Genomic DNA, 72,089 nt, shown 5'->3' on the forward strand with positions numbered 1-72,089 from the left:
TGACTATGAATGGCTAAAGGTAGGACCTTCTAGTTTTAGCGGGCTTTATTCAGGCCTCTTGGAAAATCGTGTTACAATTGTGTAGTGATGAAAATGTTCAGGTTTTCTTGTTCTGAAAGCTCGTGATATATGCTCTTTAAACTTGTAGTTCACAGCAACCTGTTTGCAGCTTCAGTATTTAAACTGCATTATTTATCTATTTGCAAACACATCTTGTATGCAGAAGCATCGCATTGAGTAACACTCACATTGACCTCGCCTACTTGAACTTAGTGCTTAGTTGCAAGTGGGTTCAATGATTTTTGCCTAGTGCGAAGAAAAGGAGCGAGAGAGAAAGTTGAGAGTGAGGAGCTGAAGGTGAACTTTGGCAAACACTCTCCTTGTAGTTTGTTTGTCACAATTACCAACTTGACTCCTTTGGCTTGAAAAACTCCCCAGTCAGCAGTGAGCTACACAGTTATGCACGTGAACCATCATGCCAAGAAGTCGTACATCTGTCCAAATGCAATCATACGAGGAGTGACTTGAAAACCTCGATGCTCAGCTCCAATGGTATCTGCTCTGCATTGTGATATTCTTCTTACATTCTCGTAAACGTTTCTCCACACCGTTCAGGTAGTCGACCGGCTGTGCTACTGTAAGACTCACACATGCATGGTACTTCTAAACACCAGACTATCTCTAAATTTAGCATTGAGGTGGGATGCCTGTGCTTCCATGTGTGTCCGTGCAGCTCCCCGCCTACCGACGACTTCAAACAAAGACGGCGTGGAGACGTGCTTGTTGACCGCGACAAACACAAACAGGGATCAGCCTCCGCAGCAGTGAGAGAGCCTCTGAGGAAGCAGAGGCCGTGCCAAAAGACACGGGGCGGGTCATGGACGATTGACCTCAAAAGACATACGCCTTGCTAGGTCAGCAACACTGGTACCATCAAACAGCCAATGGAATAACACGATGACAATACCGCAAACATTATCACACTCATGCATTACTATTATATTGGTTGATGGTTTGTCAGTTTTTTGACAATGTTCACAAATCCTTTATATCCTCTCTGCTGACACATTACTACCTTTATTGTTTACAGTGTAGCATGAAAAAAAACAATTGGAAACAACTGAAAAATTGACTGATATACTCCATTGTTCTGGATAAATTGGAAAATGGGGGAAAACGTCAATGGAAAAAAGGAAAACCAGAACTAATCCCTGAGGTATGCCACAGTTACGTCCCAACCCAAGCCCTTGGATCGGATGAAGAGTCAGTGAGTCAAACGTGACTAAAACAACTATATAGACTAAACATTTTGATAAATCTTTTCAGAGGAGAGGTGAAAATATCTTCCACTTTAATAAAATTATATCCCAGTTACTAGAACTATGTACAACAGATGTATTTTAAATAGAGACAAAACATATTAGGATCTTTTGAGGTCAAGACCTTCTCAGTTGCATGGGCCAAACGTGACGAAGGGCCATTTGAATCCTTTCAACATCATCTTCAGCTCATAAAGATAGAAAAAACATTGGAGTTGTAAATTGGTGTAAATCTGCCCAAGTTTAATGAAAACAAAATCTCACAAGCTGTAGCTTGTTTGTGAAACGATGGCGTTGAAACATGTGGAGCCCTTCAGGGAAAGAGCATCCAAGTAGCACTAAAGCAGCAAGGCGTTAGAATGAAAGAACAATCACGACAGGTTACACAACAAACACTCCGTAGATGCAGTGGATGACACAGGAGTTGTGTTATTTAAACACACTGTGACTTATCTGATCATCCAAACATCAATCACAATGTCTGGAATGATCTAGTCTACCTTCAAGGAAATTTCTTTTCCGTGAGCCTGGTCAGGCCTGGATTCCCTGACGCACAGCTGTGAGGAAACAGGAGGTTACACAAGCATCCCTAAGCCTCCCAGTACTTTTATTTTCCTGTTTTTCCGCTAGACCGTCAAATAGGACATGCCGTGCACAAACATGACCGCACATTTACCTTCTCATTAAGCCGAGATCCTGCGTTTTGCTCCTCAAATCAAGCCCTTGTGTTTCAACGCACCAGATTTAAATCTCTAAAACGAGCAATAAAAATGAAAGGATCCATCCTTCGTCTACGGCTGGAGAAACAATAGCCCTTTGAAGACGAAGGAATCAGAGAATTTGGAAAAAAATCCACTTATCCTCCCTTCACATTCCACTGTTGCAGTGTGGGTAAAATATGAACCAGCAACGTGGTTGTTGTGATGACTCAGGGTAGTTTGAGTCAAAGTGCCCGTCAGTCCCATCGGACAGGAAGTTGTACCGTTGAACGGGCTCGAAACACAGGAAGTTGACATCAGAATGCCTGGAATTCCAACCTTCTGTTGATTTTATGAAAAGGGATTTTGTTTTTCATGATACAAATTACGATATGGACGCGTAGCAATCCCATGCAACGACTCCCTTGGGACCTTTTTCACATTCCTTCCTGCTAAAACTACAAAATACAATGTATTTCATTGGAAAATTAAGTTGCACACCGAAACTTAAAGTGCATAATTCTGAAGTGGAAGGGAAACATTAAGTGGTGTTTTATGTGTTTTTGTAATAAACACACATAAATGGGTTTGATAGAAACCATTCTGCTCTTCCAAACATCTCCGATCCAAGTGAAGAAAATAATTGCCACAGAAAGATGCCGCCACCGCCGTGTTTTACTGTAGGGGATGCCATGTTTCACAATAAATCTGCTATGTGTGGTGGATGTAGGTTTAGTTTTTAAATACATGGCATCCCATGTATTTACCCTAACCCTATCCATACCGGATTCCAAACTGTCACATCAAACCCCAATAAAATGCACTGAAGTTTTTCATTGGAAAGAGATGAAATGTGGAAAAAGTTCAAGAGGTCGGATTATTTTTGCGAGCCACTTGCACGCTCGCACATTGCTTGTTTACCGCGCTCCTGCCTCGAGAAACTGTCAATCCCTTGAACTTTCTGCAACCCCATTAAGCCGAACAGATGGAAAGAAAAACAGAGCAATAAATTTGAAAACAGAGTGAAAATGTTTGTGGCATGGATAAAGTGAAATATACAGTACGCAGTTAAAAAAGGATCCAGCAGGCATGTCCTTGGGTAAGCAGGGGCTTTATAACTTTTCCAATATTTTATACTGATAAAGGTTGCTACATACCCTTTGGCCCCAAATTATTCATACCCTGGCAGATGTGAGTTTATATTAATCTTTAATTTTTAGCAACTACTTTCTACTGCTAAGGTCCTGGCAATCATTTGTCTTCAAAATTTATATTCTTTTGCTTAATCTGCTTAATTAAAATCTTAATCTGCCCGGAGTATTAATAATTTTGAGCTTGCCTTTATTGTAACAAGCATATTGAATGATACTTGATGTCACACAGTTTGTTTAGTTATTGTCCTTGGGGAGAGTGTAGCTTTTTCTTGCTGCAACTTTGGCAAAGAAAACCCTTTAACAGGTAAATTACAGCAGTTTATAGCAAACGATTCATTTGCAAATTGTTCCAACATTAAGAAGTGAAGTAAAGCAGATCCAAGCAGGTCATTATAAAAGTTCAGGTTAATGCAAATGAAATAAATTTACACTTTAAAAAATTTCAGTCCCAGTTTCCATTACAAGTGTGCACAAAACTTTATCGATGTTCCACTAATGTTAAATAAAACAACACAATTTCGCAATTGCGGTATTTTTATTAAATAAGAAACCTGATTAAAATCAGAGGTTAACTAGTTTGTTCACATGATAACATTAAAAAACATGCAATGACATCGTTCTCCTTCCACTTCCTGTTGTCTTCTTCATCTTTTCCTCCAGTAGTAACCTTGTGTTGTTCATCATATTATGTGAAAAAAGTGTTTCCTTTGCAGTTTTGTGAAATACACAAATTTGATATTCAAAAAAAAGCCTCATCCTAGCAAAAATATTAAATAAAGTTTTCTTTTTTTCTTTTTTTCTTTTTACATTGGACTGTTTCCATTAGACAAATTTATTTTTGTACTTTCACTTTGTGCAATTACATGGTGAAGCTAGTAACAGGAAAGGAGTAACCATTACATAATGTGATCAGAGACTTACCTTGTAATTTGTATTAAATGTCGATCATATTCCAAAAAATTATAGAACTACAGCAGTGACGTGCGGTGAGGTTCATTGCTGGCGAGGCACTGACTTTTGACTTAGACACCATGCATGTTATGGACGTACGGAAATTTCGCGCAGGCATACAATGCTGGAGGGCAAAAAGACTAATCATTTACATGTCATCCATAGCCGCGTTAACTCAGTGAAACTTAGAAATGTAGGTATTGATTTCGTGCTATGATCCACAGCAAAGTTATCTGTATTCGTTAAACTACGCAGATTCGTTGCCATGGCAACTGACAACAATGCCACTTCATGTTTTAGGATTTAACACCAAAAAACATTCAAGAATTTATTTTGCACACAGAACAGAACATTTAGTCTGTCGTTGTAGTACGTTTTAGGCTTAATGTTTAATTAATAAATAACTGCTGAAGTAGATTAGCTACCGCTTCTACTTTACTGAATTACTTAGACATACAAACTGCCCACAAAATGCACATTTCATAAAAAACAACATCTTATTGCTGTCTTACCTTTATGTATCAATGAAATCCAGGCACCTATAATTCTGCACAAAAATATCCGTTCATCCAAAGCCAAGTCTATCCCATGTCTTTTCTACTCCGTCTGAGAATCATCAAACTGTCTAGAAGCAAAACTTTCAGCTCTGGTGTTGGTCTTCCTTAGTTATCATCTCCTGCTTCAATTGAAAATCCACTTTAGAAAACTATTTAAGTGTAGAAATGTAGTCTTTCATGTTTACGTCGGAAGAGAGGAGTAAACAAATATATCGCTGTACTTTACTTATTTACTGGTTGGCTAGCTCCATGGCTAGCTCGCTGTCAGACTGAACAGGCCGCAGTGTGGCGTTCAGGTGCTGCTGGTCCTGCTCAGGACTGTAGTACCATTTCGGGCCTGAGCTGCTGTGGGATGTGAGGTCCTCTGTGGACCTTGACAGAGTGCGGTTGGGAAGACACACGTAATCTTTGTCACGAAGAGGACATGGCGCCGGGAAGAGAGGCACAGCTTCGTATGATTTTGTTTCGCTGACTTCTTTTTGCTGGACCTCCATTGACATTTGTCCTGAACCCTGTGAAAGAGACGCACACGCGTTAAACAGCTGCAAAGCAAAACAAGTGAACAGTAAGTACTTTTTAAAGTACATTTTTTGAAGTTCTTGTAGGCTAGCTTTAAAGCCTAATATGTTTTATTGCTAGCAGGAGTGTAAAAAGTTACTGTTTATCTAGCAATATCGCTATTTGCTAGCTAAGGGGTATAGCAGCTTAAGAAAGCCGAAGGCTAGCGCTAAAACGAAACGCCAGAGCAAAAATACCAACAAAAAAAAGTCTGTGGAAGTTTTAGGGCTGCTACGGAAGAACATCAGACACCAAAATGACAGAAGCTAAATCTCAGTTTATTATTCATATGTACAAGCTAGCTTGAACACTTTAGCAGAGCTGGATACCAATGGAAGTTAAAAAGTATTTTTCAGTATGTGTGAGACTTTTGACACACTCCCATCAAAAATGTATGAATCCCACAGATCACTGAGGTGGGATTTAGTGTGTCCTGCTGCATCGTGAAAGTATATATTTTTTCTCTAAACTTACAGAAAACTTGCTAAGCCCGGTGGTTGGGTGCCAGGGCAGTGTTTGATGCAGCGGCACATTGTGCTTTTGATTTATAAAAGTTGACAGAAAATATGTTATTGATGGACTGGAAGATTAATACCTGAACAGCAACCATAAAGTCTTAAAAAATACAAACATTTTAAAAAGACTTTTAAAAAAAACAGCCTGGCACAAGTAGAGCCTGGTGGCCCGCCAGGCTTATAATGCACTGAGTTACCATCTCACGTTATGTCTTTTCTATAATGGATTCAACTGACTAAAGAGGTCTTAATAAAAGCTGGTGAGTCAGTGTCTATAACAGACTTTTGCTGGATTTTCAGGACTACATTTTTATTATTTCCATTTGATTCCTTATACAAATGCTAAGTACTCCTTTATTATTCAGTTTCTGTTGTTCTTTTTGTGAAAGTAGCTGACCTGACAAAAGATGTACGGCCCGCTGAAGCTCATGGACGACGTGTCCGAGCCGTGAACGTTATCAAGAGGGGGGGGGAGATTATCACAGTTCCAGCAGCTCCTGCTCTGATCGGTGCGCGTCGTCTCAGTGCTCTTGTTCGGCCAAAGCAAAGCTTCTGAGGAGCTGCAACGGGGGAAAAGGCACATAATGTCATCAGCTGCCTCTTTCTTCTCGATCGCCATGCTTTTTTTGCATTACTTTATACACTAGGTGAAAATTTTTTAACACTTTAGTCACTTTAAGAAAACAATCCAGTCTCACCTTGATCTCAGACAGGATCTTGCTTTTGCCTGGAGAGGGAACCGAGTTTGGAGACGGACCAGGCGGCTGTCGAGGAGCAGAAACCAGATTAAACAGGTTGTCCTGTTCAAAACATCAACACTACACACACTAATACTGTAAGCACCTTTATTCGAGGTCCAGTTCGCAGGTTCAGACCATTCTGAGGGGATTCCTCCGTATTTGGAACCTGCTCCAGGGGCAACCAGTGACCTCACTTCCACCTCGTAGTCCTGGAGCGGCATGAGGGACGTTCCCAGGATGTTCACCCATGTGGACCCCTCGGGAATGTCCAGCTGCACGGAGGATCCCTGGCGGCAGAAATAGACAAAACACACAACCTATGAATATTCAGGCCCGTTTTCCAGAGCTGCTGTGGTGATTAGCAGCTACAGTGGAAAGCAGGGAGATAAAAACAGAGACGTAAAATCCTCTCACCTGATCTGAGGCCTGGTGATACCGGACCTGGTACAACAGCTTTGTAGCTGCCCCAGCTGGTGGAGACCACTCCACAACCCAGTCACCATTATTCTCACTCACTTTCACCTGCACTGGCGAATTGGGACGAACTGTTGAAAAAATATAAGATAAAATAACTGTAGCTTGAGTCAAAACGTAGGGTTTAACAGATCCCATTTTTGCCGCTCTTTTGAAAATATACACAGTGTTTTGCAAAAGTTAATTTGTAATTATTAAGCGGAAGCAAAAGTTTCGCCGTTTTTCACATTTGGAAATCAGCAACTTTTCCTCTCTTAACCCTAAATAGTACATGGCTGTTTTCCCAAGTCACTAAAGTAAACAAGTGACACCAAAGTCCAAATGCATGCGGCACTTTTAAAATTTTTACAAGAAAATGGTGTATTATCTTCCTTCTAATTACTCATTATGTTATGTTATTAATCAACATGTCATGTTTTGGACATCTATTACACAAAACAGTATTAAAATAAGTCAGGGATTGTGATTGTGATCTGACAACTCGTGAAAAAGGGGCGTAAATATATTTGTAGAACACATGACCGACTGCTAGGTTGTATGTTTTATGTTTGCTGCAACCTTTTTTTTCCTCCATTTATTTTTATGTGCATCATAGATAATATAATACAGGTATATTTTCAAAAGAAAAAAAAAACATGAATGTAATGTTTAAAAAGGTCCACTAGGGGTCGGTATTTAACATTATAGTGACCTACAAGCGACTAAATCCCAAGTTATCCAGCTGATCAGAGTCCTATGTACTGATTTAGAGGTAATGGCACAAATCAAACAGTAGGGGGAGCTGTACAGCCACGTCACAGACCTGGTTAACCGCTGTTTGTCTGCACTGCTTCCTGTGGTCTTATCATCCCCTTGTGTGTTTTTAATTTAGCCTGATATGCTCAGATAGGCACAGAGGGACTTCCGCCACCGCTGCCACTTCTCACCTCCTCTGTATTCTCTGTACTCACTGTGTTTGTGCGATTGAAAAGTCTTGGCGTTGTGTGCTGGCTGGAGCTTCAGCTGCAGACGTTCAGGGTCCACATCGGTGAGAGGGCAGCTGTACCTCACTCCATCCAGAACACAGTTCAAAGAGGGAACCTCACAGTTCGCTGTGAGGAACTGTTACAGTAACAGTTCCCTGTTACAGCTGTACAGTATAGTTGTGCATGCCTGTGTGTTTAAAGGGTTTTGTTTAGACCTGGCATTAACCTGGAGAAATCTGTAAATGTCCCAGTGGCTAAACCAAGTTCCATCTGACCCACTAATTTGAGTCCCTCGCCCTGACTGACGGATTGACACACACTAACACTCTCTCACCGTAGAGTGCTTTTAAGCAATATCTACAAGCAGTGTCGTTTGCATTAACTTTGATTACAGACTGAAATGTACCTTACTTGTGGGGTTTATGGTACAGATGAAAGACAAGTTGGTGGTAGATGATCCTCCATAGTGATCAGTTGTGTTTAAATGGCTGAGAAAAGTGATTTAAAAGTCCAAATTATTGTGATAAACTTTCATCAGTTGCAAAGGCAAATGCTAGTCTGGTGGATGTGACATCTTCATGTTAAATCTGTTTTAAAATGCCTTTATGAACTGGCCTCTCTTTGGGATTCCTTCAACCCTTCATAAATCTCTAAGCACTGCATCAATGTGCAGAGTGTCAGCAGCAGCGTTGAAGTTTAAAATGGATCACGACTTGTGTTAAAATTCTGTCTCCAGCTTCACACCGATTGGGCTTTGTGATTCGGTTACTTGGCTGTTCAGAGTGATAACTCCACCAGATCTGAGCTGGATGGGGTTTTTTAAAGCCAAATTTAGGATATTTGCATGGTCTAGTCAAAGTTTGGACTGGAAATGGCATGGTATGTCACCAAACAAGCTGTCCACTCATGACACGATGTGCCTGAATTAACCAATTGTGACAAGAAAAGAGGGACAATCCCTCCATAGTGATGTAAAAAACTGATGGTCGGTTATGACAAATACTTGAAGCCCGTTGTTACTCCTAAAGTCGTCACAACAAGCTCTTAGTTTTAATTAATTTTCACACTGAACCAAGTGATTTAACACTGACTTAAAAAATTCACATCATCATTCAGGTAATGCAGTAGGACAGAGTGAACAAGTGTTTATTGGTGTATTACCATCTTGTTTGTTTCTATTTCCACACCTGTTTATGTCAGGCTACACTTTTAGTGCTCTATGCAGTCGATGAGCGCCTCCAGGTGGTCATGTATCTGAATTATTGAGTTATTTGAAGCTTGCTCAGTGCAGACAAAGCATCTGGTAATTGTGATTATGTAATGAAGTGACTGCAGTCACATTTGTTTGACTCTACAGTAAATTCTGCAGCAGTCGCTTATAGTGTGGAAGTATTGATGGTGACTTGATGTTGTGGTGGCATAGCTGTAGACCTAATGATGTGATAATATGCCAAATATGCACAAAGGTGGATCTTGGACATTATTTAGTGTCATATGGCACAGAAATCCAAGCAGATCTCTAGATGTCTTAACCAACTTTAACTCTGGTTTTAAGTCCAGGCATCATGCAAAGGACAAACTCAGAGACTAAATCACTTGTAGAGCATCTCTGATTACCTGTCTAGGTTTAACCTCAGCATTTATTTGTTCCCTCATGAATCAGGGAGACATTGAGGCATTGGCCTTGTAAGAGGTTTTAAGACAGGAGATGGCTTTTAAACTAGGAAAGGACAAGTCTTAGTCGTAAAGGGGTAAAATGTGTTATTAATGTCTCATAATCACATCCAAAGAGCTGCCTTACTTGTAAAAAGATCACATAAAACTCCTGCCAGTGCCAAGTGTGAGCTGTGCTAATGGGAGCTACTGAAAGGTCAAAGTGAAAGTGTGTGGACTGGTGTATGTGAAGATTTTCCACCTGAGAGTTTTTAGAGAATGTGAGGACAGTAAGACCTGGATTTACTTTACACTAAATGCCTCAAACTGTTGAACTCTGATCAGCTTCCTGTAAACAATGAAAGTGTTTGTTGTTAGTGCAGCTTAAATGCTCTTTTTATAGGATAAATGTAAGAAGAGATCTTTAAAAAGAGACTGTGTCAATGCAGGCTTCAGAAATGAACTCTGAAGGACCATCTCACCTCAGACCATCACATTATGATATAGATACAGAAACATCACATTTTTATGTTGCTGGTATTTTTCTACCGGTTTGACATTATGAGTGACAGCAAAGTGGAAATGTCTTGAAGAAAATGCTTTCACGATGTGGTTGTTGTTATGATGTAGAAGGTCATTTTACACAAGGCTGACACAATGACATAATTATGAACTGACATAAAACTGCAGCTAAAATTTTATTACACATTTTGTAAGAATTTTTGCATCAGTGTTTAGAAGCGATATCGGCGATATGAACTGCAGCTCAAAGGGTCTTTATCCTTCTTTAAAAGCCAGGAAATTACAGCCGGACGCATAAATCGTTTCTCACCTTTAATGAAAGAAAGTAGCTATTTAAAAGGCAGATAGTGGGTATTTTTAATCTTTTCTCACATTTAACGAAAGAAAGTAGTTATCTAAAAGGCAGATAGTGGGTATTTTTAATCTTTTTTCATAATTAACAAAAGAAAGTAGCTATCTAAAAGGCAGATAGTGGGCATTTTTTATCTTTTCTCACATTTAACGAAAGAAAGTAGCTATTTAAAAGGCAGATAGTGGGTATTTTTAATCTTTTCACATTTAGCGAAAGAAAGTAGCTTCCTCAAGATAAAGGGGGAAGCTTGAGTTTAAATCAATTGAAACATGTGTAAACACAGCTTGAAGGAAAAATGGATATTTAAAAAAAAAAAGCGGGCCACACTGACAATGCAGCTGCCCCAAAACCGGCCAGTGTTCTCACTATCGTGTGCATTACCATAAGGTATGCTGGATTTACGGGTATGACAGATAGTCAGAACACCTGCTGCACAACAGCAACTTGACATGACGCTGCTTGACAGTCGGTGTGATTTTCTTTGGTTCGAAGGCATCACTTTGACTACGCCAAACAATCTTTTCCATCCACAAGGCTGAATAGCGCAAACTTTGTTTTCTCTGATCACAAAACCATTGGTGGGCAGCTGTGAATGTCAGTCAGGCTTGAAGTTGTTTACGAGCAGACGGCAACCAATTGAGGCAAAGTGCCGCAATTTCTGATGAGAGGAATGGTCATAAATTCAGCCAGAATTATGCTAGAAAACAGATGCAGTGTTTATAATTGTATGTGGACAAAGCAGAGAGACTGAGTCTTCCTATGAGTCTCTCCCAACGAAGGACCAGAAACACATGGATGCTGTGCAAAGGGGTAAATGCTTTTTAAAAGTTTCAAATTTTCTATTAATTTAATAGTAAATTAATAAGCTGGAATTTTTAGAGCTGATTTTAACATCCTACAATTTATTATCGAACTGCTGGTGTTTGTACGTTTCAATTTATAAAAAGACTTCAATTCCCATGGTTTATTACTATTTCAATCTGTAGAGACTCACACAGAGAGAGAAACAGCAGTTAGACAATTTTATTGGACCAAGAATTTGGCGCTCGGACACCGGCGGAAGACGTGCGTGCTGAGAATCGCAGCGAGCTTGAATGATCGGCTCGAATGAAGCTCAGGTAGGTCTTCCCCTGGGCCCAGTCACTGGTGGTGGAGCGGAACTTGGAGAGAGGAGTCTTGAAGGGACCTGGAGGCATCTGGGAGACTGGTTGTGGAAACGGGGAGGAGGTGGGTTGAAACACAGCTGAAGCGGGTGGATCCGTGGTTGCTTCGTCTTTTTGAAGGAGCTCTTGCCAGTTGATTGGATCGAGGTAGAGAGGTGGTGCGTCCTGATTGGCTGGGGTGAAGGCATGGTGATAGGTGATGCCGGAAGAGTCTTACAGGTTGAATTTTAGCCTAGGGCTTCATTTCATTCTGTAGAGACTCACACAGAGAGAGAAACAGCAGTTAGACAATATTATTGGACCGAGAATTTGGCGCTTGGACACCGGCAGAAGACGTGCGTGCTGAGAATCGCAGCGAGCTTGAATGATCGGCTCGAATGAAGCTCAGGTAGGTCTTCCCCCCAAAAGAGGGTGCCGGGCCGAGGCCATGCCCTGACCTGCAGGCTTTTGTTGAACCTTGTTAGGCGCACGGCAGCCGGCCTGCAAGCTCAGGTCGAACTTTGTTAGGCGAGGCAGAAAAACCGAGACCTGCAGGGTGATCGACCTCGTAGGCGCCACGGCAGCCGGCCTGCTAGCTTATAGCGAAGCTTTGTTAGGCAGGCGGTGATGGCCACGGACTGCAAGATGATCGAATCTTGTTAGGTGTGATGGCGGCCGGCCTGCAAGCTCATATCGAACTTTGTTAGGCGGGCGGTTATGGCCGTGGCCTGCAGGCTGTTGGAGCCTTGTTAGGCGCATGGCAGCCGGCCTGCAAGCTCATATCGAACTTTGTTAGGCGAGGCAGAAAAACTGAGACCTGCAGGGTGATCGAACCTTGTAGGCGCAACGGCAGCCGGCCTGCAAGCTTATAGCGAAGCTTTGTTAGGGTGGCGGTGATGGCCGTGGACTGCAAGATGATCGAACCTTGTTAGGTGTGACGGCGGCCGGCCTGCAAGCTCATATCGAACTTTGTTAGGCGGGCGGTGATGGCCGTGGCCTGCAGGCTGTTTGAGCCTTGTTAGGCACACGGCAGCCGGCCTGCAAGCTCATAGCGAAGCTTTGTTAGGCGGGCGGTGATGGCCGTGGCCCGCAGGCTGGTCAGGCCTTGTTGGGCGTGATGGCGGCCAGGCCTCCAAGCTGTCGAAGCTTTGTTAAGTGAGGCGATGACTACAGTGGCCTACAGGCTGTTCGAGCCTTGTTAACGAACGGCGGTGGCTCATGAGGGCTGTTTTGAGCCTGGGAGAACAGTGCTGGCGTGGCTTGCAAACTGATCCAGGCCTCGATGCGCGGCATAGATGTCTGTGGCCTGCAGGCTGTTCCAGCCTTGTTAGGCTCGGCCGACTCCCTAGTTGAAGAATAGATATTTAGTATGTCGAAATGCTCTACCACCAGAGATTTGTTATGAATGCTTACCCATTGTCTGAAAGCAGCGAGAACGGAAGAGAGGTCTGAAAGGGTACCAGAGGAGGATGCTGCCGACGATCAGCAACTGGGTTATGACTGAACCTTGAGGGCAATGGGAGGCTGCCTGAGGACTAAATATGAAGCCTGGAAATGCCCAGGGGGATCTCGCATGAATCTTGGATGTCTAAGAAATTTAACGACATGACTGTTCTGGAGACTTCATGCGTAAGGGACATAGGTATTGAGGTGGAGCTTGCTGACTTAAAAGTGAAAATTGAGAACAGCCTGAAAGAGGCATAGATCCGGGACCTGTGTTGTCCCTTGAGCATTCTAAACTAATAGATTACTAGAATGGATAGTAAACAAGCATAAGCTGAGGTAGATTATGCTAGGTGATCGATGTAAGCGGCAGTTTTTTTGTTTTTTGTTTTTATTTTCCCCATGATCCTCGAGGAAAGGTGATTTATTTATACAGCGCATTTCCAGCAGCAAAGCAGTACTTTAAGAATGAGATAGAACTGAATCTTAAAAACCTAAACATGTAGAATATATATATATATATATATATATATATATATATATATATATATATATATATATATATATATATATATATATATATGAATATACAGCAATAATTAAGTATAGATTCCCCCCAAAAGTCTGTACTTCATAATAAGCGCTAGAGAATGTCGCAGTTGAATTGCGGATTAAGGGAGTAGAAGGTGGCAATGAAAGAGCGAATAGTGAAGGACATGACCCCGTCGTGGGAAGGGAAGATTCCCAAGTTTCGCCAAATTCTAGTTAAGGCATACCATGCTGGGGTGAAGGACTTGAGAAATACTGTTGAATGGTTGTAGGAATGACCTGCAGGGATAGCAGAGGTAATGGAGACTACTAGATGACGAGGGGGAGGAAGGCTTGAAACACAGCTGAAGCGGGTGGATCCGAGGTTGCTTCGCCTTTTTGAAGCAGCTCTTGCCAGTTGATTGGATCGAGGTAGAGAGGTGGTGCGTCCTGATTGGCTGGGGTGAAGGCGTTGTGATAGGTGATGCCGGAAGAGTCTTACAGGTTGAATTTTCACCTAGGGCTTTATTTTATTTGGTCCCTGGTACTAACGCCAGGATTTCAAATTTATGCTCTACAAATTAGCAAGCTTGGTGTTACTTTTTCCCTAAACAATATCATTTTATAATATCTTTAAAATAGCAGGAATATGTCAAATATTTCCCCTTCAAAAAGGGAAATTACTCAATAAATAAATATTTTTTCCATCTCTAACTTCTCCTCATGAAATGTATAAATAACACGCTACCATTTATACTGAAGTAGCACGCGCTAAAGTCAGCAGGACAGCAAGCACGTGCCCTCTCTGAACAAAAACAAAGCAAAAACGACTTGGTTTCGCCACAGAAATATTTCCATAAATTAAGACTGAGGGCGACTGCTGCACATCAACCGTGATGTCGCTGATTTGCAGGCAGATTATGGCCTTTTCTTCAGGCAGGGGGCGGGAGAGAGAGAGAGAGAGAGAGGAAAAAGTCGAGCATTAGGGTCTGCTGGGAGCCAGCCCTTCCTCACAGCAGCACCACGTAATCAGGCTGGTCCAGGGCAGAAGCCACGCAGCGCTTTGCTCACTGATAAGACTCCTTGGAAGAAGTATAAGAGCGCAAACTACAACTCTGAGCATGAGGATTTACTTTCTAAAGAGGAGAAAGGAAGAGCTTGGAGCGCCTTCTCGCTCTCCTTCACTCTGCTGGCAACGGGACGAAGCTCACAGGCGCACACAGCTCTGCGAGCCGAGCCGCTGTCCCCTTCCTCATCCTCCTCATCCTCCCCTCCGCGCGCCGAGCTGAGGAGAGAGGCTCGAGGCTGGGCAGCAAGATGAGCTCGTGGGTCCAGCTGCTGCTGCTCGCGTTGCTGGCGGCGTGTGCGCAGTTTGGCGTGGCCGAGGTAAGTAAAACTGGAAGAAAAAAAAAATCACCAGTAAAAGTTTACTGACGCCCATCAGAAAACTTAGCTACACCTTAAACTTTTCTATAGAGCTGTATTATTGAGATATACGATAATATACGTTAGCCCAATATTAATATTTGTCACCGCTTTCCATGTATGGCCACAACAACCTAATGAAATAGGTTCAACTTTTTTTATTTATGTTTTGTTTTGTTTATATATATATATATATATATATATATATATATATATATATATATATATATATATAAAATATTTCGATTTAGTGCATCTGCTTCAACATACTCTTATAATAAAGGGTTTCCATGTGAGGTGGTTTGTTGTTACAGAGAACTCCCCTGATTTCCCTCATTAGATAGACGCTGGGATCCAAAACACGCTCAACCTTGTGCCAAGAAATGTGGGAGAAATTAGAGATGGACGCTAATTTGAAGCTGTTGTCTGTGGTTGGACATGATGCGTTCAGGGTCTTTAACAAACTCCTGGGTTACAATTTGGGAGTCCAGTTTGTTCTTGAATGATTGCAGGGGGTTGAATAAGTAGTGAACCACAGAGCATAAATAATTATACCCATACACACTTGAGAGAGAGAAAAAGAGAGAGCAATTAAACTAATGTGTATGTTTTTGGATGATCTGGGGAAGCTGGAGTACCCAGAACAAGACCACACAGGTGTTGGGAGAACGTACAAAAAAATGCCCCGAAGTCACAAAAGTAATTGTCATCCCATTGATTCATTTGTCAGCTGTGCAACAGGAAGAATATGTGACTGTAACCAGTTTATAGAGTAAATTTGCCACCAGAGCCAGGGGGAAAAACACAGGGAAACAAGAAACACAAAGACAAGGCAGCACACGGGCAGCTCAAAAGACAAGATTTTTGTTTTCCTCATCAAGCTGCATTAAAACTGATTGAATGTAAACCTTAAGGTAATTTCACACCTACTAAAGGAGGTTCAGGTTGTTGCATTGTTCAAAATGGAGCTATAATCAGGTTTCTGTATGTCTCCTCTCTAACCCAACAATCTGGTTCTGTTTGGTTGAAGCCACCCAGCTTATGTCCCATCAGCACAAAGAGTGTGTCTGATCCAGATGTAGCACCATCGAGCTGTGACGCTTTCTGTCAAGGCCAAAGGTCGCCCTATTTAACTTTTTGTTTCTGTTTTCATTCAACAGTTGCTTCATTACAGCACGAATCTGTAGATGAGGTTTTCTCCACAAAGCAATCAGAGAGAGAGATGGGTGAAATCTGACCATCAGCTCTGTTCAAACAGGAAACCCAAACCACACCAGGGGTTCTATGTAGGTCAAGTGAGGCTTGACCAGAAATAAAAGGAAAAACAGGCAAAAATTTCTCTGCTGATAAGGGCTTGGATTTTATCAGCCGTTCTGCTTCCGCTTGCAGATTTCATCTGAACCAGGCGAGTCCTCTCCACAACGATTAGCCTGTGCCACTGACCTCGAAATCTAAACTGGGCTGAAGTACAAATCAACCTAGTCGGCCATGGGAGGTGGCGCTACGCACTGTTATCCTGGCGTAAACAAAACGAGACGCATTCATGCGGTGAATGTAAATGCGTACAGTCCACCGTCGCTTTGAGAGCCTCACAAAAAGGTAGACGTTTGATCTGTGAGGGATGACTTCAGCTTCCTGTCATCAAGCAGTCTTCTCATTTTCTGTCGTTTCGCTGGCATCACACAGAAAAGGAAATTTCAAATCTGACATTGCTTTATGGGGGAAAGTTGCTAGAGCTTTGAGGTATACAGCCAGGAATTCCCCGGGTCTAATTTTAAAAGATCAAGGATTTGCAGCTGAGACACGAAGGCCTTCTGTACGCTCTGCAACCCAAAGAGAAAGTTTGTGTTCTGGGTAAAAGCTTTAAATGCTCAAAGTCGTTCTTGCGCCAGGCATCCGAGCTGAGAGGTAAACTGAACTGTGACAGCGGGATGAACTGAACTAGGGCTGAAACGATTCCTCGAATGATTCGAGTACCTCGATTACTAAAATTCCTCGAGGAAAATTTACCTGCCTCGAAGCTTCTTTAATTTATGTTTTATTAGTTAGCGCACCGTGTTCCGGTCGGGACTTCATTTGCGTTGCGCGGAGCTCTCACTTCCGCCTCTGAGTTGTTGACAAAAGCTAAGTCTCAGCGGCATAAAGTCCAATCTTCAAGATTGGCCCGTGGGGATTTTATGGATTGATGATAATGCCCGACTTTATCGTTTTTGGGGAACCAATAAGCATCCTTAAAATGACTGGGGGAATGCCTGGAGTACGGCAGCATTTCTCCTCCGGGGCTGCTGGTTGAAAGCGAACGGCGGGAAGAGCGCTGAGGTGAGCGGATAGACTGAGCAGGGCGGGCGGCTGAGTAGCTGATGCTTACCGTGTAAATGTAGCTTTACCGACGAACCGCACAATAAATTTCATATCCCGGTCTGAAGAAACGGGTGGCGGAGCGCATCGTACATGGCTGGTAGATGAGTTTCTGAGTGTGACCAGTGAAGGTGTAAATATCCCGTATTGCTTCCCCCGTGTTCGTCCCCCGGTCTAACGGTTCGTCAGTCCGCTGGTCTATTTCCTCCCCTCCACCCCATGTTCGTTCATTCGCCCTCTCCTCCCACTCCAGGCGGCATTTCCCGTATTTTCAAACCCAAAGCGTGACAGGTTAGGTGGCAAGGTGAGTTTAATTAATCTATTAAACTCACTGAAGATGAATACATAAACTAAAAGCTGGATTGTAGACATTTTTTATAAGCATATTTGTGAGCCTGCCTCTTTGTTATTAAATTCAATATAATTTCAGATTTTTCTATAACTTTTCTTCTGGTTAACTTAGAAAGTGAGCTATTATTGTTACAGGTTAGTTTTCTAAACTACAAAAAAGCAACTGTTAGGGATGCTCAAATATGACAAATTGGACTGATACTGATATCTGATAGTAACACCGGTATTATGCCAGATTTACCAATATTTCATTTTATAATTTTTTTTATCCGATTACTCGATTAATCGTAAGAATAATCGATAGATTACTCGATTACTAAAATATTCGTTTACAACAGCCCTAAACTGAACTGCCAATCGTTTGCACGCTGCTCTCTGGGCCTGCATGTGAAACCTCCCGCATGTGCTGCGGCTGCCGCCAGTAAATTCGATCCCCATAATTATCTACGATTAGATGTTCTCCTATAGATTCATAGACGATTTATTGGATCTTTAGACGTTGCCTGAATCCAACGAAGGCCTCTGCCGAACTCGAGCAAATGCAGAAAACTGACAGAGGCTTTAGAGGAGCTGAGTTGATCATTTCTGGGTCGGATCCAAACATGTTTACGTGCAAGAACGGCCCAGTAAAGTCCAAACCTAGGTCCAATTGAGAATATAGTTAGGAATACTCAGGTGAGGGCTAAGGTTAGCTTGTAGAGCAGGGGTCACCAACTCCAGTCCTTGAGGGCTACCATCCTGTAACTTTTAGATGCGTCTCTGCTCAAACACACCTGGATCAAATAAACTGCTCGTTTCCAGGCTATTGCAGAGAGGAATGAATACTGGTGAGGGAATTCAGACATTTTGGAGCAGAGGTGAATCTAAAAGTTGCAGGATGGTAGCCCTTGAGGACTGGAGTTGGTGACCCCTGTTGTAGAGAAAGACCCAGAAGAAATGTACAGTGGTAAGTGAAAGGTTGCGTTACAAACAGTTGACTACTGGGGTGCTGGGCAAATCCTAAACATCCTTTTCACACAATTTTTAGTAAATACCTGTAAATACCTGTATCCCTCCTCAGTTACATTCTCTTTTACAATGTTGCCTCATTAAATAAAATCCCCTTCAACCTGAGAGAAAGTTTACAGACTTCAGTGAGGACGGAGGGACTGAACTTGTAGAGTTTGGTGTGCAGACATCTCATAAAATCCACCTATAAACCAGACGTTTCATTGACATCTCCTGTCCTATTCATCCCCGTTTGCACACTCACCACAATTAGCGCGTGTTTACAATTTGTGGCGGCCCACTCCGCATCTGTTTGTTTACCAGAACCGAAGGTGTTTATTTAATATTTCCTGCTCGGACCCAAATTGCAGCGACTGCAGGCACCACGGCGAACAAAAGGCACACACCCTGTAATTACCGTCAGACACAATTAGCCGAGCCGGCTGGCGCGCTCCGTCGGCAGAGAGGGGGAAATAATCGTGATGAGTCCTCAGGGGCATCGGTGGAGCCGGTGGAAAGGGACGCGAGTGGAATACAGCGGGCATTTCCCCTGCTGCCTCCCCGGGAAGCCGACCAATAATCGAGGGAGGCGGAGGGCGGATGTCGATGGGAGAACGGTGAGGGCAGGGCGAGAGAGAGTGCATGTTCATGCATGGATGGCTGCTGGGGTTTATTATGTTCTGAATGAAAGTAGTCTGCTACACTTTCAGCACTGAACTCATTAAAGCTTTAATCGCAGTTTGCAGCTTGTTTAAAATTAGCTTTCAAGCCCCATTTAAACCAAAGTTAAGATTCTCGTCTGATTCTCGTCCATTTCAGCCTCTCTCCTACTCATCTATTATCCCCCCTCTTCTCATTTTTATCCAGATGCACCTCCCTTCTCTCATCCTCTCTCTGTATCACTCCTTCCCCCACTTCCTGACTCCTCGCCTGCTCCTTTGACCCCTTAATGTTAGCAGATGAGAGGACACAACGCCAATAGTCATTCACCCTGCTCTTAGTGGCCATTGTGTGTCTGCTTTGGTTAATTCCCCCCTCCCTTGCAGGCTGTCTCTTGCCCATTAATGACCAAGGAGGGAAGGAAGGGGGTTAAACCCACAGTCAAATCTCTAGAATCACAAAGTGAAGCCGTTCTGTGGTTTCTGGTGTGATACTCTGGAAATGTTTGGTTAGAGGCTTTTAAAGACAATCGTATTCGCGGAAGTGCTGCAGTTTTTTTCCCCATCGCCTACTGAATTTTTATTTTTTTAAGATCATGTGAGCTTCTGAATACATTCTGTCTGTTTATCTGGTTTTGCACTAGTTGTTTGTTACTTGGGCTGATTTTTTTTTGTCTGTTTGTGTCTTAGGAGGACCCTCTGCCTGCAGCGCTGGTGGAGCTGGTTAGAAACAGCCCCATCAACTCCATAGAGGACCTCCAGCTGCTGCTGCGCACTGACTCCGTAGGTAAAGACCCAAAGCTTTTGTTTTTCTTTCTTTTCCATCTTACAGACACGTGGAATCAGTTTAAATAAATCTTAAGGTTAAAGAGGAAGCAAAGCTCTTTAGTAATCTGGCATCGAAATCTCAACTGAGCAGCAACATCTCTTGAGATCCCTCGTTTTCATGTGATTTATTGATAGATTTTTATACAAAAACAAAATGTTTTATAAAGTTTTTGCACGTCCCTAACACATTACCTGTCAATACACACAAACGAACAGTTGGGTGCTGCTCATTTCTCCTCTCCTGTCATATTTCGGCCAACTTTACTGGCTTTGATTTTTCAAAACATCACCCACATCAAAGCATAAGAGTCAGGGGACATTTCAAAATAAGAGCATAGTCACAAAGCTGAACATCCTGGAATAATTATATAATTTTATTTATTAGTTTTTTTGATGGTTATGTAATTTTTGTGAACATTTGGAGCCTAATTGAGTCCAAATTGGACAATTTATTTAACTAATCACACAGCATTAGTGTAGATTCACTTAAAATATTTTAGATTTTTAACTCGGCTTGATTAAATGTAGTCGAGGTTCCATAAATAACAGATTAATGGAGTGTTGATCAGTGTCAGGAGGATCAACCTGATTGTTGTGCTCTTACGGTGAGCTGACGTCTGCTGGTTAATTAGTTGCTCCAGCTACTCAGTTGTTTCTCATCTGTTGCATCTTAACTTTTAAAAAAGTTTGATCTTAGCAAGATTCACAGGTTTTCCATTTCTGGAAATGTGTCCAAACTTTCCATTTTTACAGTCTTTTTCTTAGCCAGCTTGCAGGCAGTGCACAGCAATGGGTGGGGGAGGGGCAGCACCACATGATTCTCTGCTCTACACAGCTGGAAAAAAAAGAGTTACTTCTGCCCTTTCTGTACTAGGAGGAGTTTTAACTACAAAAACGTTTATATTAAGTTTCATGTCTTGGCCAGGTCTTCCTCATAAAACAGATCTTTGATCTCAGTGGGACTAAAATGGTAAAGATTAAAGAAAATGAAACAAGAACATTAAAACAAGACATTTTGAAACCGTAGCGTACCATGACCGCTCCTGGTTTCTGTGCACAGTCAGCGTTTTGTCTTCTTCTACTGGGATAAATGATGTTTGTGTTGCTGTCTCAGATGAGGAGGAAGCTAACTCTGCAGCCAACGGAGGTCACAGACTTCCACGCAGCCCCGGTGAGCCAAACCTCTCTTTATTTGGTTGTTGTGATCATTTTATTTATTTTTTACATATTTTTGCGTTGTTTGTCCTATGAGGAAACTCGTTATGTTGGCTAAGGAACGCTCTGCCAGTCCATCTGGGAGATGATTAGTAGTTTTTGTGACAGAGGGAAAATCTTTTCCCATTAACCTTTTTGTCGTTGTTCTCATGGAGCAGAACTCAAATTTTCCAGATGCTGATCTACAACTGGCCTTTGCTAATCTTTGAATAAAACCTACTCAGTGTTTCTGCTTTTCAATACACGTCCTTGTGTGTCAACAACAGAAAAACTCAAACTCTCGAGCAGAGAAGTACGCATTGTCTGGCTCATCAAACCTCAGAACGTGCCGCTGATGCCGTAGCGTGTCGTGTTTGCTCCCTCAGTCCCTGAGCGCGCCAAGCCTGCTCGATGTAAAGTTCGCACAGAAGTGTTTGAGCTCACCAGAGACATGGTGGATCCCACCAGCGCCGACTTTCTGCTGTTCCCGTCGTGTGTGGAAGTCCAGCGCTGCTCTGGCTGCTGCACCAGCAGGGACATTCAGTGTGTTTCCAATTCCACAAGCACCAGAAACCTGACGGTAAATGAGCATGCTTGGTCATAACGATTAGTAAGTAGAAAGAGTTAAACCCAAAATTGGTTCCTGTCCCAAACAGACTTAGATGTTCAATTATTTCCCTTTGATTTAAGACGTTTGTTTCTGATATAAACGACAGGTATCTCCTAAAAGATAATAAAACAATGAGAAAGAAGCATTCTGTTTTACATGCAGCCTTTTTAATAATCAGTAGAAAAAACTGTTAGCTTTAGAGCAATTACAGCTGTTTCATGATTGCTTTTTGTATATTTCAGCAGGTCTTTGACGCTTTATCTTTGGTGATGTTGGAAGGCCTTCTTACCGTCATCTTTAACTCCCTCTGGACTATTAGAAATTTTGAGCTTATCTGAAAGTAATTGAGAATAAGAACTGCAATTAATAGCTAAACATTTTTGGTAACTTTCTACATAAATTTAAAAATATATCAACAGGTGTTTAATTATAAAAAAACACGAAGATTTTCTTAAAGATCTCCTGACAAAAATTGAAATTAGTTTAGCTTGGTAACAACTTCCACATCAAAGAGTGTTGTTTTCCCATTAGTGCTTATACATGTTGCATTCACTGACTGGAAAAAAGTAAGATTTTTAGTTTACAGCCAACCAAACACCGACGAGGCCAGTCACTCATAAAATGTAAAAGATTTGCTCTGCATCTTTTTTCTCTGTGCTTTTCAAGTAGTTCACTCTGAGAAGCGACAGAAAATTGCAGCTCTGGTTATTTAACCTCCATTTGTTGCCTAGCAACAGCTCCTTTTTTGAGTACAAAAAAGCAAACATTCAAAAGCATATATTCGTCATAGCGTCCCCACAAAACGTTTTTTTCTTTTTTTTTTTTTCTTGAACTCGGAGTACCTCCCAGTGACTCCCGTCTTCTTCTTCTCAACCTCTCCAGGTCGCGAAGATCGTGTACAAAAACAAAAGACCCACTTTTGCTAAGGCCGTGGTTTCAGTCGTGGATCACCTGGATTGCACATGTCAGGTTATACCGCGCCCCGCTGTGCTCAAGAAAAGAGCCTCTCACAGGCTGCACAGCCACCTGCATCGAAATCAGATCCTCGGCCCGGCACCGGCGCAGGGACAGGTACGAATTTTACTCTGCACGTTCTCCGTCATGCGGATAATAGGTTTAGGCTTAATAACCAGGGTCCATAAAGCATTAATCAGTTTTACTGTAAACTCTGAACATGTGGTGTTAGCATGAGCTCCTTTTCGCTGCTTCAGAATCTGGCGGGTGGTCTTAGATTGGGTTTGCTTCCAGCAGATGCGATCAAACCCAATCAAACGATTATCCTGCAAGTCGACGTGTGACGTAAACACCGCAGACTCTTTTACAAATCAGTGAGGCCTGAGTTTCCTTCCTACCTCCTCTGTGTGACTCATGTGAAGAAGAGGCAGCCTGGAGTTTGACTTTTATGCCTAGGAAGGTTGTCACAAAGTTGAGTGGGTGAGTAGGCGTGGAGTGGGGGGTCGACGTGAGCCGTGGTCCGTTATAACCAGCAGTGCTACTGTCACTGTTCTGCTTTGGCAGCTTCATTGTGCAGGAACACATGAACAGAGGTAGCTAAAAGGCAGACTGGTCTTACTGTGGCACTGTAATGTTAAAAAATGCCTTTTGTTGGATTTCTTGACAGGTTTTGTTTCTCCTATCTGTAGAGAAAGCTGCTACTGTTGGAGACCACAGTGATCAGGTGCTGGGTGGGATTAATCTGCAAGAAGTGGCAGAAAAGTGGAAATGATCGGAGTCAAAATATTTTTGATTCTGGTTCTTGGTTCTTTCTGTAATTTATTAAGATAGATTTAGAACCACTTCTCTAAAATTATCAAGCATTTCTCAATTTTTAGACGCTTTAAAATGAAACAAAGTTAAAAGTAATTTGAGCTTATCTCTCTTACAAGACAGATTGTAGCCGTACCAACATTTTTCTCTGTTGTTTTTGCCACATTGAAATTGTACCATAACACACAAACATACAATTTGTTTCAGGATGGACCTGCTCAGGAGAAAGCTTCCCTCATTTGACAGTTCGAAGTCCCAAAGACGGATAAAGATGCGACTCTGTGGGACCGAAGAGGCATCGCTGTACAACTGTGGAAAATAGTGCAATTTCTGTGGATCTGTGTTTAGATATCATGAAAGAGAGAAGCTGCACTTCAATGTCGACAGCCAAGGCTGTATGGGAGGTTTCTTTTTGGAAGAAGTTGTAATACCACTGGCAAGGTGAAACGTAAAGAATAATTGGTTAAAACGTTAACAAAAGTGGATTTAACCGTTTTGCTAAAAATGATGAGTTGCTTAATCTTTAAGACAATCAAAATGAGACCGCAAAACGGGCAGAAATTTTCAGAGTGACATCATCAGCTCGCAAAATCAATCATGATCTTTTTGTCTTTAATCGTACTTAATTATATTTCACTCATTGCAAACACTGGAATAACACGCGCACACACACACACACACACACACGTGATCAGCAAATAAAATCAGCATCTAAATCGCATTGCAATCGTATTTATAACCCGACTAGTTTCCACTTTTTCATAATCACAAACTTCAGTGTAATTTCTTTGAATTTCTATAACAGAAACACAAAGTAGTGCATAATTCAGAAGCAGATTGAAAGTGAAATATGATTTGAATTTTTTTTTACAAATCAAAAAACATTTTTGGAAGAAAAATCTAAACCTCTGTCCGTTTCCTTCCACTTAATCACTCTGCACTGCTTTGAGTTCGTCTGTCGCATGAAATCAGAATAAAGTTGATCAAAGTTTGTGGTGTTAATGCGACAAAGTGTGGAAAAAGTTTGGTGTGTGGATAATTTTGTAAGTAACCAACACAAACTCTGTTGCAGAATCAATGCTATGGATAAACATGTGAGCGGACTGTGCGCTACGTTTCTTATTTATTTGTCTTTACCGTTACTGTGGATTAATGTTCTACAGAAATACTGCCAAGAAGACATGCTGAGACTGAGATTTTCTAAAAGATTTGTGTAGATTTGTGGCTTCAAACAGAAAGAAATTGTTAATGGTGGCCAAACTCACCATGATCTCCCAGTCAGATGTTAAATTTCTTAGTGCAGAAAATGTGTGAATGGTTGTTTTCTGTGTCTAAATTAGTGGTGCTGTGTGCACACGTCGACACCTCCGTTATTTATCTCAGACGTATTTCTCAAAAAAGCTTTAGAAATATGTTTTCTCAACCTTCCTCTCTGAATTGAACCTTGTAAAATTAATAAATCTGCTCTCTTTAAGCTCTTCTGTAAGATGTTGCAACACATTGGTTTAAATTTCTTTTAGACGAATTCAGAAGGCCATGCATTTATACTTTTAAAAGTTTTTTTGATGTTATTTTTGTGAATATTTGCCTTTATTTTTAATGACTTGTCTAATCGTACTGCTGTGTCCAGTAGTCCACCGTCAGACAAGCATCTTAAATTATTGACAATCTTGGCCTGTGTGTTCTTTATGCTAATTTACAACTGTTACTGATTTCTGTCTGATTTAATATATGCAATCGTGAAAAGAGAATGTTTGCCTATTTTCATATGATTATAAGAATCTTTAAATTGAGCTGGAAATCATATTTGGTTTTTGTTTTTATTGTGTTTCATAATTTTTAATTTCATTGGAGTGACGTAATCCCAAATCAACATGCTAGCGTGTAGCATCATTTTTATAATGCTACATGCTAGCATGTTATGGTGATGGTTTGCTTTGTTACATATGAGCAGGCACTATCTTTAACACGATTTTCTCAACCAAACAATATTAACAGCTTCATGCTAACTTCGTGGATACTTAGATATTCTATCACAATGCAGCTAAATTCATGAAACGCAACAGTTTATGCCCCATCCCAAATTTGGCACCATATTTTAAGTTATCCTTTCTAATCACTCATAAGTGCCTTTGTTGTTGCTGTTAGGACAAGAGATGATGTCAGGATTCACACAGCAGGTTCACTTCAATGTATTCAATAGTGTCACTGCAGACATTTAGCATAGCACCGCTGAATTTAACCAGATCCAAAATGGCACAAATGTTCAAAAATACCTAAAATAATTCCCTTGGACCTCTCTGAAAGCTTTGAGGCTTTGGAATTATTTAAAAGTTTGTACATTGATCTTCCTGTATTTTACTTCAGAAGAACTAAACTAAATTTCATGCAGTGTTTAGGGGTCGTTATTTCAGGTTCTACCTAAAAACATTCCCACCAGAAACGGCTGTTCTGCCATGAAGTGAAGGTCCAGGTGCAAATTTATTTTTTCCTGGTTTTACTCATAAGGTTTTCACTCCAGACTATTAATTTGCCGTTCTCTCAACATGTTGATTTACTGTACACACATATGTTGAATGGAGTAGATATTTAGATGCTGACTAACTGGAGACACTGTCCAACATGTTCGCCTTCATTTGGCTCAAACACAGAAGAAAAAACTGCCACAGCTGAAGCTATTTATCATAGATAATCAAAAAGATTATCATAAATAAATAATCTTATCCAGTAACTTATCTAGTAAAGGTACTGTGTCTTAACCAGTACCTTTACTAAATAAGAAAAAATGATAAATTCAACATATTCACTGAAAAATGGCCTTTTTGTCAAGTGAGTAGTTCATTCTGTGATCACCATGATATTTATATAGATAAATTACAGGAACTGATACTTTCAAACCTTTACTTTTGTTTATTACAATGATTTTCTACTCACCCTAGAAACATAGTCTTAATGAAAAGTTTATTTATTTCAGTGTTTTTTTCAAAAGGTACTTTAAATCTCACTGGAACACATATCTTAATCAATTGACTATGAATGGCTAAAGGTAGGACCTTCTAGTTTTAGCGGGCTTTATTCAGGCCTCTTGGAAAATCGTGTTACAATTGTGTAGTGATGAAAATGTTCAGGTTTTCTTGTTCTGAAAGCTCGTGATATATGCTCTTTAAACTTGTAGTTCACAGCAACCTGTTTGCAGCTTCAGTATTTAAACTGCATTATTTATCTATTTGCAAACACATCTTGTATGCAGAAGCATCGCATTGAGTAACACTCACATTGACCTCGCCTACTTGAACTCAGTGCTTAGTTGCAAGTGGGTTCAATGATTTTTGCCTAGTGCGAAGAAAAGGAGCGAGAGAGAAAGTTGAGAGTGAGGAGCTGAAGGTGAACTTTGGCAAACACTCTCCTTGTAGTTTGTTTGTCACACCGTTCAGGTAGTCGACCGGCTGTGCTACTGTAAGACTCACACATGCATGGTACTTCTAAACACCAGACTATCTCTAAATTTAGCATTGAGGTGGGATGCCTGTGCTTCCATGTGTGTCCGTGCAGCTCCCCGCCTACCGACGACTTCAAACAAAGACGGCGTGGAGACGTGCTTGTTGACCGCGACAAACACAAACAGGGATCAGCCTCCGCAGCAGTGAGAGAGCCTCTGAGGAAGCAGAGGCCGTGCCAAAAGACACGGGGCGGGTCATGGACGATTGACCTCAAAAGACATACGCCTTGCTAGGTCAGCAACACTAGTACCATCAAACAGCCAATGGAATAACACGATGACAATACCGCAAACGTTATCACACTCATGCATTACTTTTATATTGGTTGATGGTTTGTCAGTTTTTTGACAATGTTCACAAATCCTTTATATCCTCTCTGCCAACACATTACTGCCTTTATTGTTTACAGTGTAGCATGAAAAAAAACAATTGGAAACAACTGAAAAATTGACTGATATACTCCATTGTTCTGGATAAATTGGAAAATGGGGGGGAAACGTCAATGGAAAAAAGAGGAAAACCAGAACTAATCCCTGAGGTATGCCACAGTTACGTCCCAACCCAAGCCCTTGGATCGGATGAAGAGTTAGTGAGTCAAGCCCTTGTGTTTCAACGCAGCAGATTTAAATCTCTAAAACGAGCAATAAAAATAAAAGGATCCATCCTTCGTCTACGGCTGGAGAAACAATAGGCCTTTGAAGACGAAGGAATCAGAGAATTTGGAAAAAAAATCCACTTATCCTCCCTTCACATTCCACTGTTGCAGTGTGGGTAAAATATGAACCAGCAACGTGGTTGTTGTGATGACTCAGGGTAGTTTGAGTCAAAGTGCCCGTCAGTCCCATCGGACAGGAAGTTGTACCGTTGAACGGGCTCAAAACACAGGAAGTTGACATCAGAATCCCTGGAATTCCAACCTTCTGTTGATTTTATGAAAAGGGATTTTGTTTTTCATGATACGAATTACGATATGGACGTGTAGCAATCCCATGCAACGACTCCCTTGGGACCTTTTTCACATTCCTTCCTGCTAAAACTACAAAATACAATGCATTTCATTGGAAAATTAAGTTGCACACCAAAACTTAAAGTGCATAATTCTGAAGTGGAAGGGAAACATTAAGTGGTGTTTTATGTGTTTTTGTAATAAACACACGTAAATGGGTTTGATAGAAACCATTCTGCTCTTCCAAACATTTCTGATCCAAGTGAAGAAAATAATTACCACAGAAAGATGCCGCCACCGCCGTGTTTTACTGTAGGGGATGCTATGTTTCACAATAAATCTGCTATGTGTGGTGGATGTAGAATAGATCATTATAAAAGTGCAGGTTAATGCAAATGAAATAAATTTACACTTGAAATAAGTTCAGTCAACAGTTTCCTCTAGTTGAACTTCATGGATAACACCTAGTCTCCCAGTTTCCATTACAAGTGTGCAGAAAACTTTATCGATGTTCCACTAATGTTAAATAAAACAACACAATTTCGCAATTACGGTATTTTTATCAAATCGGAAACGTGATTAAAATCAGAGGTTAACTAGTTTGTTCACATATCATAAAAAAACCTGCGATGCCATCGTTCTCCTCCCACTTCCTGTTGTCTTCATCTTTTCTTCCAGTAGTAACCTTGTGTTGTTGATCACATGACTCATATGATGTGAAAAAAGTGTTTCCTTTGCAGTTTTGTGAAATACACAAATTATGATAGTCAAAAAAAAAAGCCTCGTCCTAGTCAAAAAAAAGTTTTTTTTTGTTTACATTGGAGTGTTTCCATTAGGCAAATTTATTTTTGTACCTCCACTTTGCGCAATTCCATGGTGAAGCTAGTAACAGGAAAGGAGCAACCATTGCATAATGTGATCAGAGACTTCCCTTGTCGTAATTTGTATTAAATGTCGATCATATCGCTGTTCCAAAAAATTATAGAACTACAGCTTTAATTTTTGAGGCCTCCAGAGATAATAATCTGAAACAAAATGGTTCCACTTTTGACACAGAAACAACAATTTTGTTTGATTATGACAGCATTGACAGTAAATATGCCAGTTTGTCTTATTAGCATGTGTGTTTAACTTTTATTGAAATTAAAATGCTATGTACAGATAATAAAATGCTGAAAAAGGTCACAGAGTCAATGTTCTGACTTTAACTCACCTTCCATCTCTTTGCTTTAGCAGTTTCATGGAGTAGCAGCTTGTTACAGTAGATCATGCTAAAGATAAACATTAATAAAAATATATGTATTCTTCCTGGAATATTTGTAGATATAAAAACACTTTATTTACCCTGTTAAATGTTTGGTTACATAAAATCAGTAAAAGCAATATAAAATATGTGCAACGACAACAAGATACTTTTTTTCCTCTAATAGCTTGAGGAGCTTAAAATAAAGTAGAAGCTTACAAAAAGTCAATCACTGGTTGATCCTGCTTTGTTCTTATGAAATTAGCTTGTTTTTTTGTCTTTCTTGTTTTTTTCTTGCATGCAGCTGTTCATTTTGACGGTGCCGTGAAGGCTGCTGGGAGCTGGCAGTATCCCGAGTTAGCGCCCTCTTGAGGCCAGGAGGGGAGCGGCCCTGCCGTGTAATCAGACGGTTGATTTCTCGTGGCGGGTTCTGCGGAGCCGGACCGGCTGTCAGACTGAACAGGCCGCAGTGTGGCGTTCAGGTGCTGCTGGTCCTGCTCAGGACTTTCGTACCATTTCGGGCCTGAGCTGCTGTGGGATGTGAGGTCCTCTGTGGACCTTGACAGAGTGCGGTTGGGAAGACACACGTAATCTTTGTCACGAAGAGGACATGGCGCCGGGAAGAGAGGCACAGCTTCGTACGATTTTGTTTCGCGGACTTCTTTTTGCTGAGGCTCCATTGACATTTGTCCTGAACCCTGTGAAAGAGACGCACACGCGTTAAACAGCAAAGCAAAACAAGTGAACAGTAAGTACTTTTTAAAGTACATTTTTTGAAGTTCTTGTAGGCTAGCTTTAAAGCCTAATGTGTTTTATTGCTAGCAGGAGTGTAAAAAGTTACTGTTTATCTAGCAATATCCCTATTTGCTAGCTAAAGGCTTAAGAAAGCCGAAGGCTAGCGCTAACACGAAACGCCAGAGCAAAAATACCAACAAAAAAAAGTCTGTGGAAGTTTGAAAATTTGAAAATATCACTTGATAATTATGTTATTGATGGACTGGAAGATTAATACCTGAACAGCAACCATAAAGTCTTAAAAATGCAAACATTTTAAAAAGACTTAAATAAATAGCCTGGCACAAGTAGAGCCTGGTGGCCCGCCAGGCTTATAATGCACTGAGTTACCATCTCACGTTATGTCTTTTCTATAAAGAATTCAACTGACTAAAGAGGTCTTAATAAAAGCTGGTGAGTCAGTGTCTATAACAGACTTTTGCTGGATTTTCAGAACTAAATTTTTATTATTTCCATTTAATTCCTTATGCTAAGTACTCCTTTATTATTCAGTTTCTGTTCTTTTTGTGAAAGTAGCTGACCTGACAAAAGATGTACGGCCCGCTGAAGCTCATGGACGACGTGTCCGAGCCGTGAACGTTATCAAGAGGGGAGGGGAGATTATCACAGTTCCAGCAGCTCCTGCTCTGATCGGCGCGCGTCGTCTCAGTGTTCTTGTTCGGCCAAAGCAAAGCTTCTGAGGAGCTGCAACGGGGGAAAAGGCACATAATGTCATCAGCTGCCTCTTACTTCTCGATCGCCATGGCGGCAGAGTGCAGACATCGGCTCTCAACAGAAGAATGCATCCTGAGTTGTCGCTGCATTCGTTATCTGACTTTTGTGGTGTCATGTGAGTAAAGTGTGAAATTTAGTACCAGGTCGATACGCGGTCGAGGTTCTGCACACTACAAATGGACATCTTCTCGCTCTGCATGAGGGTCGGGGACGAGGAAGACTGAATCGGAAGGAAACGTGGAAATGAAGCAAAACTTAGTTCAGCTCTCACAAAGCAACACTTGTTCAACAAACCAACAGAAAAACAAAGTCAATGTCATTTATGAGCTTGGAAAGCCATTTCTAAGACTTTGGGATGGAGCAGTGGCGAAGGTTCAACCAGAATTACTCCAAGAGTGCGTCAATGAGAGAGACACATCTAAAGGTCTGCAGGCCTCACTACCTCAGATAAGGTCAGAGTTCATGATTCTAAATGGCCTCCATGGGAGCGCTCCAAGATCAGAACCACTGCTGACCAAAATGAACACAAGGACCTATCTCACATTTACCCAAAGAAATCTTAATGATCCCCAAAGATTTAGGAGAAATATTATTTTAGGAAGATGTACATCTGACTAGAGGCTCACAAAGAATTTCATCAGTCAGTCAGACATGGAGGTAGTGTGAAGCTTTGCTTCTTCAAGACTCTCCTAAATTTATGGAGTCATAAATTCTGCTCTATAGCAGAAATCTTATGGGAGAACGTCCAATCATCAGTTCAGGACCTTTAGTCCAGTTAAGCTGTGATTCTGCAGCAGGACATTGATCTAAATTACAGTAGTAAGACTCAAAATCACCAAAATTAAGTTTTTGAGTGGCTGGACGCAATAATAATAATTAAAAAAGCTAAAAATGAAGAAATTTATAAGGGGCAAATGCTTTTTTGCATTACTTTAAACACTAGGTGAACATTTTTTAACACTTTAGTCACTTTAAGAAAACAATCCAGTCTCACCTTGAGCTCAGACAGGATCTTGCTTTTGCCTGGAGAGGGAACCGAGTCCACCCACATCACAACTTCCCTTAATGGTGAAAAACATAAATGGGCGTTAATTTTAAAACAACCCAACTAAACATAAAATCAGCAATTCTGACTTTTGTTTTAACTGCATTTTACACGTTGCAGTCAACGTAAAGCAGCGCTTACTTCCGGCAAACTGGAACGGTGTGGTACAGAGTCAGAAAGAGCGCGACTGCAATCACGCCACAGAAGAAATAAATCAGTTTGGAGACGGACCAGGCGGCTGTCGAGGAGCAGAAACCAGATTAAACAGGTTGTCCTGTTCATAACATCAACACTACACACACTAATACTGTAAGCACCTTTATTTGAGGTCCAGTTCGCAGGTTCAGACCATTCTGAGGGGATTCCTCCGTATTTGGAACCTGCTCCAGGGGCAACCAGTGACCTCACTTCCACCTCGTAGTCCTGGAGCGGCATGAGGGACGTTCCCAGGATGTTCACCCATGTGGACCCCTCGGGAATGTCCAGCTGCACGGAGGATCCCTGGCGGCAGAAATAGACAAAACACACAACCTATGAATATTCAGGCCCGTTTTCCAGAGCTGCTGTGGTGATTAGCAGCTACAGTGGAAAGCAGGGAGATAAAAACAGAGACGTAAAATCCTCTCACCTGATCTGAGGCCTGGTGATACCGGACCTGGTACAACAGCTTTGTAGCTGCCTCAGCTGGTGGAGACCACTCCACAACCCAGTCACCATTATTCTCACTCACTTTCACCTGCACTGGCGAATTGGGACGGACTGTTGAAAAAATATAAGATAAAATAACTGTAGCTTGAGTCAAAACGTAGGGTTTAACACAGTGGTTCTTAACCTGGGTTCGATCGGTTCGGCGGAGCCTCTGCCGCGGAGGTAAAGACGCACTGTGTAAAGTCGTGATGACGCCATCACTTGCTTTAGAGGATCATGTTACATTGCTTAGTCTAGAGGTTCCCAAACGTTTTCTCCTGGGCCCACCCAGTGGTTTCCAAACTATTCCTGGGCCCCCCATGGCTTACCAATAGCTGTCTGGTTGAACGATATGTGTGAGTGAAGAGGGTGGGTGTGGATTCTTAGAGACTCCCTGTTATACTCAGCCCCGGCTCCAGACGTACAAGGGGGATATCAACTTTTTTGGGGGCAAAATAAATCGTAGCTGAACATAGACAACAACACCAGTAGCCTATAAGCTACTTGTTAACAAGCTTAAGGTGCTGTATTGATATTAGCTAGCTAGTCATCTTTTAGCTAACTTTACCTGCATCCAACAGCTTTACTCAACTCAGTCGGTTAGTTTGGGGGAAAAACTGTGAAAAGTTCTTTGTGTTTTGCTGGTTTGCTGCCATGATCCTAACACACCTGAGTAGCTCTGCACAGCAGCAGCAGGTCTCCTTCACCACCGCACAGGTGTAAACCCAACGCGAGCGTCGTAGTGCTCATGTTGCGTTTAAAGGCGGCTTGGAAAAACAGGTTACGAAATGTTAACGGATTAAACAGTTTTAACTGCTGAAAAAGTGACAGAGGACACAGATATGGGAAGTGCGGAAGCCTCTACTGTATCAAATTGACAGAGGAATAACAGAGAGTTGGCCATTCTAAGGTAAAAACCCAGCGCATACAGTGTTCATGTTTTATTTTTTTTTGTTTTTTTTTTCTTCATCCAGACGGCTTCCTGCGCCCCTCCTAGGGGACGCGCCCCACAGTTTGGGAACCTCTGGCTTAGCCAATCAGAGCTGCGGAGGAGCACTGTTTGAAGTGCTCTCAGCATGGATTTGAACTTGTGTCTTTAATAGCTTAAGCAAAACTCACAGTTTTTACCAAATTCTGTAGCTTTCTGTGTACTTCTAAATCTGCTCCTTAGTCGCATCTTTCCGGGGTTGCTACTGCCTCTAGTGCCGTGGGGTGGTAACACAACTAATATAATTACATTCCTAAATCAGAATACCACAAAGTCTTTATTATTAATTTTTAATTCACAAGACCTTAAAGTGGTTCCAGTTTCTCTCGATGGCCAACCTGTTGAAACTGGCAAATTTTAAATACCTTGGGTCGTCCCTGGAGATTCAGCTCAACTTTGCTGAAAACACTGACTATATTTTGAAGAACTGTTCTCAGAGACTCTACCTTTTAAGAAGACTTAGTGATCCTGAGGTGACCCAACTAGACTCTAGATGGGTCACCCCCATGTCTTGAATTTGGGGGGAAAAAAAAAAAATAAATTTATCACTACAGAAGGGTTCAGTGAATGCGCATATGAAACTGGTGGGTTGGATACCTCAAAAAAAGCTAAGAACCACTGGGTTTAACAGATCCCATTTTTGTCGCTCTTTTGAAAATATACACAGTGTTTTGCAAAAGTTAATTTGTAATTATTAAGTGGAAGCAAAAGTTTCGCCGTTTTTCACATTTGGAAATCAGCAACTTTTCCTCTCTTAACCCTAAATAGTACATAGCTGTCTTCCCAAGTCACTAAAGTAAGCAAGTGACATCAAAGTCCAAATGCATGCGGCACTTTTAAAATTTTTACAAGAAAATGGTGTATTATCTTCCTTCTAATTACTCATTATGTTATGTTATTAATCAGCATGTCATGTTTTGGACGTCTATTACACAAAACAGTATTAAAATAAGTCAGGGATTGTGATTGTGATCTGACAACTCGTGAAAAAGGGGCGTAAATATATTTGTAGAACACATGACCGACTGCTAGGTTGTATGTTTTATGTTTGCTGTAACCTTTTTTTTCCCTCCATTTATTTTTATGTGCATCATATATAATATAATACAGGTATATTTTCAAGAGAAAAAAAAACATGAATGTAATGTTTAAAAAGGTCCACTAGGGGTCGGTATTTAACATTATAGTGACCTACAAGCGACTAAATCCCAAGTTATCCAGCTGATCAGAGTCCTATGTACTGATTTAGAGGTAATGGCACAAATCAAACACTAGGGGGAGCTGTACAGCCACGTCACAGACCTGGTTAACCGCTGTTTGTCTGCACTGCTTCCTGTGGTCTTATCATCCCCTTGTGTGTTTTTAATTTAGCCTGATATGCTCAGATAGGCACAGAGGGACTTCCGCCACCGCTGCCACTTCTCACCTCCTCTGTATTCTCTGTACTCACTGTGTTTGTGCGATTGAAAAGTCTTGGCGTTGTGTGCTGGCTGGAGCTTCAGCTGCAGACGTTCAGGGTCCACATCGGTGAGAGGGCAGCTGTACCTCACTTCTGTCCCTCTGGGGTCAGAACTCACAGCTGGGTTCACGCAACAATCCTCAAACCTTTAAAGGATTGATGTTCGCGTCAGTTCAGAAGCAGAGGAAGGCGGGCGCGTCTTCAGCTTTGAGTTTGACTTACTGTGCTGTCGGGTCGCGTTGACATTTCAGCTGGTAGGTGACGTGATAAGCTAGCTCTCTGCTCACCTCCCAGCTACACGTCACTTCCTTCTCTCCATCCAGAACACAGTCCAAAGAGGGAACCTGCCCGAGGTCTGATGTGAAAGGGAAGGAAAACGATAGTTAAACCACACTGCTGGAAAACACCAGACGTGGTTCCCACAACTAAGAAAAGACCCAGAAGATTGAAGTTTGAAAAGAAAGCAAAACTGTTTGTCACTGCATCATTTTACCGGGATTTTATGTAGTAGACCAACAGAAAGTAGTACGTAATGAAATGGGTAGAAAAATGCTCATGTGGTTTGATTTATGTTTAGTCCCTCGATGTCAGTACCGGACCTATGATCCGCTGCAGTTACAGCTGTTAGTTTTTAGTGTGCACGTCTAACAGCGTACAGCAGCTAGGAGGTCGAGTCAGAGCTGTTGGACCACATATCAGACTGAAATCCTGCTTTCACACTGAAAATGTGTGCTCTCGAATTATGGCAGAAAAATCCCCCATATTGCAAAGTGACAAAGTGTGAAAAAGCTTAAAAGGTGTTTATGGCCCCTCTTTATTTCACTCACCATCTCCAGTTTTCCAGCTCGCCACAGGACTCCATTCGCTCCACCGGCCCACGCCGGCCCTGGCTCTCACTCTGGCTTCGTATCGACGGCCGGGAAGCAGCTTCTGCCTCTCCAGTCTCGCACTGGTGTCTGCCACATCCTCAGTCTGAGTAGACACGTGTGTATTTAATATTAAAAACAAAATTTACTAAGCACCGACACACTGTCTATGTCATATTATTGTCTATTATGAGTAGGCCGTGGGCACAGGGTTGGCTCCCTTTGAATCTGATTGGTCAGCCTGCCTGGCCACACCCACCAGAACGGCCAATCAGTTTGTTCATATTGTACTTTGTTCACGCCATGACAGAAATGCTCCTTTTGCTGCTTGTTGTTGTTGACTGTTTCAAGATTATTTTTTTTTTTTAATGGGACATTACACATTAATTAACATTTACATGTACTTACATTACTAAGTGGCTAATTTCCATTGCTAGTCCCATTGGCAGGCTACTGTGCAACAAAACTCTTCATAAAGCCAGTAATTAAGCAGTTGTTTACAATTTCTAGTAAATAATTTCAGTCATTTTCACTTTAAGTTGATAAATAAGTTAAATAGAGTCAGCATGGTGGTAAAAATAGAATTAAGTTTAAGCTACGCTAAGCTAATCATGTGACTAGAAAAATTAGCCTTTGCCCTAAACAACCGCTGTAACAAACAAATCCATGTGTTTTGTTTAGTTAAATAAATAGTTTGGTTATTGGAAGTATTGGCCATTTTAGTGTGACAATCTCTACTGTAAAAAACAACTTAAACAGTAATGTGGTGACTTGTTGTGTGTGTAGCTTACGGTCCACCCGTCCTCGGCCTGCGTCCTGAAGCTGAGCTGATACGAGAGGTTCTGGTTCAGGGAGGACGATGGAGGATACGGACTGGACCACCTCAGCCGGTAGCTGCCTTCGCTTTCCTCAAACGCAGTCAGACCCCCAGGCGGACGTGCCCTCACTGTGCAACACCACCAAACAAAACCATCGTCATTCGAAGGCTTCGTTTTGCTCTACTTGAGCTACTACAGTACATCTAGCTGTTGCTCACGGTGCTGAACAAGATCCAGAGTCGAGTGTTTGGAAGACGAGCAGAGGCTTGTTGTCTGGTTGTTCATGAAGAAGACAGCATGGTTGATTCCTATGCCAAGCATCGAAGTTTTATATCTGCACTGGACAACTCCATCCTCTGTTGTCTTTTCGTCTTTAAAAGGCACACAGGGCTCACTGCATAGATACAGATGCCGATCTGTTAGAGTGAACCTCGGCTGTAGAGAAGGTAACTTCTATAAATGTTGCTCTTGTTCAGTCTGCTCTGTTTACCTCCTGCCATTGTTTTCCTTCAGCCAGACCTGCAGAGTCGTGTTTGTCGGCGGCTTCCATTTGCAGTCCACATGGGTCTTGTAGTCATTGTGGCATTGCAAGGACTGCAGCCAAGGCGACACTGCAGAGCGACAAGGAAGAGTCAATTTATTGCTAATAATTCATGACTCAGGAAATGTCTAATTTTGGAATTTTGCAATCCCAAATGCAGAGGCGGCCCTAGCCTGCTTGGCGCCCTGAGCAAACCACCTTTCTGGCACGCAAGATGCCGCCATCGACCAAATGGGTATACGAGGGGATTGTTTTAACCCCTTAACCGTCACCCTGAAAAGGTTTATATCCAGAATTTTATAGTAATTAGCTTTACTTGAGTAGCTTTTTGGTTACAAATAAAAAGTTTTACCATGTTGTACTTTTTTTTTTTTACTTTTACTTCAGTAATTTTACTATGCAATGTCTTTCTACAGTATGAGTAGCTTCACTGAATGAATAACAAACATATTTTAACCAAAACTTAACCAGACACAGACACACGTGAAGTTTTTCTTTGATTTTTGTGAGTTTTATGCTGATAGAAATTGATTTGAAAATTTTTTTTTTTTTGCCTGCTATTGTTATTTTGTAATTATGTTACTTATCTGAATTGTTTTGGTTTTGCTCTTCTCCAAATAACTTTATATTTTGGTCCGTCTGATTATGTGATTTAAAAATATAAAATGATTTTGATCAGTTACTCAATACGTGAGTTTCATTTTTACCAAATACTTTTTCACTCTTCCTTGAGTAATTTCGTAAATGCCTACTTGTTGCTTTTACTTGAGGAGAAATATGGTGAAGTACTGCTACTCTCACTTGAGTACTACATTTTCTGGGTACTCTACTCACCTCTGCTTATCTGTAATTCACTTGTCTTGTAATGATATTTGCCATGACGCAGACAAACTCAATTTAAAATGATTAAGAAAGTCTCACAAATTTCATTCTTTTTGCTGTTTTTAAATGATTATTATTAATATCTATTTCAGACGGATACTCACTGCCGTTTGAGCTGCTGCTGTCGTGAACCCCACAGCGGTCCGGACCAGAGAGGAGAGCCGGGTTCGGGAGAACCAACCACATCAAGACCTGGAGGAGAGCCATCCCTTCAGGAACCACGGAGCCGCGTTTCTTTTCCTTTTTCTGATCCAGATCAGCGGCGTTTCTTTCACATCGTCAAGACGCTCTTGCCTCAGAGGTGAGGCTGTGTTTTTTTTGTATGTATATAAATAAATAGGGAGCGTAGATGTGTGACAGGCAGACAGAGAGAGAGAGAAACAGTCCATTTACTAGAAATAATGTAGAAATGAGTCATAACCACATCACCAGTAGTCTTCCGCTCTGAGTGTATGCTTTTTGTGGGATGTCACCACACATCCGCCTTCCTCTTATCTCGCTCTCTCACATGTTGTTAAGAGTTAAAAAAAAGAAAAAAGAAAGCATTCGCTCTAGAGAGCACACACACTGGCATGAAAAAATAAAGAAATACATGGCATTATTTCAAACTTTTACTTTTGCAGGTATTTATAGTTTAACCATCAAATGAACCAGAAGGGAAAGAACAGAAAACCTCGAGCCACAAGACAAAAACAATCATCTCAGTCTTTGTGTTTTTAGGAATTAAACATATTTTAAAAAGATTTTTAAAAATAATTCAAAAATAATTTACTTAAAAAGAATTTAAAAATGTTTCAAGAATTACTTTAAAGGGTTTAAAATGATGACATTTTATTATTTTAGTATAAAGAATTAAAATATTTATTTATTTTTGTACAATTATAGTATAACTGCGATTAATGTATGCTGAAAAATTTACAAATTAAATCAAGTAAACAGAATACATCTGCAGCTTTAATCAGTCATGAAAAACAACAAATAATTAAATCAGTTTTCAAATCATCTGTATATGTTTTAACGCGGCTTCCCTAATAAAAACGTCAATCGCTTTAATTTAGCAAAACAGCAAAAAAAACTCCCAACAAACACGGTGAATTCCTGCAAATATATTTTGAAGTTCAAATTATTTAAAGCGTTTCGAAGAAAACAAAAAAACACTTTAAATTTTTCAGTTTGAAAAAGGGGAAACGGCGCATAAAGATCAAATAGTTTCAGAGAAGAAGTCACAATATGGCTCTGTAAACGGGGGGTTTTGGAGGGTCTCTCGGCCGTGACCTTTACCCTTTCAGCTGCTGTTTTACAGTAGCAGGTTGGGGGAAATCCCACAAAGAAAATATCAGGAATCCAGTAGAAAAAGTGGAAAGAATAAAAAACTCAATCTGTTGATGTTTACAGTGTTTTCTGACGCGAAACCATCAGGCAGAGATGAATGAAAAGAGGCAGCGATTCGCATAAAAGAGGCAAGAAACTAGTAAAAGAAACCCCACAGAAAACATTTATTAGCGCTAAAGTTATGCCTATATAACGTAGAGGGTTTCATCGTCTAATCCACCCCACTGGAGAAAAAAATGAAGACTTTCACTAATTAATACAAGGCTAAATTGATCACATACAGTAATAATAATCACCTATGATCTGACTGCATGAATACCTGAATATATTTTGTAATATAAAAAAAAAACCTCACCAATTACTTGTTTTCTCCGGGTGAGGAGCTCCTCTCCTTTTGTCCGACGGTCGTCACTCCTTCCTTCTCGTCTGACGGCTCCTTATGAACGCTGACGAGAACTCTGTGGGAGTTTCCTGTGCGACTGCTTCAGTTTCCCCTTTCTGTCCAGACCGACTCTCGGTGTCAGCTTGTCTGTAAGGCACAAATCAGTGATTTTGTCGAGGAGACGCCTGAGAACCCTAGAAACCTCAGCGCACATCGAGGGAACGCATCCTGGGATGTTGCTTACTCATTTGTCGGTGCACAAGCATGTAGTAGGTTGCAGATTGCAATCTGCTCGACTTTTAAGATAAGCATGAGTGAAAACAAACAACCAGCGACCGCATTTCTTTTGAGATGGCAGCATATGTCCTTCATGTGGCTCACCCCACATGCAACTGAAACTCTGCCAGGATGTGCCACTATATCTTTACACTCGGGAGATATTGCCAGCTACACTAACTCGGCATGTGATCACGCAGTTATTTTCCATTTACGGTGTTTTTCTTACACGAACCACTTCAGATATTTCCAACCCGAGACTCTACGTGCTCGACAGAACGGACCGGAGCGCTGCAGCAGCAGCAGCAGCAGCAGGTAGGCGTAATTAACACGTCTTCAAAGTGTGTTCATTCAGCATCAAAGAGCGTGCGTCACGCCCACTCGTTCTCAGGTCGGTTTTACATCTTAAACGCAGCTATTTATTTAAATTGCGTGACTAAAGATCAGAGCTGAAACAATTCTTTTTTTAAAATAAAATAGGATCTTGAAAATGAAAAATAAAACGGGACTTTCTTTAATTTTACTTTGGCTATAACGACGGTAGCTTATTGAAACAGATTGTGATGGAAACAGGTGAATTTATTGGTACCAAATTTATTTGTTCGGCCACAATTAAGCTTCTTTAATTTTGTATTGTAATGGGATAATCTCACAGCCACCAATTTTTAACTTTAAAACATTTATTCAGCAGGAAAATAAGAATAAACAAGTAGATAAATAAATATTCTTAGGGGGTCACCAAGTCTCCATGGCAACCATGAGACACCGTTTATGCGCAAAGTCCATCTGAAATTATGTCATTAATAACATTATGAATACAAAAACATGCATCTATTCAGGCGTTGCAAATCTTTATTTTACCCAGATTTTCATTTTATACATTTTCTGGAGTGAAAAAGCAGGAAACATCATCATGTAGGAATTTGGGGATTTAGCCTTAAAAAAATCTTTGTAGCTGAAATCTAACATTTTGAACCAAAAAGGCTTAAATCTTTAAGGTTTGCCGCAATTTCCCTGATTGGAAATGAGCTCTAGATAGAGCAGATTCCTTTATCTGGCGTGACTCTTTCTAGTCAGCCAAAACTGTTGAGTCAGATCGTTCTGCTTCTGACACTTTTGGTTCTGTTATTGATCGTCTCAGAGCTTAAATAACCGGACAGTCAGTCATTACCGGCTCACGTTACTCACACAATCACCAGCTAATGACACCTAGAGTGAAATGTGATTTCAATGCTTGCACTCGTTTCGTGCGTTAAGCTGAAAAAGCACCAACAGCATTTTTATTTCAGATGAGTTGAACTCAAACGTTTTCCTTGGATTGTTGCAGCGCTTCAAGCAATCTGCAGAAATATTAATTCCTCAAAGCCAAAATTAGAAACTGCATTGTGACAAAGAGATGTTTTTCAGATCTGCTTTCTCAAACGCGTTAGCCTTTTTTTTTGTTTTCTAGAAAACGGCTGCAGTTCTTACTGCGCCTTCCAAGTAATGTTACAATTTAAGCTTTTAAGTTTTAAATCACTTTTTTGGATATCTGCAGAGGCTGCAGGAAGTTTTTGACTTAGCAAGACCGTTTCACAAAGTGAGAAAAGGTAAAATTATAATTTATTTTTTTTCCAGAAAATTAAATTAATTTAATAAATAAATCGGGGTGAAAATGCAAAACGAAAAAAGAACATTTGGAAATCATGCAACTGCAGGAACATGCTGCAAAATACTTTAAAACATAACAATCTGAGTTATGTTTGAACAAAAAAAACAAAAAGTCACAATCCTGGCCTCTAATAGATATTGGCTGTGAATTTGGGACAGCACAGTCAGCTCTTCAACCCTAAAAAAGGTTTAAATTAACTATTTTTAAAGTGACAAAAGACTAGAAAGAATAAACAATGACACATATTACCTGATAGGGTGAAATTATTTTTCAGATGGACGCAACAAAACCGTGACGTTACCCACGTTGCACAACCAAACAGTTTGCATTTTACTCCTTTCATCTCAATGCAGATGCACTGTGCTAAGCTAGGAGATCCATAGAAGGCAACATATTTACTTTTCAGACACAGAATTGTGTATAATTTACATAAGTTTGGACTCGTATTAAATATAGTTTTGAAACAGTAAATACATCAACTTCATAAAGACTTTTACTAAGAACTGAATTTGAAATCTGAAATCTTGTTGACTTTATGAGCAGTTCTTTGGTAAAGAGTGAATGTTGACTGGAGGTAGCATTAGCATTAGCTTATGCTAGCTGATTAGCAAGTAAAAGGTTATCCTAGTGAACAAGCTGGTTCTTTGGTGTAAATTAAAGAGAATATTATGATGCAGGATCAGATAAGCATTCAGAAAAGTTCAAATAAAGTTGTGGTAAAATTCAAAATGGCGGCTTGTGAAGAATAGCAACGCTGGTGATAAACTCTCCTCCAGTCTGGGTCACAATTCTAACTTCTGTCCCAAAATAATAACTCAGCATTTATATTAAAGAAATCAGCTTTTGCTACTGAGTTAAGTGATTTATGTATGATTTATTTGCTAATTGAAACTTTATTATTTATTTCATTTATTTATTTAATTTATGGTAATTTTCCAGCTATTTCCATAGCCTTTTTTTGTAGTGAAATTTGAAGCTTTCATGCATCGATGTTGTGTTTTTTCTTTCTTTCAAATTGTAATTAGAATTTTTAAAAATAATTTTTTATTCTTACGTGAATGTCTACCTTCCTGTTGTATTGTTTGGGCTTTAAATGTCTCTCTGCTTCTCTTTTTCCCCAACTTGCATGGTTGCAAATGGACTTTACACATTCATAAACGCTGATGTTCGCAGTACATATCATTTAAAAACCTGCTTTGAGGAACTTTCATGCAACAAAGATAGAAGCTGATGATTACCTCAAAATGATTATTTTTTTTAAAAAACGTCAAAACCAGAATGAACTTTGAAAGATGAAATCATCATCAGCGCTCAAAAAGTATCAAACTCGAGATCGTTTACTGACATCAGCGCTGCAGTTTATTTAAAAAATGAGCTTGACCCTTCATGTGTTTTCTTTTTAGCCCTGACACTTCCTGTCAGCAAATACTTTTCACACCTCTCTGAGAAAAGCTGACGAGCGAAGACACCAGTGCGACCAATTCCTCAATTCTTCTCTCTGTTTTTTTGTTTTTAACCCTTGTTTGTTTTAGCAAAACGACAGCGCTTAGTGAAAGAAAGCTACACGCTAATAAAGGCAACATGGACGATTAAATTAAAACCACTTTATATACCGTATGAGCCACCCAGTTTTGTAGGTTTTTGTCACTGTAGAACGGCTAAATTTAAGCAGACGTAACTATTGGTGCAGAACAGTCAGCATGAGTGTTTTGCAATGCAGCCTATTGGAGTCCAGGGTTGTTGCTGGGAAGCTGCTTTCTCTAGAGAATCAGAAACAAAAAAAAGCCAGTGTTTCTAAGAAATGAGGAACTCAACATCTCATGACTTCACGCTCTTAAGAAATATATGAGAAAACACAAAACTCAAGACGTATTCATGTAAAACCACAGAGTGTAGAAAGTAGCACGCATGAATGTGAAACCAGCGTATGAGCGATTCTGATTGCAGATTTGGATTTTGTCCATTTTTTTTACGGTCTGGTGGCCTAAAAAATAACATGAGACAGTAAGTGTCCCCATAAAACAATTTTTCAAATTATGTTAAGAGGCTTTATTCTGCTCTCTAATGTCTCTAGTGCAAATTAAAAGAGCTAAACTGCACACTAATGATGTGGAAGAAGCATAAAGCTTCTGGGTGCCGATCTAAGGCTCAACTCTGCCCCCTAGTGGTCTCAAATCAAATCTGCTACTGTGGAGCATTTTCCCACAGAGCTGATTAGCTCTTAAACAATTAAATCTAATCATATAAATAAATCCAATAATTCTGATATGGACACAACACAGATCACAAATTCTAGCTGTGCAGTAATTATACCCAAGTATAGTTTCTGCATATATTTGGTTAAAAGGACAAAAATGTAAAAAAAAAATAAATAAATAAATAAATAAATACTATTTAAGTGGACTCTCTTACTCTAATTTGATAAGGATCAAAGAAAGTTTGCAGAAACTCTGCACAGCCTTCTGATGAATGTACTTTACTTTATTTACTCTTCAAAACATTTACAAGCTCCATGCAGTGCAGTCAAGGTACTTAATATACTTTATTTAAAATAAACATCTAAATAAATAATGAAGCACATGTTTTATTCCTTTATTTAAAAATTTAAATAAGATCTCTCGTTTTCGCTTTCGTCGTGTTTATCGGTTTATTGTTTGAACCAGATTCAGATCTGCTGTGTCTTTAGTCAAACAAACTGAATTGAATTTAGTAAAAGTCAATGATGTAGTAGGAGAAACAACCACCAGAACAAAAAAGAAAATAATTTGACCAAACATTTACATGCCCAGCTTAAATCCACTGCATGTTGAGGCCTAATGGTGACAAAGGGAAACTACCATCAGTTTTTTTTTTTTTTTTTTTGGATTATTTACATGACGCACATGAGTGAATGTGACTGCAGCAAACCCTTATTTCCCTAATAACACATGAAGAATAACTGCTCATTGTTTGCATACGCAGAAGGCTGAATTCATCCTGGGCTCAAACAGAGCTCTTCATTTGCACAAAGTAATTTCTTCAAATATGTACAGCAAAATGTTGCCTTGTTTGCAGGGCATGTGAAAGCAAATGTAAAGCGACAGTCTCATGAGCGGGTTAGAGCCACAGATACATTTATTATCTTTGGTCATTCTGGACAGTTTTTCCCGTCACCGTCGCTCTGCGTTTTGAAAACGGACGGCCATTTTGTTCGAACTAAAGCTTCAACAAACGTCTGGAAGTTGTGGCCAAGGACGACCTGGACCTCTGAAGGCCCATGATTCTCTTCCAGATATCTTTGTTTTGATATCTTTCATGATATGACACAAGGAAGAAGCTTCTGCCTTCAGACATCCGCAGGTCGGCCCCCAGTTAACTCAGATGTTGTAAATAAGAAACTTATGAAGCAACAAGTCAGACGTCTGACTGGTTCAAAAACAATCTGATCAAAGAGAAACGATCTGGGTAACTGACCTCAAACAGTAGTTACTTTACTCTCATTTAATTTCAAACATTGAGAAAATTAAGTTTCTTTTGGTCACTAATCACCTCCCAGGCAGTTATAAGCCAGCTGGTTTTGCTTGTCAGATCCTCCTGTTTCCTGCCTGTTTATCTCCTCCAGTTTTCTCTGGTACTTTCAGTGTCTCACTCAGCATTTGAATTATATTACTTTCAATAAATATTACCTTAAAAATTAGACTTTTGTTCTCCATCTGTTGCAGCACGTATCCTAAAAATATCAAGAACCGCCAGAGAACGTGAACGGGTCGAGTCAAAAGAAAGGATGAAAATAAACACAAAGATACACATTTGCCCACAACAATAATAATCCATGTCGCTATTAGAAACAGATTATGATCGGCAAGATTACACCGGTCTGCTGCTGCTGGTGCTTAACGACGCGGCTTTCGCAACGCACAGTCTGCGTGTGTGGAGAGAAATAATCTGTCAGGCTAATGAGAAGGTAATTTGAGTTAATTGGATCGATGGCGCATCTGCAGATGTGGGGAAGGACGAACTGCCAATATGTGGAGTATTTGAAGCATCGCAGCGCTTTAAAATGACGTGGTGGAGACGGTGACTATTTCTATTATTTTATCTGTCTTAACTCCAAAACAAAAACACGGTCTGTCGCACATTATCCTGATTCAGTGCCGAGTTGGATTTCACAGCCATTTAGGAAAGTTGAGCTCAGTTAGATTAGATTAAAGTAAGATTAAAATAAAGAAAAAAAAAAAGTCAACACTCAAATACAAGAGAAAGCCTTGAAGCAATGATAGATATTTGATGTTATTATAATTGACTTCAAACGAGTTTGTTTTATTACCCCTCAACACTCTGTGCACCCGGTGCCTCTCCTTGGATGTTGCAGCTCTACGGTCAGAGGAAACTCAGCAGCTTATCAAGCAAAATCCTTCAGAGCTGGACCGACGCCCGAGTCGCGTCCCCGTCCCCCTCTCTTGGACAACGTCCATCTATCTCCCAAAATGTCCGTAGCCACAGTAACCGATCTTTGTGGTGCTGCCTCACATGGATAAAGCGCATTCCTCAAAGCTCTAATATGTTTATACGCTCGGCCTGGTTGATTTTTTTTTATTCTTTCTTTTCTGTGTGTAAATGGACTTCCACTGTCTGTAATACATTAAAGCAACCGGGTAAAGATGTTTCCACTTAGCTAATGCGTCCTTGGGTAAATAAATAGTCACCTTGGCAAAACTGAATTCTCACCAGCTGAAGCTAGCTGAGCAAAGTCTCTGCCACAAAATACGGAAAAAACCAGGAAACTGCAATGTGATTTTAGTCTCTAGATAACCGCTTATGGCTGTCGTGTCCTATTAGGATGAGGGTTGAGATGAAGTTGGCACCTTCTCTCAAATCATTTCCAGAGGTGCAAACGGACCGAAAACTCCCAGCGGTTTCTGTGGCTGCAGAGCGACGCCCCGACACGGGTACACACATAATACACACATATTGTGATTAATGCTTAACAAAATGGGCCATCTGGCCTCTGGCTCCAATTAAACTGACTTATAAACTCAACCAACCCAAATGGAGATCAGAAATATTCCATCAATGGAAATGGGGCGCAATATGAAGCACTCTGAAATTCATATTATGAGCACCTAGGCGTTTTTAAAAATAATTATTTGTCCCTGAAATTCATCAAAAATAGTTACAGTCAATTTAGTATGAGCTGTGCAGTTCAAGCTCAAGTTTATGACTGAATGAATAAGTGGGAGAAAAGTAGCACCGATGTATGTATGCATCGTATTCATCTGGCAAATATCATCACAAAAAGAACATTATCCTGTTGTCACTGCAGAAACACTAAACCTTACCAAGTATTTTTAGTCTAGGTTTAGACTCACTTGCACATAATTTCTTTTTTTTAGCAAGAAATGGAGGCTTATTTTAAGTAAATAATTCCTTAAAATTGATTAAAAAAAAAAAAAAGTATTGGTTTCATTGGCTGAAAAATTAAGTTATGGGGAAAAATGTCTTATGAGTGAAATAATCTTAGAACGAGATCATTTCACTGATAATTTGGGTCTGGGTTTGTTTCTGTTGGCACGTGTCTCTGCTCAGAGGCCAGTTTTTTGCTAATCTATAACCCACAGCTATAAAGTGCTTTTAGGCTCCTGCTGTGTGACACCACACCCTCCATTTAACCTTTTTTTTTTTCCATCTCCTCCTCTGTCCTATAGCCTCCGGTTCATTGTCCTTCATCCCTGAGTTGAAGGCTAAACTGCTAGTCTTCCTCTTGTTGTGTCCAACGCCATCAGCACAAACTCTTCCTCAGGTCGCCGTCTCCTCTGGCTTCCATTTGTCACTCACTCTCCAACAAAGATTGCTCCTCTTCCTTCTCTTCTTCCTTCCTTCCTTCTCCTCACCCTGTTTTCCGCGCCTCCTCTCCGAGCCGCTAACTTATCGCACCGAAGTTGATTGCAGAATCTGGACTGCGCCGCACCGACTCCAGATTGGATTACGGCGTGATTTAATGGATGGAAGGACATTCCCTGCGCTCTGGGATTGATTGTCTCAAGTGACTGCCGGCATTGCGACGGCTCGACATGAGTTGTAACAGCCCGTTAAAGGTTACAGTCGTAATAAAGGGGCGCTCGGCCGGTACCAAGCATTTACTTTCCCATGAATTACGCAGTGATTATGCTTCTGTGAATGCGTCCCGATGAACTCTCCGCCGCTTTGCCTCTTTTTTGCCGCGCCGCTCTACTTTTAATCTGCCTCCGTTCCCCATTTAACCTCAAGTACGTTGCTGAGGATATTCTGTCATTAGCTTCTTGCTCTTTCATCCTCCTCTTCTCTTCTTCATCAGTTCACCTCCCCATCCCACCATCCGCTGGAATCCCTCCTATCCCAACCCAGAGCACCCCTGCTCTCTCTCTCTAACTCTCCTCCTACCTCCCTCTTTCTCCCCTTCATCTCACCTCCAGCAAGCCGGAGCACCCCTCCTCCTTCTCTTGGATCGTTCTAGTCCACTTTTTCCCTCTCTCTCTCTCTCTCTCTCTCTCTCTCTCTCTCTCTGCATCCTCTTGTCTCTCCTCCTCACCCTTTCCATCTCTTCCTCCCTTGTCCTTCACTCCTCTCCAGCTGCCAGAAGCTCGCAGGCTCGGCGCCCCTCCTCGTCCAACCGCTGACGATTCAGAAGCTCCCCGGACAAAGACCTCGCCACAGAAGGTAAGCGTCTCTTCTGAGGAGTTTGTGCAAGTGTTTTGTTGAGTGTGTGTTCACTGTACCTGCTTCAGGACACAGGTGTGGAGATGATGGGGTGTCTGCAGTAGAGAGAGGGAACAGGGGGGGGAAAAGTATGGAGAACATGAAGATAGTGATGTGCAAGGAGGAAAGTGAGGGAAAACCTTTTTGATAAAGGCTGTTTTAGTGCAGCATTGACAAAAAAAAAATGCAGTATTGGACAATAAGACACGAACACAGAGAAGACAGAAAGGGATTAAGAGCTAGAGAGGATGAGGATGAAACCAGACCAGGAACGTTTTTAAAAGAAAAATTTGCTTGGTGATAAATTTTTTCTGCAAGCCTACAAATGCATCGGCGCCTGCCGCCTGCCCCCCTCCTCCTCCTCTTCCTCCTGCTCCTCTCCCGTACGGATCCCATTCACAAACAGGACCAGCCAATAGTCAGTGCTGATTGGTTCCCTGAGCGCTGCGTTAGAGTGTGCATCTGTTAGTGTGTGTGTGTGAGGAAAAAAAAAGAGAGGTAGATATGAAGGAGGGGGAAAGGACATTACATTCCTGTTCAGGTGAATCTTGGGAGAGAACGGCTGAATGAAGCTGTGGCGTGTGCTCTGGTACATTAACATTATCTATAACGCCGCCGTCCATATGCCACACTGCTGCAGTGATGGCGATGTGGATTTGTGGCTTGCCGACAGAGAGATAAACCCATATCTGAGCCCTTTTAAAAGACATTTATTATTATGTTTGATGCTCAATAAACTGAACATTTATCTGACCACCTAGAAGTAACGTTAGGTTACAACTAAAGTGCAGGTGATGAATAAACTTAAGGAGGTGAAGGATGAGTAGAAGAAATATTTGATCATATTTAGCTCCCTTTGCAACTAGTCACCTAGTTGGTAAGTACAGTTGACTTGTGTGTAATTTAATGTCAGCGTGAATGCAGAACCTCAATGTTAGAGAACATTAGTGGAGTTCCAGACATCTTTGAAGGCCGGGTGCTCAAGTGGCAGACATTTAAAGCAGCGTTGAACATCTTTCCATCAATCAAAAATGATCCACATCCAGATCTCTCCAGTTATGGCTGTCCACCTACTAAGCAGAGAGGCAACCTAGAGGCGTATAGTAACTCTGGATGATCCGCAGTTCAAGGGACAGAATTTATTCAACGGACCCTTTTTGGTTTAGTTCTGTAAGAGTGGCAAGAAGAACGTCATTGTTGAAAGAAAACCATTATAAGTCCAGTTTGGCGTTTGGTTTTAGCACAAACCACGTAGGGGACACAGAGAACCTCTGAAAAATGATGAAATATGCAATGGGGATGAAGCTGATGTCAGGATGCCTGGGGCTAAATGCAGATCTCTCAAACGCTGCATTAAAGCATTTACCTTTTTTATACAGCCACAGGTACAATGGCATAGATCAGGTAAAAGCAAATTCATAAACTGGCCCAGAAAAAAATTCAGACTCTAATCCAGGTGAGGTCTTGAACACTGACCCATCCGTTAAATCTGAGTAAGGCTGTTCTGTATAGAACGGGACGAACATTTCAGTCTCTAGATGTACAAACCCAGTAGAGGCAGAAGACAACAGCTGAATGAAGCAAAAATTGGTTGAAGTATTGACTTAGGGGGCTAAAGACAAACCATGCTGTTCTGCAAAATCCCATGATGTTTGCCTTTGTAATGTGACAGAATATGGGAAGATTCGATGAATACTCATCATTTTGCAAGGAAGCATGTGATCAAATAGCAGCAGTCAAGTCGGAGTTAATTTTCGCAGGTCTTTATCTTCCAGATACCTTAATCACCTTCAACTAATGCTCTCTTCTCACATTAATTTGAAACAAATGGACACTGAGAATACATTTTATGCTCTATCCCCTTCTCCTTTTTAGCTCCTGCAGTTTCTCCTCTCATGACATCGCACATCTCCACAAACTACATCACCACTTTTCCATTAACGATACAAGTCGAGCTTGATGCATGGTTAAATATTTCCACCCGATTTCTTGGGAATTCGCTGATTTCACGAGGATGAAGCTCGGCGAAGTGTGAAATACCCAGGTGTGAAATTATGTTCCTGTGGGAGGAGACCTCGCAATTTCGCTGCAGGGTGTGACTGAGAAAATCAAAGTCAAGCAGGCAGACCGAGTAGTTGTGCATGCCTGTGTGTTTAAAGGGTCTTGTTTAGACCTGGCATTAACCTGGAGAAATCTGTAAATGTCCCAGTGGCTAAACCAAGTTCCATCTGACCCACTAATTTGAGTCCCTCGCCCTGACTGATGGATTAACACACACACTAACACTCTCTCACCGTAGAGTGCTTTTAAGCAATATCTACAAGCAGTGTCGTTTGCATTAACTTTGATTAGAGACTGAAATGTACCTTACTTGTGGGGTTTATGGTACAGATGAAAGACAAGTTGGTGGTAGATGATCCTCCATAGTGATCAGTTGTGTTTAAATGGCTGAGAAAAATGATTTAAAAGTCCAAATTATTGTCATAAACTTTCATCAGTTGCAAAGGCAAATGCTAGTCTGGTGGATGTGACATCTTCATGTTAAATCTGTTTTAAAATGCCTTTATGAACTGGCCTCTCTCTGGGACTCCTTCAACCCTTCATAAATCTCTAAGCACTGCATCAATGTGCAGAGTGTCAGCAGCAGCGTTGAAGTTTAAAATGGATCACGACTTGTGTTAAAATTCTGTCTCCAGCTTCACACCGATTGGGCTTTGTGATTCGGTTACTTGGCTGTTCAGAGTGATAACTCCGCCAGATCTGAGCTGGATGGGGCTTTTTAAAGCCAAATTTAGGATATTTGCATGGTCTAGTCAAAGTTTGGACTGGAAATGGCATGGTATGTCACCAAACAAGCTGTCCACTCATGACACGATGTGCCTGAATTAACTGTGACAAGAAAAGAGGGACAATCCCTCCATAGTTATGTAAAAAACTGATGGTCGGTTTTGACAAATACTTGAAGCCCGTTGTAACTCCTAAAGTCGTCACAACAAGCTCTTAGTTTTAATTAATTTTCACACTGAACCAAGTGATTTAACACTGACTTAAAAAATTCACATCATCACTCAGGTAATGCATTAGGACAGAGTGAACAAGTGTTTATTGGTGTATTACCATCTTGTTTGTTTCTATTTCCACACCTGTTTATGTCAGGCTACGCTTTTAGTGCTCTATGCAGTCGATGAGCGCCTCCAGGTGGTCATGTATCTGAATTATTGAGTTATTTGAAGCTTGCTCAGTGCAGACAAAGCATCTGGTAAGTGTGATTATGTAATGAAGTGACTGCAGTCACATTTGTTTGGCTCTACAGTAAATTCTGCAGCAGTCGCTTATAGTGTGGAAGTATTGATGGTGACTTGATGTTGTGGTGGCATAGCTGTAGACCTAATGATGTGATAATATGCCAAATATGCACAAAGGTGGATCTTGGACATTATTTAGTGTCATATGGCACAGAAATCCAAGCAGATCTCTAGATGTCTTAACCAACTTTAACTCTGGTTTTAAGTCCAGGCATCATGCAAAGGACAAACTGAGAGACTAAATCACTTGTAGAGCATCTCTGATTACCTGTCTAGGTTTAACCTCAGCATTTATTTGTTCCCTCATGAATCAGGGAGACATTGAGGCATTGGCCTTGTAAGAGGTTTTAAGACAGGAGATGGCTTTTAAACTAGGAAAGGACAAGTCTTAGTCATATAGGAGTAAAATGTGTTATTAATGTCTCATAATCACATCCAAAGAGCTGCCTTACTTGTAAAAAGATCACATAAAAGTCCTGCCAGTGCCAAGTGTGAGCTGTGCTAATGGGAGCTACTGAAAGGTCAAAGTGAAAGTGTGTGGACTGGTGTATGTGAAGATTTTCCACCTGAGAGTTTTTAGAGAATGTGAGGACAGTAAGACCTGGATTTACTTTACACTAAATGCCTCAAACTGTTGAACTCTGATCAGCTTCCTGTAAACAATGAAAGTGTTTGTTGTTAGTGCAGCTTAAATGCTCTTTTTATAGGATAAATGTAAGAAGAGATCTTTAAAAAGAGACTGTGTCAATGCAGGCTTCAGAAATGAACTCTGAAGGACCATCTCACCTCAGACCATCACATTATGATATAGATACAGAAACATCACATTTTTATGTTGCTGGTATTTTTCTACCGGTTTGACATTATGAGTGACAGCAAAGTGGAAATGTCTTGAAGAAAATGCTTTCACGATGTGGTTGTTGTTATGATGTAGAAGGTCATTTTACACAAGGCTGACACAATGACATAATTATGAACTGACATAAAACTGCAGCTAAAATTTTATTACACATTTTGTCTTGAAATTCATGTTTAATCCTTGGCTCACGTCTGTCAGTATCAATTAACATCTAAGCACCTGTCAATAAAAGTGTGACTTATAGTCCAGAAATACGGTCCAACTTTTACATGATACATGGTGATGGCAGTATCATGCCGTGGGGACGTTTTTGGTCAGTGGAGTTGGTCAGACTCAATGAGAAGCTGACAGAGCCTGAGATATCTTTCCAAGAACACCTGACTGAATCATCAGCCTGTACATCTGTAAAGCTGCTACAGACGTACCCCAAAAAGAGAATCTACAATGTATTGACATCGGGGGGTGAAAAGTAATGGATAGCACCCTTTTCAAATTTTGACTTTTAAGAAATATTAAAAATAGTGCATTTGCACATGAAGTTTCTATGTTACTTGAAATTCATCCACGTACTTTGTAATTTCCTGGCTTAGGGATTGAAGCCAAGATTTACCTCCATCATCCATCCTCCCATGAACTCTGAAAATCTTTCCTGTTGCTACTAAAATAAAAAATAAAAAAAACATCAAACGTATGTACGGCACAAAGGTCATAGATACTTTGCCAATTGCCCTCTGGTTCCCAATGTTCCCTCCACTGCACAGGCCTGTGGAGCGTGGTTGAGACCGTGTGCTGGTAGAGGGACTGAACGGAGGATGATGGAGGAGAAGCTGTTTGCGTGGGCTCATGATTGAAAGTGAGAGATGTCAGAAAGGGGTCACTGAGTTGAGAACAGTCAGAAGGGGAAGTGATTCAGCTTGTTCTTTCCTCTGGTTGACCTTTATTTACTACAATCCGGCATTTAAAGTATTGTCTCTTTTTCTTTTTTCAGCCTATTCTTCCTTATGGTTCCACACACGTTGAGTTTTTTTATTGTTTTTTTACAATATTCGTCTCATTTCATCTCCTTTGTAAATACAGCCACCTTGTCACCGGGGTGCCAGAATAATTAAAACTCCTCGCTGTAGAGCAGAAGTCTCTCTCGCAGAATTTGCATTTGCGCTGATTTTTGGGAAAAGCACAATTAACCCCCTGTAATGCCCTTTGTTTTAATGACATTAATTAAAGTAGATTTTGATAAAAATCGGAGGAGAGAGTTCCATGGTTCTCTTGAGCTGATAATAAAAAAAGGAAACCACATTAGTTAGCTATGCAACAAGCTTTCCTTCAATCTGCGCAAAGCTCTGCAAGCTGACAAGTAAAGGCATAAGCTATGCAGATGACATGCACTCTTCTACCTATTACAATTACGCAGCACGCGCGCACATTAATGAATGCTCCTGTTATTGTAATGGTCCCTGACAGAAGGCTGTGATAGCCATACTCACTCCCCAGAGTTTTCACTGTTCAGACGCCGCCAAGGTCAAGGACAGATGTTGTGCGATGTGGCCGAGAGCTTGATGAGCTGGCTGATGCACACGTTGATCAATGTAAAACGTGGTCTGTGCTGCCTGTTTGGGGCTTAATTTTGTCTGTATGCATCTGTAGACATTAGAGAGTCATCATACGCCAACAGCCTTTAATAAGGCATCATAAGTGTGGAGTAAATAGAATCTGTTCGATGCAGGGGGTTTTTGTGTGTGTGCCAGTTTATAGTATTCTGCCAGACAGCTGGACTTTGTCAAGTCATGTGAAGGTCCGGCAATAAGCAGAAGGGCTCAAGTGTTTTGGTGACTTGCAATGGACGCCACACACCTTAGGACATAAGGTCATACGCTTGGTTGTACCACTGCAGCTCGTTTTATCTCCTCTCTGTTCTTTGTGTGTGCGTGCGTGTGTGGTGCTAATTTCTCATAAGCCCAACATGCATTGGTGCACGTGTGAGTACATCTCGCCATAATGTTCTGAATGGAAGGCGCTTCCTTCTCGGGGGAGGTTCAAAGGCTATTTGAGTAATTTAAATGATTGGCCATGTTTGTGGGCACAGAGTGTGACAGGAGTTTGAGTATATCCAACGAGGACGAAAAGTCGCTGCTAACTTTAGACTGTCACCGAGGTCAGTCCAGAGCAACAGGAGTCCGCCCATTTCCAATTAGAAAACCCGTGACCCCTTAAATGAGATCATTAACAAACCCGCGGTCAGATGGGACAGAGAGCCAGAAAACGGATAGAGAGGTCTCTTGTTATTTTAGCCTGGGCTTTTTTTTCTTTTCCCTTTTTTTTTTTTAGAAAAAGAAAATTAATTGGATGATGATGTGACCTATTTTGTCAAAGCCACTTAAAGTAGCCATCTTTGGGGAGCAATATTTCGGTATATATAGACGTACTGTCCTTCTCAAGCACTGAGACCTAAGGTTATACATCTACTTGGTTAATAAATGTTAGCCAACAATGAACATAAGACTCCCATATTACTTTTTTAAATTATACAACTTAAGATGGAAAAAACATCTTGAAGATTTCAACACAGAAATCATCTTGTCTACTGAGGAGGAGGTAGAGTTTATTGCTGAGGTAGTTAGGAGCTTTCAAGGACCATGAGAGGATGATATTTGCCTGGATTTCTCTCTGGACATTGGACATCTGGACCTAACACAAACCTCTTCAGTGTCACCTGAAGGACAGCACATGTTGATTGTGAAAATAAAGTCACCAGGGTCAGTCTGAAAATGGAGACTCCAAAAGTTTTGATAGTTTTTTAACCTTAGATGTAGGGTGAGGTGTATAGCTTCTGTCCTGGAAAAGGGACGGTGGACCTTCATAGTCGTGCCAAGGGGAAGGGGTCCGGAGACCATTTACAGCCACAGTGGCATTTTGTGTGGGATGCTACTGTAATATTTGGTGCAAGGAGTACTTTCACAATTGAATAGTGTGTGGGGGCTTAGGGGGCTTTTAGATACGTTGAACTCGATGTATAATTAAAGAAACCTTCTGCAGCCCAGTATGGCCTTCACTTCTGTACTAATACTCTCTTGTAATTAGTCTGTTATATTTCTTTTTTTCCATAAGAAATTATGTTTTTGTGAAATGTCTTATCACTTTTAAAGAACAACCATTAATTGATGAGATCAAAAAGAACACTTGACATTTCTTTTGACTGCTTTTTTACTTTGTTGGAGGATAATTCATAGACTTTTCTGAAGACTTAAGATCAGTAAACATGCTAGTGATATGCCACAGTCCATTAACCATACATAATATATATCCTTTTATATGTTCCATCATTTAGTAACTTGTCAACATGTCAAGGAGACTTGAATACGTCACAGAACCTTTTATGAATAAGACAGACAATAAAATAAGGGACAAGTTATCTCGTCTTGACTTGTTCGGTCTTGACACCAATCTCACCCTTTCCCGCTTGTTACTCCGAAGGTGTTCCATTATTGCCTTCTGAAACATGCCATTCTTTACAGTGTGTACATAATGTGACAAGAACACCATGTGACAAGAACTGATATATATCTTTTGAACTTTCTATTTTTATGTCTTTGAGTCAGACGACAAATCTAGGCTTTGGTGTGCCTACAACAAAAAACACAAAGCCTGTAGCTGGTTTAAGTCGCTTTGGGAATTCCTTAAATTTTGGTTGGTTCTTACTATTTTCACTTTAGTGAGAGTGCACATACCTCTGAAGTATGCTGAATAACGATCTAGCGACAAATTACACTTTAAGTGTGCCATCATTCAGCTCAGCCAGCAGTGTTATCCATGACACGAATGACAAGGCCTTTCCTGCGGCCTTGCAAAGATGCATTCATTGAGAACAATATCCATCAATCCTGCTAAGACTTGTCATATTCCAGGCCTCGTTTAGCCCCTGAGAGGCACGGATTCCAATGGTGAGCTTATTTTCCTTTTTGAGGTAATCATGCAACTCCATTTGAGGTAGTGACAGTGCAGATTAAGGTCAACGTGGGTAAGGGCAAGCAGTTGGAGTTGGATGTAGTAAGGGCAGATGATCTCTGAGACCAACACAACATAGGATTTCCTGGTTTGTCGTGAAAACAAACTCTTTTTATCCTTGTCAATTCTTGGCATTGTCAAAATGAATGAGTTGGACTGAAGTGCGCAGACACAATTGATCACTTAACTTTAGTCAATGTAGTTAGTGGTAATCAGCTGTGAAATGCCTCAAATGTAGGTATTATTTAATCCGCACTTAATTGTCAATATGCTTCACCATTTACAATGAGAAATGTCTGAAGACTCTACACAAGACCACAGAATATCTTGTGGGTCAAAAAATCTAGGCTTTTGGTTTTCTGTCAAACTCACACCAGCAGCTTCATGTCTAAGGCCAACACTCCTAGATTCACCCATCAATCCTTTCTGAACCTGTTCTGTTCAGACGCGACAATGGTTCTGTTTAAACTACATAAGGCTGAAGTCCTGTCATCTGTCCTGGTTCATCACAATTCAGCACATGCCCAGAAAGAGTGTACTACTTTCAGTAGATGCTCCGGTTCTTCAACGTTAACTTTTTGAAAGAAAACTTGCTTTTGTTATGCAGAACGCAGCCGGCTACACTGATGATTTATGATTCATCTAAGTGAGCTCAAACAGGGGCTTGCCTTTGTTGTTCCATGAAAACTCTGTTTTGCTTTGTGAGTTTTTAACTGTTCAAGCTCTCTGCTGCAAGGTCAATGGAGCTCCGCTCAATTGTTTCCCACACACAGCACTGCAGGGGCTGCCACGAGTGACAAGAGAGCAAGCTGCTGACCAGGCTTCCCTGGCAGAGGTACAGGCACAAATGGCACAAATTGGCATCTGTGTGCATATCTGTTGTGACGAGAACTGCTCACTCATGCACAATATGAAATGATGAGCACTCCTGGTGCACGGGTAGAGCCTGTACACTCTCTCATTCTGCAAACGCTGTGTGTGGAAATAGACTGCAAGTCCACGTTTAGGCAATCCTGTAAAACATGAACAACCTGGATCGCAGTGCAGATGAGACTTGTGTCAATGTGGAACTACTCGGGTAATGACTGAGAAATTCGACGGATGTTAGTCGATGTAAGATTAATTCCTAACTTCAAGTTGCTGCACAAATCCTCTTAATAGCATCAAGATGCTGTCATGTTGCTGAAGGTCAAATTTCTGAATAAGAAAGTTTGACAGCGTGTTCAGAGCCCTGTAGCACTTGCCCTTTTGTCCAGAGTTTAACCAGTGTTCCAGCTGTTACTTTAACATCCCCTCGCCTCTTTTCTGTCCACCTACCCTTTCTCCTTTTTCCACTTGCATCGCAGACATGGACTGGAATACAAATTGTGGCTTTCTTTATTTCTGTTGCCTACGATGCTGCAGGACAGAGGAGAGTAGGAGATGGTAGTGAATGTGTCCTGCTGAAGCTGAATATGCGCATCCCCGGCGAAGTAAAGCTGCTCAGCAGACAAAAGGGGGGGAAACAATGAAGAAATTGAGACGGTGGCAGTGAATGATGAAAAATGGAGATAAAGGAGGGATCCATGAAAAGGGTAAGACAAGAGGAAAAGATGGAAAGAAGAAAGATAAAAAGCAACCTCCATGGAAAACAGGCTACTTCTACGAGGTTTATTGTTCTCTCTAACAATGATGCTGACTTATTCATCTAATAATCTGTCTTACTGTCCCAAAGCTTTGCAAATTGGTATCCAGTCAAGTTATTTTGTTCTAAAACTGTTTGAGTAACAGCTTTAATTTCCTCCAGAAAAATAATACGTTTCCATCTCCCTCTTTAGAGACAGTTTTATGAAGGTGATGAAATGAAGTCTTTGTAGCTTGCTGTCAGAAACTTTAGATATGTCTGAACAGCATTTTAATTATTGCCTTTTCAAAATATAAAATGGTTAAGGAGTACAAACCTGCACTGGATAGTTCTACTGTGATGAGATTGTCTTTATTTGAAGAAATATTTGTCCCATGTAACACACAAAAGGAACATTTTTTATCCTTTTTGGCGTTGGCATCGCCTTACAATTAGACAAGCATGAAAACTTTGAAAGCTAATATTTCAAACACCAAGTCAAATCCCGGGCAAATTATTCTACACTGATATCAGATTCTTTAAAACAAAGCTGGTGATTTACAAAATCAGAGAAAATTGGGATTATAAATTATGCCAAAAAATGGCATTAAAACCTCATAACATCGGATACTCTAAAACCTAAAACTTTGCCATGCTTCATCTTGTATGGACGTACTGTTACGGCTGCACTGCCCCCTGCTGGCCCGGAATGATACGCCAGCACTAACTGAAATTTCTGGATTTTTGCCCAGAACTACATTGTGCTTTTTAAACACAGAGGCAGAAAGTCCATTAAAAGTAATGATGATGATGTTGCTGAGGCCTTGCTTTCCACATGTGGCACATTGACTTTTATTATTATTATTAGACGCATGGGCTCAGCACTTGGCACCACTCTTGCAGCAAAGACAATATCTGTGTTTTTCTGTGGACAGCACTGATTAAGAAACTGACAATTAATTAAGTCGCGGGTATTAACAAGGCGATGCCGTTTTATTCTGCTGCGTACGGTGAGTCACGTCTCCAAATCCATCAACCCTCATTAAAATCATCAAAAATGGGTCTTATTGCCATTTACCCCCGAGGAGCTCTCTGTGTGCTGGTTAGATAATCTAACCACTTTGTTCCAGATGCTCTTTGTTCCTTTATTCTCTAACATTAAAGGGAACATAGAGAAGGCGCGTAGCGGTCGAAATATGTGATTGCGTTCATTTTGTATGTCAGACCATGTAAACCGGTTGGCCACAGGATGCGAGTGTCTGTTAAAGACACATCCATGACTCTCCCTGACCCCATTTACTCTGGGCCCAAACCGTATTTGTGTCCCGTTGCCCCGAGCGCTACACCAGTAAGCTATTACACATGCATACTCTGTGACATAATCAACATCTGTCCTATTTGATTAATTTTCTTTACCCCCCCCTCGACCCGAATCAAAGTAAAGCCGACCCTCCTTCCCTTTACAGCAGCCTCAAAAAAATAAATAAATAAATAAAAGGAGACCCTTACATCACACTGCTGTGAGGCAGTCAGGCATGACGAAGACTGCAGTATTTTCAGCTGGGGAGACACGGACTCCGATGCACACGACCCCACGAGAAAGATGTAACGGGAAACTCATTGGACCTCACCAAAGAGACTATAAACTGTGTTTAGATGTTTTTCAAAAGCAGACATAAACGTTTCAGACTGAATTTTCAGACGAAGGTCGTACTCCGTGCTCCTCTGCCGGCTTTCACTTCAAAAATGCTCAAAGGCGAATCAAAGGAGTGCGATAGAAAAGCAGGCTTCGTTTAATTTGGTCTAAAACACTGAGATCAGACAGATAAATCCTGAAATTTATAAATTTCGACCCGCTCTGCTGCTGTTAATCCTTGGCTGTCAGCTTTGCAGTCTACATTTTGCAAGCAGATCTCATGCTTCATTGCAATATTACATATTGACCTTGTCTTGTGTAAGCGTGTGTGCTTTTTACCTGCTCTGTGAAAAAGAGTGCATGCTTGATTTCGGTGTGTGTGTGTGTGTGTGTGTGTGTGTTTGGGTGGCCTGCAGGCTTTCCTTCCTGCAAAACTGAGGAATAAAACAAGTGAACAAGACAGCAAAAAAGGAAGAGGCATCACAATAAGGTGACACAGGATGGAGGGAATCACTCTGTCTGACATGCAGCCTGCAGCATGGTGTCACCAATCACACGAAACACGTAAAACGAACATTTCACAGCCAAAGGGAATCCATCGGTGAGGAATTGATTAGAGTAGTTTCCTTTTTCCAGAGATTGCGTATGTTCCCGAAGAAATCGGCCTGCTTCTTATAGCTTCAAATTGCTGCACAGGTTGTTCCCGGTGATGATGTACCCACAAAATGAGGGTGTTCAAAGTTTATTAAAAGTACGGATTCTACAGAGACCACATCCGTAAGTCATGGGCGAACACAACAGCCTGACCGTCACTCTGAATCTGTGTCATCTGTGCTCTAAGCTGAAATGCACAAGTCAACTACTCATGAGCACAGATTTTAAAAATTACTTTCTGCTAAATGGTGGCAAAGTTGTCCTTCAGTTGACCAGAAAAGTTTTCTGCTTGGAGGGTCGTAAATTACCTCCATCGGTCAATGGGCAAGAAGAAGCTCAACAATGCATCGCAAGCCAAGCCAATAAAAGACAGAGAAACACATATATACACACACACACACACACACACACACCTGAGTGATATTTAGAGTAACCTAACATTCATGCGTCTGGATGGTGGGAGGAAGTCGGAGCATCCGGAGAGAACCACGAGGAGAACATGCAAACTTCGTCTTTCTGCAAGGAGAAATGTTACATCATGAAGTACTGCCAATGATTGTTCAAAAAGAAAAATCCACCTCTAAATGGAGCATTTATCAAGTGTTTAGGGTGGAAATATGGCAATTTTTGTGCGGATTCAAATCATAACAGCAATAAGGTCTCAAACCCTTAAAACCAGCGCTGTTTGCAACCTCCAGATAGTATGAACCATGAACCAACATCCTTTGCTATGACATTGTTGGTCTACCTAACCATGTCAACATGGAGCATCCTGTCTTTCTCGTCTTGGTGGAGGCAAAGGATCTAAGGGTCATTAGTGCGTGCAAGTTCAATGACACACTGGCATCACAGCGTCGTACAGGGGGCTGGCATGACAACTACAGCTGGCTCTTTTGTTTGTTACGGTTTTCTTTCACATTGTGCTTTTCTGGAAGCGCACTGTGACTTGTAAACAAAGGATGGCTGACGATCACCGTCTCTCCACAGTAATGACGTTGGTGGGAGAGAGCATAGCTTTGGAAGTCCTCCTAGCTGCATTTCTGAATTACAACTGAACGTCAAGAGTAGCTCCTCCAATGACAGTTTTGCAATGTTATATTTCTAACTTTTGAAAAGCTTCAGCAAAAGCCACTGAAAGCTCATGATGCGTGTTCTGATCCACAACATGCTGGCAGCAGCATCATTAAGCAGAAAATGTCAGCTCAGGTATGTTTCAGCCTAATTAGCCTGCAGTGTTAGCATTAGCATTAGTAACTCTAAGGGGCTCATTTTCATCACTGTGCACCTCAACGGCGACCCAAACGGTCCAGAACAACAGGAGATTTACGTCTAAAGTCTTGGACTGACACACTAAAAAGAGAAAAAAAAAAGTGATTTATTTTGAAATCCTCCTCACTGGGTGGAACTTTCTATTGCTTTCATCCCTGAATAAATAATTCCTCTCATAAAAGCCTTTATGGATGCCGTGACTTTTCTGCATTTTCCCCACAAAACATAATAGCCGTTTTTACGCCTCACTGAACCGAAAGGGAAAACTGTGATAGCGCAGTATTGATGATGTTGTCTTTTTAATCAGCCGGATGAATTTATCCATTGGAATTAGAATAAAAGACATGAGGTTGGGAGAGTAATCACTTGGCAGAGAACCCAGAGGACGAGGGGGGAAATGGCACTGAATGCACATTTGTCACACACACAGACTAAAAACCTTCATAGACCGTGAGAGACTTGTTTGTAGAGCACACACTCAAGTTAAATTTAGTTTGGTTTTTATGCACTGAATGGATTTTTTTTTTTTTTTCAAAACAACTGTTATGATCCTTCAGAGAGAGGCTTTTGTCTAAATTTGATATTATAACTCCGGCTTTATGCATGAAAGATGGTCTTTATAGAGAAAGAGAAAGGGAGTCTTGGCACAGAACCGTTGGTGCAGTGATGGGGCCATTGACTGCTCAGCGTGTGTGTGTGCGTGTATGTGTGTGTGAGTGTTCGCAGGCTTGTGTGTAAGCCACATCCTGGTTCTCCTGCGGTCATCATTCAGTGTGGCACACCTGGAGTTTAAGAGGCTGTCTGCTGGGGCCAAATGATCTAGAGAGTCGGAGAGAGAAAAATAGAGAAAGACAGGAGGGGGGAGGCATCAAGGAGATAAGAAGGGGAGGGGAGGTGGCAAAATTTGCCAAAACGGTCTGATGATCCCTGGCTTGTTAGATGTGTGCCGCTGAGAGAAAATGAAAGCATAAAATTAATGGGGGGCGATGGGAAGCAGAGAGCGCGAGTGAAGGAGATGGAGAGAAGGATGGCTAAATGAGAGGGAGGAGACGGATGGAGGGATGCGCGGAGAGACGAGAACATCCATTTAGGTTGCCGGGACACACTGCTCCTTCATCTTGAAGCAGATCGAGTCGAGCCACGAAGACAAATCAGCAGAAAGAGTCAAAGAGCAAAAATTTAAAGCAAAAAAAATTTAAAAAATTAAATGAAGACTGAGAATAATCCTCATTAGGTTGGTATTGAATGCCGTTTCACTTTTTTTTTTTTAGCAGAAATGTTAAAAAAAAATTCAACATTATACTTTTTTTTTGGGATGCCCTGTTCAAGACTTTTTAAAATAATCTGTATCAGCTCTCCTGAAGAAACTTAAACTCTCACCACCTGTTGTTGGACTGCCACTGTTCTTCCAGTTTCCTTTCGGTCTGGGCCTGATTCATCTGTTTTCCTTGCTAAAATCTACATTATTTTCCATAACACTCAGTGTTTTTCAACCTTTACAATCCACCCGTCTGTTATCTTCCACTAATCTGGGATCCAGACATACTTGCGCTTAATATTTTCATTTCTGAAGGCAGAACCATTCATATCATTCAAGTCGGTCACAGCAACACAACTTCATAGAGATCAATCTCAATTCAAGCCAAGTAACTTGTGAACATCAAGCGAACACTTCTTCCTGACTCACCTGAGCGTTCCCACCTGTCTGTGGCAATGCTGCCACTTTGGTGCTTCTCTGACGATCTGCTGTTCTTCAGGTCAAACGGAGGTTTCTGATCAAAGAAACTTTGATCTCAGCTTTATGAAGTTACTGATGTAATTCCTCTGATTAGACCCTCTCTTCTCTGACTCATGGGTTTTGGCAAGACCTGTGGAAAGAAAAGAAAAAAAAGTTTGAACAGCACAATTTAATGCCAATTGTGGACACACACTTTCTTCAGTGACCACAGCCTGTACTTGTAGATTCAGGTTCAGCTCTGTTTTTATTTCTATCCGCCTCTTACACAAAGCTACAGCGAACAACAATGCCTCGGCGTGAACTAAGAGCTACTTCTTCTTGGTAGTTTGCTTGTGTTGAGAATAAATGATTCTGTGTTTTCCTTCAATCCCTTTTAGTTAGTTGCTAAGCTGAAGCTAAAGGAAATGACATGCTAGGAAATGCAAATGAGAGCTAGCGTTAGAGGAAATCACACACTAGGGAACGCCCTCGTTAGGGCGTCGCTTAGATGGAGGCTAACAAAGGAGATCACAAACTCTTCTTGTTTGCCATTTTGTTAGCTAGCTCTTAAAGGTAGCATGTGAAATGGACCAGCTGTGTTTTGGTATTAATAAATGAAATTCATGAATTCATCTCAGATTCTTTCAACCTCATTACACCAAGAACTCAGCATGGAGAACAGATAACTTCTCCACACTCGCTAGCATTTCTTACAATTCAAAAAATAATTGTTGTTAAATTAAATTTGCCTGTCTTGTTATTTGTCTAAGCTAAATAAGTTCAATAGATTCACTATTTGGGAACTTTTCTACATATGGACAGGGAAATTCAGACATACCGGGTCAAAGAAAAGAATCATTTCCAAGTGACGTAAATAAACTTAAAAGCTTAAGTGCTTAATAGTGAGCACTCTCACTATTTCAGGTCGTTTTCTAATTCGGCACCATGCATCATTTTAGCCTTGTAAAAATTAAAACATGAGCTCATAACAGGCTGACACAAGCATCGCCCCTGGACTTGTAATCACAGGCCTGGTGTATCCAAACTCCAGCCGGTGATTAGCTTTTATGGAATGAAAATTGATCAGGATGCTTTTTTTTAAAATTACAAACAGAGAAATTTCATCATAAGTGGTCAGGAACCACTCCAGCATCAAGTGATACCGCACACGTTTGAAATTTTGTTCACAGAGTTTGTGGAGCTCTCCGGTAAATCCGTCGCCTCTTGAGTAAAATCCTTCCCCCGCCTCCCCCCTGCTCTGCTTATAACCCGGCAAAGTCCCGTTTGCCGGGTTGGGAACTGCTTGATATGCAAGGAGACACCTGCCTGTTGAGGCATAGCTGGTGATTTTATCCCGTCTCGGTTGAGCGGAGGATGGCATTATGATGAAATGAGAAAAAGTGAGAAAATCATCATCATCACAGCCCCTGACGTGACTGCCAGCTTCCATCTGAGAGAGGCAATGAGATTTGTTAAAGACGGAAACGAAGAAGATTCAGAGATGTTTGTTTGACATGTCGGCATAACACGAGAGGAAAAGAGGGAAGATGTGAAGAACTGACAAGGTAACCGAGGAGTTGAAGCAAAAGACAAAAAAGATAAACCAAGAAGAAAAGAACCAGAGGGAAGACTGAAAGGACAGGAAAATGAGGAGAAAGATATTCACTGATCAGGCACATTATGACTTCTGACACAACAAATGGATAATACTGAATATCTCTTTTGTGGCACTGGTAAAAAAAAAAAACAGATGCTGCTCAGTGTTTTTTATCTCATGTGTGAAGGTGTGATGAAAAAGAGCCTGGCCAGTCTTGTCACCTCAGAGGCATTTGTTTTCTTTTAATTTGCTCCTTCCTGAATAGTAAATGTGTATTAGAATCAAGGATCGTTACTTTACCATGATGTCATATCTTGCTTTATCTATTATTTAATATCTATGGAGCCAGTGACCATCTGGGTAATATGATTTGAATGCTTTATGAGGGTCCCTAATGTGATCAGATGACAATTTGCAATATTCCTCATAAAGTTAGTCAGAACATCAGTTTCAAGCATCTGGCATGCTGAGTTGAGTGAATCTTCATCAAAACTGTGATGTGCTAGAGTCAAATACATTGTGATGCCTCAACATTATTTCCCTTTGACATAATTTGAAACAAAAGTCAGATACAGGATATTTTTTTAGTTCAACAGTAAGAAAGTCAAGACATGCAGCAAGTGGCCTACGGTCAGGTACGCTGCATTGAGGCCTGCAGCCTCTGTACATGGTGAACTTTCTCTACCACTGAGCCGCCTGGTTTCCCCACATGCATAATTGTGCGACAGAAGTATTTGTCAGTGAGCAAAAATTTTATTTTCAAGGCTAATTTGTTAGCAGCTTGGCAAACACGAGGCTCTGAGTTTGACAAATTATGATTTTACAGAGGGAATTATGACTTACGGGACCTGCTGCTAACATCACGGCCTAGTGGCATCCATGCTTCAGTGGATGTGTTGTACTGGTGGACAGGGCGACTTACAAAGCTACTAAAGACACATCAATGTCTGAACCCGAGAGACAAAAGACAAAAGATAATTCAAGAGGACGGACCATTCTTAATTTCTTTGAACCGTCACTGCTGAGTACTTCCATTAGTGTCCGCTGATGTTTTTTCTTTAATCTGGAGCTTCCAACCGTTCCCTCTCTGTTTCATCCAAACACCTCCTCCCTGCATCCTCCTCCACTTGATCACATGCCTCTCCTGATTATTGCCCCTGTCTGTTTCCATGTCTCCTCATCTCCTCCCTCCTCTCCTCACCTGCCTCGTCTGTCGCCTCTCATTCTGCGTCAGGAGGCCTTGTTGGCAAAACTAGAGGCAAAATCACAACTTCCACCCCTTTCCTCGGTGAGCTACAAAAGAGACAAAGAGCTGAAGGAGTGTATGTGTGGTCCGACACATATGCCCATTTTGCCAAAATGGAACAACTGGTTATTTGCTTTGCCATCTTCTTTGTTTATCCTTCTACCTGCTCTGTATTCTCTCCAGCCAGGAGTGAACGCACCGAATATAACACACACATGGGTTCACCAGATGGTGAAGCGTTCGGTTTTGTAAACATGCTGCTGAACACGGGCTCCCTTAAATTCCCCTTCGCCGAGTCACAACAAAAGTTCAGAGTATTGATCGTTGTTCACCTGCTGGAGCTCTGAGTCACTGAACCATGTTTTTGTACAGGACAAAAACACAGAGGACATGATTAATACATGATTAACCATCTTTGAGAAAAAAACCCTGGGATCATAGTATATTCATCCAGACTGACTCATTACTCATCACACAGGGTTAAATTTAATCAGATTCAGAAGGCATTTTAAATATGTTTTGTGGATTACAGAATGGAAGATGCTATATAAGCACTCCACGCCAAAGATATGCAAGAATCAATGGTGGTTGTTAATTATGAAGTCTGTTTGGTATTAATGATGTTAATAGGTATTTTGCAACATCTACATGAATTTCATAAACGAAACAGATTGTTTTTTTTTTTGTTTTTTGTGTGTGTGTGTGTGTGTGCTACTTCTACTTATTGCTTTCATACTAAATGATTAATTATGTCCACAGATAATGCAGCTTGAAGAATAAGCATTGCAGCAAAGATTTTTGGTCAAAGCTTTTCATATTTTTATCCACATTGACAAAAAAAAAACATATTCCATCTAAAAACATTCATATAATTCACATTTTCTGGATATGCTGATGTTTCCGTGTCAAAGTTGTTTTTTTAAACTAAGTTCCACAGTTCCAGCCTGGTTTCATTAGACTATAACATGTTGGTTTTAAGAAATGTCACCTGGGCGTAACGTTGCACCAATAGCACTCTTGATAGAGGGAATATTGGTTTGAAGCAGTAAATCAAGTCATTTAAATAAATCAGAGAAGTGAAATAGAGCATGTCTTTAAAACGCCCACTGTGAACATTTATATGTTTTTCAACTTTTCTGTGACTACTCAGTTTGAGTTACATCAACTGATTATGTATTTAAAAAACTAGAATAATATATTAACCTGATCAAATTCTAATCTCCTGATGTGGTGGGCGAGTCTGTTTCTCAGGTGTTTAATAAAACATTTTTCATATTTTTGCATAAATGATTGTGATAAAAAAGCCCCCCCTCCCCCCAAACTTCTATGCCATTAAGCTTTACCAAAATTAGTTTTACTTGCCACTTTCGGTTATATGCAAAAGTTAAACCAACAACAATTTCTGCTTGATTAATGGCATAAAAAGTAACATAAATGTAGATTTAAAACACACTTTTCAATCCTCTCAAAATGACTAAGTAGTGACAGAAGGCAGCATAAAAATGATTTTACTCTAAGACTTTTAAAAATGATATTAACCAAACATGCATTGAGAGAATGAGAACAGTGTTACTGCATGCAGCAGCATCCTTCCTGTGACTTTGTTTAACCCTCCTTTCGGTCACCGCTGGATGCGCTTGTTGACTCTGTGGGCAGGCTGAACAGACCTCGATTATCTAATCAGATTGCACCGAGCCTGTAGGTGTGCGCTTCATAAGTCTAACGAGTCTTGCCGCCATGGGTCATTAGCAGGGAGTGGATCAATGCACATGAGATGCCAGTGCATTAACTTGATTTAATTATGGTATCTTTGTAGTGCCAGGCCTCACTTTGCTTTGCTGTGCAACACATGAATGCGTAAATATCTGCTGATTGATCTGCACTACAGTTTTAAACTTTTTTATTGTGGAGGGGGGGAGGTTTAACTTTTCGGTGCTACTGACATTGAAGGTGTCATTACATTATCTGGGTATATGCTACAAAAAATAAAAAAATATTTTATTACAGAGAATATGTAGTATTAAATATATCAGGTTATGATGTATTCAGTGTACCTTGCAAATCTGAACTCTGATCCCAGATCAATGGGATGGTTTAGCTAATCCTTGTGTTTCGTAGACAAGTCCCACTAAAATTAGAAATACAAGAGGGTGAAGATGCATTCCCTGCATCTGAACAACATATACATTAGCAGAAGTTATATAGTGGTAGGTTTGACATATTCAATAAATTACAAAAAAAGAGAATTCAAGAAGCAAAGGAATTCCCTCCATTCTCCATAATATTTTTGCTTAAGTTAATTAAAACACTGTAAACACAAATATTTCTTTGTTTACAAGAATATAACTCACACCTCAGTGAAAGAGAGAATGCTTTCACTTAACTTCTGCCACATCCTTGACCGGGGAGTGCATCGCCGGTTTCCTGTTTTCTTCTTCGCCGCAATTACAAGCTTTTAGCAGATGGTATCTTGTCCATGCCCCAAACAGCCGTAATTACTGAGAACGCCGAGCTGTTTGCTGTGACTGAGAAATGTGTTTTATTTAATGTGTAGACTGTAATATTAAATGTCTTGTTTGGAAATACTGCTTCAGTGCAGAGAGGTGTTATTGAATCGCTCAGCAATCCGGAAATACCTTTATCGACTTGTCCCAATCTGCTGAAATGGTACAGAACATTCTTGCTGTGGCGACTTCTGTAGGACATTACAAATATTCAAGGAAAGAAAAACTGATTAAGTAGATGCAGGAGATCACAATGCGATTGGGAGGAGATGAGCACCTGTATCACCTCTTGACATCCAAGCAGCAGAGAACTGTCTAAATGTCAAAACCAGGAGTGGATAAGTCCAGTCATTTGGAGCAACTAGCCTTCAAAATTGAATGCATCCGTTCTCCAGCATTCCTGAATCAAATGGCTGAACTCCCACACCGGCACGTCCTTCAGATCCAGAGGCCTGCTGACGAGGCTTTCATTTGATTCAGCAGTACTGGATCATGGATGGATCTGAAACACTAGCAGTTCTCGAGGATCGGACTTTGGCCCCCCTCAGCAAGACACACCAGAAGGGCTGCAGTGTGTCTAATTTGTTAATGCCTTTAATACACACATGACACAACAAACTGAAGAACAGCACAACAGAACGGATTACTGGTTAGTTTCATCAAGAGCGATGACCCTCCTGAAGAGATCAGACTCAAAAGGTATCGGTGGACACCGGGCCTTGGACTCTTGGCTGCTCAGCAGAATCTGCTTGTGTTGGTTGTTAATCAGAAAATAATGAGCTGAAAGTTTGAAAGTGTGTCTAAACATTCAATGTCTACATTTTCCTTCAGATCTCACATGGCAAGCATTAATCTCCATCTACCAGTCAGTGTTCAGTGCCAGATGGGTGTTGGTAGTCCAGTTAGTCATATTTGTGTAAAGATGAGTCTAAAGTCCACAGTTTAATATCCTCTGTGTGTCAGTGCAGCTAGAAATCCTCCAGGCTGTTATCCAGAGCATCGTTAGAAAACAGCATTGTGCTGCATTTGTTTCCTGAAGGTCAGCTTTAGGTGGAGCCCAGCCTCCAACTCCATCCGATTAGCATTCGTCCACGCAGGCTCTCCTTCCCAACCATCTATACATCATTTTTATCTTGGTACAAAATCCCCCCCAAAAGCTTGTGGATGCTACAGAACTTTGAAATTTACATTAAGAAACGTTCAGAGACTCCAGGCAGCATTCCAGGTAAATCCCAACTTTAATACAGTATTTATTATCTTTTTATTAAAACACAATTTTTCTTCTAAAAGAAAGAACTGGATGAGCTTCTGAATCCATTGCGGTGTGGGTGAGCACTAAAATATTTATTATTCACATGCAATATACGTGACTCTTTGGTTTTACAAATGAGGAACTAAAAGGGTGGCACGGTGTTATTTAGAAAATTAATGTCTTCATTTTAGCATTGATGTTTTTATAATTTCCAGAATTTAGCAAAAAAAAGCAAGAAATGAACATGGGTCTGCCTTTTAAAGTGATCCTGGTACTTTTATGCAACAGAAAAGGCAGTATCCAACCGTCCTGGACCCGCCGTCCTTCATGTTTTAGATGCGTCTCTCATCCAGCACACTTCCAACGGCTGCGCAAACTCCCTTAGTCATCAAGCCTGTTAGCCACCCGGTCATTTAAACCAGGCAGGAGGAAAACAGATCAACATATAAGGCAGCGGACCGTGAGGAGAACCAGTCCAGGTGTTTACCTCTGCCAGTAATCAGAGCAGTCACAGTACCTTCCAGTGTTAATGCCCCATGGACTTTTTTCCCCTTTGGTCGCACTACAACAACAAGCTTCATTTTATTTCGTCAGCATTTCTGAGATAAACCAATCAAAGTTTAGAGTGTAGGGAGAGCGATGCATCGTTTTCAAGCTGTTTCCGAGTCGAAATCAGAAAGGTGAGTTATTTTGATTCAGCTGCCTGAGTGAATAGTTTGAAGATTTCTGGGCGGCATGTTTCCACAGACCAACATTTCTGCTGGTTTCTCTTTGAAAAATGGCAAACTGCATCAACTGGACCGTTCAAACTACATGAATATGTGTCGATCTAAATCGTCCCATTTTAGCTCTAGCTGAGTTTAAGGAAGGTGAACCTCTGCACTTATCCCAATCCTGCAGACTCTAGCAGATTTTAACTAAGATTTGCATGCATTTAGCTCCATTTATCTTCTCATCCACTCTGACCAGCATCACTGTCCCTGCCAAAGGAAAGGCTCTCCACAGAATAATGGGCCAACATCATGTTTCACCAGCAGCACGGTGCTCGCCGTGTGTCCCCTTCGTGGCTTGTTGCAAACCACAAACATGACTTCTTCTACAATGTCTTCCAAACTTAGCAAACAGAAATCTTTTGAATAAATGTAAAACATATTCATATTCACGTCCTCTAGTAATTACTGGGAAGAAGCTGAAAATGACCAGCGATACTTAGTGGTAGCAGCTTGGCTCAAGTTGGTTTCAATCTAAAAACGATTCAGACTTTGACCAAGATAACTTCTGTTTTCTGGCCTTGTTGCAAAGGTAAAACTAAACTGTCTAACTGGAGTCCATTCCCAAACCTCAGATTAACTACTGCAGGTAAAATTAGCCGACGGTGACTTTGCCAGAGATTAGGTTACTTGGTGTCACATTGAAAGGATGTTTAGCAGAAACTGTATACCGTGTCTACAGATGCCACTGACCACAATTACACTCTGGGGTCTGTTATCAATAGTAGATTTCCTTAAGAAGTTACTGGTTGTTGTTTTCCTCCTTTTGTTTTTTTATATCTAAAGTTTTCTTCCACTTTCTCTTGTTTACCGTTTGTTCTGAGTTATGCATTAAATCTTTGGTTTTCATGCCATTCTTGATCATTTAAAGCATTTTCCAGTGATGGGTCAACCATAACAAAAAATAAACTTTTATATCTCCTCGCTTTGGTCTGCATACGCTACATTATGACTTTCACAGTCATTTCTGGGTGCTGGAGCTCATATTGCCCCTCAAGTCGCTCTCAAATATGCCCAGACACCTGTTGTCTGAATTCACACCATTCTTCCAGCCAAGGCTAGCAATGGATACTGTGTGAATCATAC

At 41.0% G+C, this 72,089-nt stretch overlaps 2 protein-coding genes and 1 long non-coding RNA gene across 3 annotated transcripts; 1 reads left to right on the forward strand and 2 right to left on the reverse strand.

Annotated features, from left to right (window-relative positions):
* Positions 1-3,687: 3,687 nt before the first annotated feature.
* Positions 3,688-8,229, reverse strand: LOC148157970 (uncharacterized). The gene is made up of 6 exons (XR_015764081.1): positions 7,917-8,229; positions 6,907-7,037; positions 6,596-6,779; positions 6,451-6,516; positions 6,150-6,312; positions 3,688-5,191 (listed from the first exon to the last, which is right to left on the reverse strand). It is a non-coding gene; the product is annotated as an uncharacterized LOC148157970 (long non-coding RNA).
* A 6,286-nt stretch (positions 8,230-14,515) lies between these two features.
* On the forward strand, positions 14,516-23,654 carry LOC148157971 (platelet-derived growth factor subunit A-like). Its single transcript, XM_088008210.1, has 5 exons — positions 14,516-14,957; positions 20,042-20,138; positions 21,294-21,350; positions 21,760-21,953; positions 22,866-23,654. The coding sequence occupies exons 1-5, from the start codon at positions 14,889-14,891 to the stop codon at positions 23,172-23,174; spliced, it is 726 nt and encodes a 241-aa protein (XP_087864336.1). The 5' UTR covers positions 14,516-14,888; the 3' UTR covers positions 23,175-23,654.
* A 5,647-nt stretch (positions 23,655-29,301) lies between these two features.
* csf2rb (colony stimulating factor 2 receptor subunit beta) lies at positions 29,302-40,155 on the reverse strand. Its single transcript, XM_088008211.1, has 15 exons — positions 39,922-40,155; positions 38,339-38,541; positions 37,302-37,422; positions 37,030-37,205; positions 36,785-36,939; positions 35,955-36,099; positions 35,350-35,482; positions 35,119-35,273; positions 32,622-32,752; positions 32,311-32,494; positions 32,135-32,231; positions 31,943-32,009; positions 31,089-31,168; positions 30,756-30,918; positions 29,302-30,137 (listed from the first exon to the last, which is right to left on the reverse strand). Exons 2-15 carry the CDS (start codon positions 38,439-38,441, stop codon positions 29,748-29,750), a joined length of 2,100 nt encoding a protein of 699 aa, XP_087864337.1. The 5' UTR covers positions 38,442-38,541; positions 39,922-40,155; the 3' UTR covers positions 29,302-29,747.
* Positions 40,156-72,089: the final 31,934 nt, after the last annotated feature.

This window comes from Poecilia mexicana, unplaced genomic scaffold (assembly GCF_051168715.1).
Source record: "Poecilia mexicana isolate PSO_F unplaced genomic scaffold, ASM5116871v1 scaffold_8, whole genome shotgun sequence".
Lineage (NCBI taxonomy): Eukaryota > Metazoa > Chordata > Actinopteri > Cyprinodontiformes > Poeciliidae > Poecilia > Poecilia mexicana.

What these genes read in the sequence shown, in the direction of transcription:
- LOC148157971 (XM_088008210.1), top strand. Translation starts at nt 14,889, where the DNA reads ATGAGCTCGTGGGTCCAGCTGCTGCTGCTCGCGTTGCTGGCGGCGTGT. An exon ending in GCTGCGCACTGACTCCGTAG is followed by an intron (nt 20,139 to 21,293) that starts GTAAAGACCCAA and finishes TTGCTGTCTCAG; the next exon opens with ATGAGGAGGAAGCTAACTCT. An exon ending in CAGACTTCCACGCAGCCCCG is followed by an intron (nt 21,351 to 21,759) that starts GTGAGCCAAACC and finishes TTGCTCCCTCAG; the next exon opens with TCCCTGAGCGCGCCAAGCCT.
- csf2rb (XM_088008211.1), bottom strand. Translation starts at nt 38,441, where the DNA reads ATGGCTCTCCTCCAGGTCTTGATGTGGTTGGTTCTCCCGAACCCGGCT. An exon ending in CAGCAGCAGCTCAAACGGCA is followed by an intron (nt 37,423 to 38,338) that starts GTGAGTATCCGT and finishes GTCGCTCTGCAG; the next exon opens with TGTCGCCTTGGCTGCAGTCC. An exon ending in CTCGACCGCGTATCGACCTG is followed by an intron (nt 30,919 to 31,088) that starts GTACTAAATTTC and finishes CCCCCGTTGCAG; the next exon opens with CTCCTCAGAAGCTTTGCTTT.